This window comes from Hakea prostrata, chromosome 10 (genome assembly GCF_041222555.1).
Source record: "Hakea prostrata isolate BN-2017 chromosome 10, UWA_Hpros_2, whole genome shotgun sequence".
Classification (NCBI taxonomy): domain Eukaryota; kingdom Viridiplantae; phylum Streptophyta; class Magnoliopsida; order Proteales; family Proteaceae; genus Hakea; species Hakea prostrata.
This window is the reverse complement of record NC_142609.1, coordinates 40,283,622-40,338,584: the sequence shown is the minus strand read 5'-3', so window position 1 is coordinate 40,338,584 and position 54,963 is coordinate 40,283,622. Positions and strand designations below refer to the sequence as shown.

The window sequence follows — 54,963 nt, the reverse complement described above, 5'->3', positions numbered from 1 at the left end:
CAAAATGTTGCTTCATTGGCAATAGGCTACACTTCTTAGCGAAGAAGGTTATAGGTTTAACTCTCTTTAATGCTAGATGTAATAGTCTACTCCCCTTAATGTAAAGGGTACTAGTTCTCAAAAAGATAGATTTTTACGTGTGGGTCTCCTTAGTGGATCATAAACTATATTGGGTATTCTTAGTGCAATATATTACACGTGGGCCACCGTCAAGCGTATTCAAATTTTAAATCTAGAAGGACCAAATTACCCTTCAAGTTGTTTAATGCAATATGTTATGACTAAAATGCCCTCTAAATAATCATAATATATATTTTTTAAACTACTAGTTAGAGAATGCAAGTACAAATGCACATTGCTCTATGTGCTCTTTTGGAAAGTAGAGTTGGCTTAAAATAATGTCAATGTAAATCTTTTTCTTTACGGATAGACACACACAATAGAAGTAATGAAAATTAATATTATAATTTTCAAGGAGACTGTAAGAAATTTGTCTAACTCTACATATTCACATATAGAAAAAAGAGATTAAAAAAAAATCAACAATGCTAAATTGTTTAAATACATACATACGCACTAAGAGAGACAAACCATTGATTGAGCTCAGTGATTTTTCCGTGCATATGTCACTTTTTTCAAGAGTGCATTTACTCTTTAGTATCTCTTTGCAATGTAACACAATCCTATTATCTTTATGAAAAGCCATCACATAAAGCTAAAAACAATGAAGATTGATCGGCCAACCATAAATATAAAAGTACTTGTGTCATAAAATAGGTTTAGAAAAGAGAAAGAAAGAAATGCAAAAGATACATGCAAACTTCCTTGTAAATAAATTACGAAATAAGATCTTACTAGGAAAAAAAAATCAAACTAAGAAGAGATATGTTTTTCAAAAAATAAAACAGAAGTGGCGAGAGAATGGACGAAGGAGAATGTGAAAATAATTATTTTGAAAAAGTTAAAGGAAAATGGGTAAAAGAGAAAAGGAGAACGTGAGAAATGTATGGTAATTTGTTTTAAAAAATTTAATTTAATTTGATTTACTCATTAGATATTCAACAAAATCATCGGGGGATAAAATGTGAATAATCAACAAAATTATCTTTCTTTTTTGGGGGTGTGAAATTCAAATGCTAATTAATGTATGTCAAAGCAGTAGAGATATTATATTTCCTGATTTGATTTTATTAATTTTAATAAAAAAAATATAAAATTATCAAGAATTTAATAAAACAAAAAAGAAAATGATAAAAAGATTAATACAAAAAAATATGTCATTTGAATAAAAACAAAGATACAATAGTCAAGGAGAAGATTTGCCACAAAGGAAAAAAATTTCTATTGAAACTTGTTGAGGAATCTGCACAAACACTTAAACGGTTGTTGTAATCACAATACTTCTTCGGAGCTGAAATATATTAGAGGTACCTTCTTTAAGGTATTTTGACACCCCAAATAGTGCAATATGGGTTCTAATTGTGTCTTCACCCCCAAGATCAGTCAGCCCAAACGTTCAAGGTTGCACTCCAAAAAGTTATTTAAGGTATAATCAAGTTATGTTCACTGCTTAAAATAATAACAATAAGAGGAGAGAAAAAGAAAGAGGAGGAGGAAATTCAATGTAAAGAATGAATTCAAAAATAGATTTATATAGAGCTCTAAAGGCTGAGGGTGAAGGGTAAGGTCACATCTCTTTGTGAGAGTACCTATTCAGCTCAATTCCCTCAGGAAGGTACCTATCCAGATGACCTCCCTAAAGAAAAGTGCATCTTTAATGGCATTTCCACGTTTTCACCCAACAATGGGCTTTCCGGATTAGGGCCCATAATGAAATGGGCCTTTTGAATCAAGGCTTATGACCAATGGCTGGGTCATAATAGGGATTATGCTTGGTTCGCGTTGCACAGGGTTCGATTCTTAACCCCAAAGTAATATTACATAGGTTATTACTATATATATATAAACGAGATAATCAGCTCCTCTCAGCCTGATGTAAAACTAAAGTTTTCATTATAAAAATCATAAGATAAAAGACACAATTAAAACATATATTTATATAAAAATATAAAATAATATTAATTAAGTTTTAAACATATTTACAATATTTTCTTCCTTAATTTCATATTGCAAATTTAAAGTATACAATAATCAAGTACAATTTCATATATCTTCTACTCTCTTTTTTGGTTTAGCAGATCTTTTTTTATTTTGTCTTAAATTTTATAAATTTAAGGGAATATAAGGTATTAAGAAAGTATGATATTCTTCATAGCTCACATAAGATTTCCTTTAATTCCTATGCTTCGAAAAGTATCATGTATAAAATAATATTAATTATGTTTACGCTTCTAATAAGATTATAATATCTTTCAAAAAACACCAAACTTTACCTTATTAAGAAAGTACCATTTTTTTTTAGGTAAAAGAAAGTATCATATTTAAAAAATACCAATATTAATATTTCATACCAAAGATATAATTTAAAAATAGTGTATTTTACTAAAATACGATATACCACGATTCCTATTTCATCCGAAATTCCATTAATTTTTTTAAAAACACCTATTTCACATTTTTTTTCGCTCGTACAAGATTCTTTCTAAAAAATACCATAATTTCCCCTAATTCCCCTCTTCTTATCTTTTTCTTCTAATTTAATTTCTCCATGTACATTATTCTTTCTCAAAGATTCTAAAAGAGAAAATGAAAACAAAAATATTGAGGGAATTATAGAATTTAGGAGAAAGATTTTTTTCCTCCTTTTAAGGGTAATTAATAAATTATTATTATTAACTAAAATATAAAAAATATTCAATAAAAAATAGGTAAAGAAATATCCAACCACATTATGCTTTACCCCTTTGCAATATCAATTTTTTGGGGGAAATATTGTTGGCTATTTCGGATATGATTTCTTTTCACTACGATCCCATTAGCTATAAGGGAAGGCTTGATCTCTTGCTTTGAAGGGCAGTTTATGGAAGTTAAAGTCGAATTTAATTGTTAGGATATCATTTCCATGCTTAATGGACTCTCTGGACATATCTCACTCCATTGGTTCACGATATTATGCTCCTCGGATCTTCTTTTATTTATTGTTCATTTTCTTTTATTTCTAGAGAGAATAATAGTTTGGCTAACTCCCTAGCTAGGAGGGCATTGTCCGTGTCATGCAGGTCTGCTTCGCTCATTTCCATTCCTTGAATTTTTTATTTATTTATCTCCAAATTCACGGTTATTCACGCTTTAATGTATAGACCGTTGCCTACCCACACACACACAAACAAAGAAGAAGAAGAGCTCTCAATTAGGATATTTTCATGTAAAGCGGGCTGTTGTGGTCCACTTTTATAATATTTAATTTGAACCTTTGTCTTCACATGTATAACATGGTTTGCGTTGCTTAGTTCATTTAAGATATATACGTATACTAGTTCATTAAGATATATATATATATTTTTTTTTTAAATTTGGGTAACAGTTTACATTTTTAATGTCACAACTTGACTTATGAGTTATCACATGTTTGTAAGTTTTTGTAATTTACATTTCTGAAAATGAAAGGTTCATGCTTGGGAAAAGTTTTCCTAGAACCTTAGTTAATATAGAACCCTTGGACATTCCTGTATAAGAATGAGATTTTCAACCAATTTTTCAAATTCACTGTATAATGAGATTGTAGTATTAAATCATCTCTCTTCACCAATGGTGGAAAATGAAAACTCACTTTTTATGGTTCGTGAGAGAGATTTTGTGTAAATTGAATGTCTCACATGAAATCTATCTATATCGATAACTACTTAGAAGCTTTTGTAAGCTATACCTAGTTCATTAACTCCAGCAACCTAACTGATCAAATAAATTGTTTAGAGAAAATTGCATTGGCATCTCAAAATAAAGCCCTTAAAGCACTGACACCCTACTTTATGTTTAAAAAACATAGAGGCTCCAAAAATAGATTTTCATTGGATAAATTAGTCCAATTTATCACTAAAAATCATTAAGTCACCGTATATTATAGGGATATTAGTGGAATTGAAAGAAAATAAACAATGATTTAATGATTTTCATTGATAAATTGGACTAGTTTGTTCAATGAAAATCCAATTTTGTGGTCAATGTATTTTTTAAACATAAAGTGGAGTGTCAGTGCTTTAAAGCCTCCATTTTGAAGTGTAAGTGCAATTTGCTCAATTGTTTATAGTGTTCACTGTTTCAAAACACCAATAGGTGTGTGGTGCTTTTCAACAACCATAGTTTTGTTTTCTATCCATTTATTTATCAAACAAATATAAACTCAGCATTTTTCAAGTTTTAAAACCTTTATTGACAACTCATATGATGATTCCTCATACATTTAGAGAATTAAATAAAGACTTTGGTAGGTCAAATTTTCTTTGCCTTTGAAACTTTCTCTTTTATATGTACAATTCTTCATGGATAAGATATTAAAATATAAATGTATGACTATGCTTGTGATCATTTTTTCTCATTAATTTTTCTTTTTCTTGTTTGGCCAAGTTTTCCTTTCTTCATGGAAAATAGTATCTTTTCAAACATCATTAGTGTATCAAATAGATAAGGAGCCATAGAGAGGCATTTGGTTTTCTTACACTCAATGAGTAAAGAACATCCATACAACAAAATTTAAATGTAATGTATCAGCATAGTTATTGTTACCACAAAAATCAATACGATATTGGATTTGGTATCAATAGGTATTGATGATAGTAGATCGACTAGCCCTCATTTCTTGAAAGATGAGTTTTCTATACTTTATTATGTATTGTTTGTATCATGCAATTGATATGGTATCGACTTGGTATCAATATCAACAAGTTGCAAAATTGCTACGTATTATTTCCTACTTCAGATGATACATTATTGATACCTAAAACGACCATGCATCTAGAACTACCAAATTGCCAATCTATAGGTACTATGGGTTTTTCAAAATGAGGATTATCTACTTATAGGTGGTTTGTTCAAAAGAGTGTTGTATCTTTTCAAAGTACCGTTCCTTTTGCCATGGTAGAAAAGTTAGGGTTAACCAACGGGGGTTGGTCCAAGTGGTAAGCAGCTTGGTCCGCAAGGTTCCGGTATCGAAACCTTGTGGATGCAAAAAATCCCTGTTGAGAGGCTCACCCACCGCAGCCAGGTGTGCGACCCGGGTCAAATACCGGATTAGTCAGGGCAAAGCCTTGGAAACCGGGGTTGACAAACCCAAAAAAAAAAAGAAGAAAAGTTTGGGTTCATGCAATACGTATAAAAATGAGAGCAAATTAGATATACATGTTATCAATAATATTGAAATAAAAAGAACTGCATGTAGAAATATTTTTTTCCCATTGGTATTAGAATCCGGATCATCTCCCCGTCGAGGGAGCACTCTGTGCTCCTCCATGGCTTTATGACCACAAAAACCAGTGGGTCCCACTGTTGAAAAAGTTTTTTTTTCTTCCAAAAGTGCTTTCCATCGTGCCCAAATTTGAAATGAAGAACTGCATGTAGAAATATTTTTTTGTCGCAGATCCGGACTCTTGGTATCATAGAGGGCTATAGAGTACTAACTGGGAGTCCCACCCCCTTAAAATTTTTTGTTACTTTTCGTTTGTGGGCTTCACTTGTTTTTGTGGTTAGAAAATATTGAGAGAGCACTCCGTCAAAAAGATGATTTGGATTCCATGGACCAAGGCCTTATCACTAAGTTGATGAATAAAAAAATAAATTTTAAACTATTCTAACATGATAATATCGTGGGGAGGTCTTTTCTGCCAACAACGTGTTCAACTCTTCCTCCTCACATCATCAAAAGGTTGCTTAGTTTGCAATGGTCAACACCTCTTATTGAATTATGTCATAGGTTGGACTCTCTCTAATGGTATATGTAATAGTCTATATCCCTATTATACAATTATCAATCCACCCCTCGCCCACCCAAAAAAAAAAGAAGAAGAAGAAGAAGAAGAAGATAAACTCTTCCTCCTCACATCTTTTCTATTACCTCTTTTCTCCATCTTCTATTTCTTCGTTTGTCAAAGAGAGGGAGAGAGGAATTGAATAAGAAGAGAAGTTATAGAATAGAATAATGTGGCTTTGAGGGTTCTAGGAATCAAAAGGCAACGAAATATCAATGACCATCCTCCTCTCCATCATCAAGATCAGAAGAAAATTAGAATGGAAGAAGTTTAAAGTGTTTTTAAGAATTAAAATGAAAGAATTAAAATGAAAACGAAACTATCAGTGAATCAAGTTATCAGAAATGAACAAATAGAGGTTAAATAGGTCTCAAAATTAGGTATTTTAACTTAAATTATGATTTAAATCTTAGCCTTCTATTTAGCATAATTCACATGTTGCCTTGTGGTCCACACAGCTAACTTTTCCCTTTCACCAACTGTTTTTGTAAACAAAAGCTACTCCCAACTCTCAACTAGGATTCTTTACGGCTGCGGTTCACTTTTATGATATTTATTTAATTCGAACCTTTTTCTTTACATGTATAATGTGACTTACATTTGTGAAAATGATAGGTTCATGCTTGTGAAAAGTTTTATTAGAACCTTAGTTAATATCGAACCCTTGAAGATTCTTGTACAAGAATGTGATTTTCAACCTATTTTACAAATTCATTGTATAGTGAAATTGTAACATTAAATCTCAATTGTTTATAGTGTTCACTGTTTCAAGACACCAATAAGTGTGTGGTGCTCTTCCACAAGCATAGGTTTATTTTCTATCCATTTATTTCTCAACATATCTAAACTCAGCATTTTCCAAGTTTTAAAACATTTGTTGACAATTCAAATATCATTCCTCATACGTTTTGTGAATTAAATAAAGACTTGGTGAAAACTCCAAATTTTTTGTTTGACCAATACAATGTCAATTCCGTGTAAGTTTATAGGTCAAATTTTCCTATTTTATTTATACAATTCTTTATGAACAAAGATAAAAATATAAATATAAAAGTATGACTATGCTTGTGATTTTTTTAATTAAATTTAATTTTCTTGTTTGACTAAGTTTTCCTTTATTCATGAAAAAAAGTATCTTTTCAAACATCATACATTTATCATTCAGATAGGGGGATAGAGAGGCATTTGATTTTCTTACGCTCAATGAGTAAAACAACATCAAATTTACGTGTGCTGTACCAAAACAGTGATTTTCTTTTTCCTTTTTTTTCCCTTATTTGACTAGTTTTTCCTTTATTCATGGAAAAAAGTAACTTTTCAAACATCATACACTTATTTGATTTCATACAACAAGAATATTCATCATACGCTCAATGAGTAAAAGAATATTCATACAACAAAATTCAGGTGCATTATGTCAACTCCGTGATTTTTCCCATTTTTCTTATTTGACCTAGTTTTCCTTTTTTCATGGAAAAAGTATCTTTCCAAACATCATACAAACAGGGGGCATGGGGAGGGCATTTGATTTTCTTGCGCTCAATGAGTAAAAAGAACATTCATACAACAAAATTTAGGTGTGCTGTGTCAAAACGGTGAATTTTTTTTTGGGGGTGAAAATAACGGTTATTGTTACCACATAAATGAATATGATATTGAATTTGGTATCAACAGGTATTGATAATAATTGACTAATTTGCCCTCATTCCTTACAATGATGAGTGTTCTAGACTTTATTACGTATTGTTCGTGGAATGCAATCGATACGGTATTGACTCAGTATCAATATCAGTGAGGTGCAAAATTGGTATGTATTTCTTGATACATGTGAGACAGTATGTGAGACAATGTTGATGCCTAAAACGACCATGCTTTAACAAGCATCTAGAACTACCAAATTGTCAATGTATAGGTAGGTTGGGAAGTATTATAATGGAGGAAGAGTTGCGTAGAGCTTTTTAATTCTAATATGCTGATACCAACACCAAGGTAATGTATATTATATTGAATTCTTTGTTTTTTTTGGTGTCTTAAATATACGAGGAATATTTACATGAAAAATAAAAATATATGAGAAATAAGTAGAAATAATTTTTATATAAGAAATAATTTAAAGAGATCAGATTCTAAATTTGCATGAAGAGATCGGATTCTTTACCCTAACAGGTAGAAGTTTCTATTCTCTTTGTATTTTTCTACCAATAACATTAGAGAGTGCCCACAAAAACTCATCTTTTCTACAACAGAATTCAGGGGTGGGACTTTTCTAACGTGTGGAAGAAATATATGAAGGAAACACAAACCTCTGATTTAATGAGTATAAAATCCAAAAATTGCTTCAGTTCTGTCCCCATTTAATGTGCAGGACTGTCATGCGAAATTTCGAATCGTCGGATTCAAAATTTAGGTTGAGATTTCAATCTCGACCGTTAAATATCAATGGCCGAGATCGAAATCTCGACCAAAATTTTGATCCAGTGGTTAGGAATGTTTCGCTTGATAGTCCTGCAAGGTCCATAAAATCCCAACTCATCTAAAACACTGGAAGCCACAATGAAGAGGATTTCATTCCCAAAAAGTGATATTTGGCAAGAATAAATCCTAGTTTGCTTCTTCTTATTAAATTAGGGTTTGCAATAACCCATCACGAAATCCCATCTCTAACCAATTTACCTGAACCAACAGGACTCCTCAACCACTTACGCAACTCTCTTAATAGTAACTATTTAATACGTAACAAGGTCCGGTTGATTCCGGTTTGCCTAGAATTCTGAAATTCTTAATTAACAACGCATGAAACAACTGAACCAATTCGGTCTAACCCGGTTTGGTCTGGTATTCTTAATAAAGGAAAGACTCTGGAAAACCCGATATGCTTATGCGTTACAGCAAAGCAACGTCACCTTGCGCCTTACGATTTTGAGAACATGTTATAAAAAGCTTAGTTGCGTTTTCAGCGTAAACGATAAAGTAGGAGATTACCAAAAAAAACATAAAAAGATAAAGTAGGAGGATGGAAGTTTCGTACTTCCACCAGTTATCGGATACGCTTCTATCATAATCCTAAACAAAATAGAAAAGTTAACAAACCAGGAGAATGGAAATTCCATACCCCCACCGGTAGTAGGATATGAACGAGATTAGGTAATTTCCTCGTAGTAGGTGGCGGTGGCCTTTAACGGTTAACTACACCAGGATAAAACGTTAACCCTGGTTAAGTTAGCACGATGTTTTGTTTTATGGGGACTTTAAAAAACCGCCCTACTTGGATTCCTATAAGTAGGGCTCTCCGCTTGTCGTTGTGTCTTTTGCGGCTTTGGAATTGAAATTTGTTCCTGAGCTTTCTTGGCTTTTTTATTGTTCTCATCGCTTTCCTCTTGTTTCCGTTATATTTGGAGCTTTAGAAGATGTTATTCCGAAGCTCTTTGTATCTCATGGAAGCTCGAACGGCGTATTTTCTGGTAATTTGTTCTGCTTCTGTTTTTATTTGATGTATGGATATAGATTATCATTGTCCTTGTTCAGAATATTGATCGAATTGTAAGATATCGGAAACCCTAATTCTATCTCGAAGATGATGAATTTCGATTTTTGCTGCGTTCGTTGTTCCTTTCTCTGATCCTTGCTGATCAGCGCTTCTTTTTGCCGTGTTCTTGTGATTGTCGCGGTTTAGAATTGTGTTTCTCTGCGTTGCGGACATTTCTCGTCGTTTTAGGGTTTTGGATCTTGGTTCATTCTTGAACGAAGGCCTCGGCATTTGTGATCTTTTGATCGCATTAATCTGAGAAGATGCCGAGCGACACTTCCGATGCATCTGACAAGGATTCGGAGCCTTTTGTCGAGGTTGATCCCACTGGAAGGTATGGTCGTTACAGAGATTTGCTTGGCTGTGGATCGGTGAAGAAGGTCTACCGCGCGTTCGATCAGGAGGAAGGTATAGAGGTTGCTTGGAGTCAGGTTCGGTTGTCGAGCTTTAGCGATGATCGATCCGTGATCGATCGATTATACTCGGAGGTCCGGTTACTCCGTACTCTGAAGAACGCCAACATCATCGAGCTTTACAATGTCTGGACTGATGAGGAGAAAAGCACGTTGAATATGATCACTGAGGTCTGCACGTCTGGGAATCTGAGGGAATACCGCAAAAAGCATCGACATGTATCTATCAAGGCCTTGAAGAAGTGGTCCAGACAGATTCTGAAGGGTCTGGAGTATTTCCATAATCATGAACCGCGCATCATCCACAGAGATCTCAATTGCAGTAACGTCTTCATCAATGGAAATATCGGACAGGTGTGTTTTCTATCTTTCTACCTAAATTTTACTTTCCTCTTTCCGTTAAAGATTTTTTTATTGTCTTTTACTTTTGTATACTTTGTTTCCTTTTATCGGATCAAATTCCTTTCGATCTTTATAGCAGTCTGCATTTATTATCACCCTCGGCTTCTCGTGACGGCCAATTTATTTAGACATTAGGCTTTTGTAATTTGTACTCCACAATTCAATTCATTCATTCACATACATGTACGGAGGGCATGGGAACTTCGTGGGGTTCAAGTAAGTTCAGTTTATATAGTAGGTATCATTCGGTAGTTCTGAGCTATTATGGCAGACGAGAAAACCTTTTGCAATTCCCCAAATTCACCCTCTTAAGTTTATATAGAAGGTTTAATTAGCTGTTTTTTAGCAGCTAATCTGACAGTGTTGATTCTCTCTTCCCGACTTCTGTCCGTCATTAGAAGTGATTGTGATCCACTTTCCTGAAAATTGAACAGGTTAAAATCGGTGATCTTGGTTTGGCTGCGATACTGGAAAAGAACCGGTTGGCGCATTCGGTGCTAGGGACGCCAGAGTTCATGGCTCCAGAGCTGTACGAGGAGGAATACACGGAGATGGTGGACATATACTCGTTCGGGCTTTGCGTACTGGAGCTGGTGACGTTGGAGATACCATACAGCGAGTGCGACAGCGTGGTGAAGATATACAAGAAGGTAACGTCAGGGGTGCGGCCCCAGGCCATGGACAAAGTGAAGGATCCTAAAGTAAGGGCCTTCATAGAGAAATGCATTGCCAAGCCTAGGGCAAGACCCTCCGCGTCAGAGCTTCTTCAGGATCCTTTCTTCTACGGACTTGATGATGACGATAATTACAATAGCAATGGCACCATATGATCTCAGTGGTGATCGTCGATGACGATTCAGTTAGATTTTAATTTTTTTTCTTTTTTCTTCCCTGCAATTTGTTTTCGATACGTTACCCCCGGATTTTGAGGGTGTTTGTTTTCATTTTAGGGTTATCATCTCTTCGGTTAAGATCAACCGTAAGGTGTTTCTATGTTTTTTTAAACGGGTGATTTGATTGCAGAAGGAATTTTTTTCATGTACAGATTTCAATTTAATCAATGTAATAGATTTCGTCTGTGTGACAGCTGATAACTTCAAACCCTAATCCAAATGTGAATCCAAGCAAGGCGGCAACGGGAGATCTGGATTACGTGCTTTCCGTTTCTTGCTGTAGAAGTTTTGCCTAGATGGATTGGCCAGTTGTGTATCATCGTTGTTATTCGCTGTATTTGGCGTGGGCTTTAACTGCTTTCACGCGATGAAGGATTCAGCACCTTTGAGATCATAATCATGTTAATTTTTTTTTTCGTTTTTCCTTTTTTATGGGAGAACCAGATGGAAGAAATAGTAGTGGTGTTTAACGTCTAAATTGGTATTGAGTAACGTGTTGGTTAGGTAATTAAAAAGAAATGTTTTGTCTTGTATGAGTATCATATCGTCATACTCCAATAGGTGTCCTTCAGAAAGAAAAAAAATCTATCGATATACTTTAAAGTTTACCTACATTTGAGGCATATAAATCAATAACATCGAAGTGACAAGGTTCACAATCTTAGGCTAGTCTCTTTCACGAGGTAAGATGTAGGAGGGAGGTGATCTTATATGTCACACTCAGTGGTGGTGGATGAAAATAAGTTGTTTGGTGCTTTAGTGGAAGTTTTCGAGGATGAGAAGCATTGCCCCGGGAATTGGCATTCATTGGCTATCTTCTTGGTAATTGGATCAATCTCGATTTTCATTCATCAGTTGGCTTGAAATTAAAGGATGACTAGCTACCCATAATCAATTATCTCAATGAGGCACTATGGTAGATACCATTTGTTTTGTCTGTCAACATGAACAAGAATCTCATTGATCGTTTAGTTCAATAATTTTAAATTTTCTAGGCATCTCTTTTAAGACTCATTGCTTGCCTCCCATTTGCATGGTGGTTCCATGGTAATGCAAGTTAATAAGTTCAATTTCACCTTGGTACCATACCAATTGCGATGGACCTAAATAGTAGGGTGTTCAACTGAGTCAAGCCATGTAGATGGTCTTTTTTCACCATATTTTGTTTGATATTTGTGTCCGGTTTCATTTTGTGAATGTGGTTATCCAAAATATTGTCTAAACCACGCTTTCTTGGGTTGTCTAAGGATCACCATTACCCATTACCTATTGGCATAACTTGGACCATATTTTGTTTGATATTGTCTAAGCCACACTTTCTTGGGTTAATTGTCTAGGGATCATCATTACCTATGGCATAATTTGGAACGTCGAATCTCCTGGCAATGGCCATCACATGATTGGACTACATTCGATTGTGATAGTTCCTTGAGGGATGGATTTGGATGATATCGTGCTTCAAGGCCCAATTATCAAGTTAGGGTGTTCTTTGCAGTTGTAGGCAGCCAAATTGATGTTAAAAGGCATTTCGAAGTTGCCTATGTGGGGCAATGGAATTGCAGCCCCAATATGTTGTTATATGGTTATACTAACAACTAGCAATACATATCATTTGTGTGAAGTCTTAGAAGTTCCTTAGGAAGTGTTGGATATTGTGGAGGTCATAGCTGAATTGTTGGAAACCTTTCGAACCTATATCCTCTTTTTGTATCACTTCAGTGATTATCATGTGAAATGCAACCATTGGAGACACTATTTCCATTTGTAATTTTCCTTTTTTGGTAATGATTTCTGCCTACTTCCAAAGTGTTTGTGGATGGCTCATAGGAAATTAAAGCAACACAAACAAGAGAGTAAGGAGTTGTATCTTGTGGGACACAAATGGGACGTTTATTGTTGCAAAATGCAAAGATAGTTTTGGTTGCTTCTCCTCGGTTTTAGAGCTCAAAATTGTGAGGGATGGATTGCTTCTTGGTCAGTCATTAAGGGCTTCCAATCTCCAAGTTAATTCAGATTGCAAGGTAGCCATTCTTGCACTTCAAGGTTCGGTTCTTCTTTGCATTGGATAAGCCTTAGTTTAATTTTTGAGAATATAAGGATTTTTGGCAGACTTTAATTTTGTTCCTAAGACTTCTAACGCCATTGCAAAGTTCCTAATAAGGCAAGTTGTCTTTCTTTCCGCGGTGGATGTCCACCTCTATTTAGGTTAAGCTCGTTGTTGTTGTGCGACTCCGCTTTACGCTTATCTAATGAAATTTCTAGTCTTTGATGAAAAGAAGAAAGAAAGACACTACCCCAATTAATATAGTTTAATCCACAAAAAAAAAAAAAAAACCAATGAGTACAACATAAGGCTTGCTTGCTATACATCAAAAAAAAGAGAATGAGAGAAAAAGTTACATCTAGACTTTACCCTAATGGTTTGTTTGGGCCCACCCGTCCATATGGCTTGCTTGCTCTACATCAAAGTTAAAAGATTACCAGAAAAAGGTAAAAAGAGTTCAAAGTGAAAAAGACTCCTTGAATCCTTTTCAAATGTGAAATAAAAAACTAAATTGAATATTTTTTTTTCCGCATCTGTAGGTGGATCGGAAACTGACTTGAGTCCAAGTCCTCCACAAGGAGGAGAAGCCGAGTGGAAGAAGAGACCATGTAGGGGACTTGTTTAGTCGTGTTCAAAACAGGGGATTTGGTCAGTTCCCTTAGATCCAAGGTAAGAAAATAAACTTAATTTATTTATCTGATTCTAATCTTGTAATCTTAAAAGGCCAAGAATGGGTAATATTCTCCATTGAATTTGAGAATGACACAATCTTAAGGGGTTGTCTCACTTGGAAAAAGACTAACACCAAATAATATGAAGTCAATAGTTTGAATAAATAAAGTACCTCCTGAAGATGTATTCAAGATATGCATAAATCGACTTGGATGAAGTCTTAGACGATAGAGGCAGACAAAAAAACGAATCAAGCATGGAATTTTTTAGTATAAAAAGAAAAAGAAAAAGCCGGGCAAGGAGGGGGGGGGGGAGGAATTTTTCTGTGCCATTGCTTGAGTTGCTCACTAATATTAATGTCACCCCTTGAGTTATCTAATTATCAGATAGAATCCATATTACTAACATCTTTAGTCACAATTAGTTTTTTTTTTTTTTTTGGTTGCCAACCCCGGGTTCCAAGGCTTTGCCCGGACTAATCCGGTGTTCGACCCAGGTCGACACCTAGCTGTGGTGGGTGAGTTTCCCAGCGGAGATTTTTTGTATCCACAAGGTTTCGATACCCTTAAGCGGACCAGGCTGCTTACCACTTGGACCAATCCCCGTTGGTTAGTCACAATTAGTTTTTACTTATTAATTTCTGATATTACCCCCACATCCCAATTTTAAAAACATTATCCATGACACATATCTCCCAAGCTTTGTGAAAATTTATGATTGAGGGAAGATGTCTCAAGCACTAAGGGCAAACGAAAAAATGAGTGAAGCGTGGGTCTTCTATCCAATGTTTTTCTTGTCTTTTTGAAATATTTGAAGAACTTGTTTACATCAGCACTTGAGTATGTTTCCCTAATGGTAGAAGATGTCTTTGATACCAATGGGGGTTGGTCCAAGTGGTAAGCAACTTGGTCCGCTTAAGCAAGGTTTCGGTATCGAAACCTTGCGGATACAATAAATCCCAGCTGGGAGACTCACCCACTACAGCCAGGTGTGCGACCTGGGTCGAACACCGATTAGTCAGGGCAAAGCCTTGGAACCGGGGTTGGCAACCAAAAAAAAAAAAGAAGATGTCTTTGATATATGTTTACCCTAAAAGAGGTTTTATTAATAAATTAGATAAATCCTAAAGTGCTGAAAATTTCCCAAAAAAAACTGTGATATATACAAATTAATACCTCATAATGGAACCGATTAAATCTTCTTCCTAGTCTTTAATATTGGCAAAAGCTATCACAGATTTTTCAGTTAATTTAAATACTTTGATTGCATTCTTATCGAAATCTTGGTAAAAAAATCCTCTGTTGTGCATAGCAGTGTACATTCATGTCAAATAGCTGGCTAAGATTTAAAGATTGATTTCAAATTTGAAAAGTCTAAAACAGTTAATTTCTTTGTTTTCTCAATCAATTGTTTGACATAAGAAAATATTTTTCTAAATCTTGAGCATTTTGTCTCTTATGTGTTTTAGAAATCAAAAGAGGAAAGAAACAAAAAAACCAAAATCTTTCATAAAATTAGAAATTTAATGGAATTACCTAAGAACAATTAGAATTCATGGACAAATGAGATCACGATATTTGTCTTTGACTAAACAATCTGGTGCATTTCATTAACCTTAAGAAAATAAAATATGAAGTATATAAACAACCTAGTCAATAAAATAATTTCTTGTATGTTGAGTAAACGGCTTAATAAAAAAAAATAAAATATATTTTTTTTATAATTAGGTTATTCTTTTTTAGGTTACTTAGTAAGATGCAAAGCATGTAATTTGCTTGAAATTACATATTTTGTATTCTTTATTAAGAGAGTGCTCAAGTTCAAAAGGATATCTATACATAGAAATTGGAAACATGAACAAGTCAAGTAGGCAAGAGCATATGAACACAAGAATATAATAATTCAATAGATTTCAATTATACGTTTTTAGATTTAAATATTCATGTAGCTGTTGGCTCTATACTTCAAATTAATTAAGACTTTATTTGAAAAATAAAGATAATAATTAAGAGTCAACTGAAAAACCAAAACAAGAAAAATGTTGCGTGTCATGTTTCATAGTATATATATTGTAGTGGGTAGGTATTATTAGCATGAATTAAGTTTATACTTTGACAAACAACATGTATTTTGTTTAATTATTTAAATAGATCTACCCATAAATAGTATGAAGGTGTCACCATATATAGACATGAAATTAAAAATTTACCATTCATTGAAAACATATCTATCAAACCAAATAAGGGGAAAAAGGGAAAATGATTGTCACAGAGCTATGAACTATATGAATTTAAGCAGAGAATAAATGTAGGGTTGGAACTCTGAACTTGATTTGGTTTCATCTCCCTTCTATATATTATATATATGATTTCAAATGCCTTGTGAATATGGATGATGATAACTTCTCCTTCTTTCTTTTCTTTTCTTTTTTCTCTGTTTTTCTTTTTTTCTTTTTTCTTTTTTGATATTCAAATTATAGGTCTTAATAAGTTTCTAATAATTATTTGGAGACTATATGCAAGTGCTAAAAATATTTGAATTTTGGAATATTTGTTAAAGTCAAGTTAAATTTGGATTCGAATATGCAAAGAGTATTTTGATTTAAATCTTTTTTTTTTATCAACATCGGATTTGCTTTGTTGACATTTTAATCTTGTAGGTTGTATGTCAATTGAAAAGGTAAACAATGGTCACTTGAATACATGGAACAAACATGTATGATCTTTATATATAAATATAGTTTTGGAACCAAATTTCTCATGTATCATAAATATACTCAATACCTTTGGAATTTTTTTATTTCTAATTACACTGTAGATTAATTAAATATCTTCGAGAAAAAGATATTTTATTTCATTGAATTAAATAATTCTTTTGTTTGGCTTGTGGTCTAGAATTCGGATCCTCTATCCTTGACAATAGAGAATATTGTCATCATAGCATCCCCTTCATCACACATTTAGGAGGGAGACTCATATCTAAAAATTAATAAGGTGAATCCCCGAAGTGTATGATGATCAGGGTTAAAGTGTCTGGACATATAATCAGATAAAGAGATGGTATTCTCTTCCCCTCAGTTTTATTGGTATCATATGTATCAACACTAGGTAAAGTAGGGGCTGGATGGCAATTTAAATAGGATGAGACGAGTCCGGGTATCTCAATTCAAACGGCTGACTTGACGGCTTTATTGGTATCATATGTATCAACACTAGGTAAAGTAGGGGCTGAGAATGGACAATTTAATTAAGGTAGTGAAGAATTAAGGTTATCATTTATGTTTTATTTATATACTATAATTTAATTAAGTTAACTAAAAAAGGAGGGTTGGGGATTAAGACAAGAGTTAAGAGTTATCAATTAGACTTTTTTTTCTGAATTTGATTAAAAAGTAACGTTGATAGACTTAAAGTAGAGTTATCAATACTTTAAATTTTACATGCATCAACATTCAAACTAGATGGCATGACTTGAACTTGAAGCTAATTGAATATCTAATGTAAGGGCTTGCTTGGTTACACGAGTCTGGAGATTTCAAATATCTAGAGATTTCAAATCGATGGAGTCATAATTTATAAAATTAAGTGTTTGGTTAACCGAATATGTGGAATGAATTCTGTGGAGTCATCTGTGATTTTTGTAAATGCACAAATATTTTGCATTTTTATAATATGAATAAAATTTCTAAATTTCACCTTATACCCATAAATCTACAAATTCACGTTTTTAGTGTAAAAAGATGAATTTCTAGATTTCATGAATCTAGAGATTTTCACAACCAAACCGCTATAAATCTTGCATTTATGAATTCAAAGATTTCAAATATCTGAATTCATGTAACCAAACAATCCCTAAAGGGATACAACCTAAGTAACTAGAAAAATGTAAAATAAATATGTAACCTTCCGTAATATATCTTGGAGAAGAATGATATAGATTGCGGTAGATTTAGAGTATCATGATCTAGCTTGCAAGTTGACTGAAATTGAAGGGATATGAAGACTTTTTCCTTAATTAATTTATATATTGCTGTACCTTTGCAAGGAATATGTTGCTTAAGTTCCAAGGCTTTGAAAAAAAAGCTGTAATCCCAAAAAATTTCTGGGGTTAGAAAGGAAACTTATTAGCAGTCACTAATCTCTAAGAAATAGTTCCATTAAGTTAATGCTTCAAAGTGATTCAACCACCTGATGAGTAAGAGACAAATATCCATAGCCCACTGATCGATTAGAAGATAGAAACCATGGTTGGTTGTTTATGAATAGAAAATTATTGTCAGAAAAATGGAGATTTGCTGGGAGTAAGCGAACAGGGACTCTTCTATCTAAGAAATTCCAATTCTTCAGAAGCCGTGCCGTGCCGTCTTGGGTGTTCAAAGGCATGTGGCTCTTAGCAGACAAAGCTTAATTGCCAATTTACTTCATCTTCTTCTTACATTATAATTTTTCTACTTTTCCCTCTTTCCTTCACTTGAGAAGCTTCCCCTGCAATTCTTTTACTTGGTTAGTTTTGAGTACCCAATGATCAGTTTGATGAACTCATGGCTCAGATCATGTAGTCAATATCTTTCTTTTGAAATCTAAGAGATGGGTCCATGTTCTTCAATGGTTAATCAGCCTGTGAACTTGTTAGAGTAGATGTATGTGAACAATGCTAAAGCAGGTAACTCCGCAACCCAAGAAAAAGGAAACTTTTCCTGTTTCTACTGAACTCAAGATTTCAATGTGTCCAATGCCCAAGAACGCTTTTGAAGCCTTAAAATTTGGATTCAAGTCCCCTCGTGTGGGTTTGACTTCTTGACTAGTTGTCCAAGAGTGTATGACTTATAAATTCACCTGTTTTCTCTGCTTCATGCTTCCTTCTATTGCTGGTATTTTGAGTTCTGGGAGCTGCAGGAATACTGCTTTTGGTCAGTTTATGAGTTGGGCAGTATCAGAGTTTCCATTAAATGAATTGATTATCATCTGTGCCATTCCACCGTTTCTGATAATGGATGTTGCAAGCCCAAAAACAAATCCTCTGGTACCCAGTCCCTTCTCATCTCCAACTGTCTCTGCTTTGCTCAAGATCAAAATCATAGCATGGTGAGAATTAATACATATCTCTTACAAATCTTGATATATTTCTATTTCAGCATTTGATTGTTCATGGATTAATCTTCTTTCAGGAGCCAAGAGACTGGTTTGCCAGTGTCGGTTAGAGTTCTGGTTGAGGAAAAAGTCTTTGAACTGCACAAGGTAAGAGAACAACAAATTGCAGATCAATGTTAACTATAAGTTTTTTCCAGTTTACTTCTCATGTCCTCATTAGTTTCTGTTCTATGACAGCACCCTTTGCTTTCAAAGAGTGGATACTTCAAGAAGGCATTGAATGGAACAACGGAGCTAGAGCTACCTTGTAATTTTCCTGGAGGTTCCCAAGTGTTTGAGATGATTGCTTTGTTTAGCTATGGTTTCTCAGCACCAATTGATCCCTTCAACGTAGCAGCCCTACGATGTGCAGCAGAGTTTCTCGAAATGACAGAAGATTTTGGCTATGGCAACCTCTGTGAGCGAACAGATCTGTATCTGAACCAAGTTGCATTACAGAGCTGGGATGACACACTAATTGTCCTTCAAAAGTGTCAGACACTACAGCCATGGTCTGAAGAGCTCTTAATTGTCAGCCGTTGTCTTGAGTCCCTGGCTTTCATGGCTTGTATGGAGATTCTTGATCCAGATCGAAGACGTGAAAGGCCTGTTGTAACCTTAGATGCCTTGGCAAATCGAGCTTGGAGCTGTGAGGCTGTGAAAGAAATTGCAGGACAGGATCTTTGGATCAAAGATCTCATAGCTCTGCCATTTGAATTTTTCAGAAGGATAATTGGATCCTTAAGAAGACAGGGAATGAAGGAGAAGTATGTGAGCCCCCTAATAGCCTTCTATGCAAACAAATGGGTCCTTTCAAAGAAGACCAATCAGTTTAGGTTGAATATTGATGACAGTGATGGAGCTGCAGATTCGAACAAAAAGGTTTCTGTCATACTACAAGGTATACTTGATTTACTGCCCATGGGAGAGAAGGCCAGTAGAGTGATTCCCGTTGGGTTCTACTTTGCTTTACTCTCAAAATCTCTTCAGATCAATCCAAGAAGTGAAAGCAAGAAAGTCCTGCAAGATCAGATTGTTTCTCTATTGCAGAAGGCACAGGTGGATGACTTTTTGCTTCCAGAAAGTGGCATAGAAGCTATTTCATCCAGCATGGAATTGGTTGTGATGGAAAACATAATTTCATCCTATGCATCACTGTCATCCAACCAAGAGACAAGCATTGTTGCAGAACTCTGGGATGCTTATCTTTCTCAAATAGCTTCTGATCCAATGTTGGCGCCAAGAAGATTCATGGATCTTATTGAAATCATACCAATTTCTTACAGAGAGACCCATGATCATCTCTACAAAGCAATGAGCAACTACATATCGGTAATCCTTTACATACTCTACTTTTATCCACCTTGCTTTGATTGATATGATTTTCCTTCACATTTGAAGAATTCTTTTCTGTGATATACAGGAGCACCCACATTTATCCCAAGAAGAGAGGGCATCAGTCTGCAAATATCTGAACTGCCAGAAGTTGTCACAAGAGACTTGCATTGAAGCTGTTCAAAATGAATTTATGCCATTGCGTTTGATTGTTCAAGCACTGTTTGTTCAGCAATTGAACACACACAAGGCCTTCAAAGACTGTTCAGAGTCATTCAGGTATGTGAACTCTGGAGATCTCTCTGGAAGCCTTTCCAGCTCAATATTTCCAAACACCAATAGCAAGAACCTAAGAGAGCCGAGTCCATACAAAGAGGCAGTTGGAGAAGAATCCATTAGTAGGCCTTTGGGTTTCTTGCTACAAAAGGACGTCATCTCAAGAAAGGATTATGAGTCCACAAGCTTCAGGATTCAGAACCTTGAACAGGAACTCTTATCACTGAAAAAAAGCCTTCAGTGGCAAACAATGTCGAAGGAATTAGACGCAACCTGTGTCAAACCAGGGAGCATGAAACCATATGCTTTGCAGGGTAGAACAATGAGTAAGAAGAAGAATCCTCCTGGACAAGCAACCACTTGTATTGGTTCTGTCAGTTTTGCTTCTCATAGAAAATATGCCAATAGCTTACTTAAGGTCTTCCGGAGATTGATCCTGTTTGGCAAAGGCAAACCCAAGAGAAAGACACTCTAGCCTATGGCCCAAGTAATTGTAGCAGCAGTTATTAAATAACCAAGAAAAATAGATACAGTGGAATGGAATTATACTGAATAGAAGATATCTCAATTCTCACTTTACATAATGAATTCTGATTTGTAAAGCATAAATAACAGGTAGCACATATGTAACTTAAGGGTAAAGATTCTCTGAGACAATGTCATAGGGTATGCTATAACTTCTGTCCCTCTCATCTTGTAAGAAATGACCTTGCTTCCCTTCCATGTATCATACTGTTTTGCTGCTTCTTAGTAATACCTTACCCTATTTCCCTTGTTCAGAGAACCCTCTCTCATAACATAGTACACCAATTGTAGGAATGCATACAAGTATCCATGTATTACAATTCATGCACAAATTTATGCTGATTCACTGCAAAAGAAAGAGAGGGAGGGGTAAAGATCCTTACCAAGTTTTGAGCAGCCTACACCCACCCAGATACAAAATTGCATGAAATGATTATTCCCTTCTTTACACCCCGATCTCCCCACAGAAAAACCCCTGCACTGGCTCTCATTAGTTCATACTCATCTAGGGGCCACAGCACCGTAACAAACTGTTGCCAAAGTAAAAGAAAGCACTCTGCTCAGGCTGTAGTTTTCTACTTGTAGGTCAATTTGGCCATTTTATTTGTACAATGGGAAGGTTGTTGAATTTGCTTTGTGGTCAATCTCAGTCTCAACCCTCTTGGCTTCAGCAAATACTAAACATCTGAAACTGCATACCCAGAAGCATTCATCTCTGCTACTAGCCCACTCTGTCGCCTGCCCATCCACTCCATGGTGTTCCTGGACACGCTTAATCGTTCTCACACCATAATTCCTGTCACAGTCTGTGCTTCTTTTTGAGTCAAGCTCAGGAGGCTCCCACAAGCTGAACACTGGAAATCTGGTGTAACTCATCTCTTGTTTTAAAAGCAGGTTTCCTTTCATTACCAAGTCATACCTGAGATGCAAATTGAAGGGCTAACTTACCTGTTTGGCATTAAAATAAGACTATCCTGTCAGGAATTGAATCAAATGTCACTAGAAAGCACCAGCAATTGAAGACTGGATTTCTGGATTTTCCATGGGTTTCCATAAAATAGTCAAATTCGTAAATCCATTGCGTTAAAAGTATCAAGCAAGCAATGAAGACCTGATTTCCCATGGTTCTCCATAAAATTGTCAAATTCATAAACCCATTGAAGCACAGTTTCTTAAACCCACATCCAACATCTAGAATTTAGAGGGAATACATACTACTGGCAAAAGATAATTTCCCATCTGACGGTGATCCTTACACCAGGATCAACCAAATTAGTCACCAACCAGACTTGGGACTTGTCTGGGATCCAACTTCATGGTTCTGGGAGGAAATTGCATTCCAATCATATTTTCAGATCAGACAATCAATGTTAATGTTGACGTCAGTTTCCATATTACATTATGTTAGATGTAGAAATAAGAATGACTCGTGTGTCTCTCAAAGAGAGTACAACACATATATATATCAAGAGTATAAAGTACAATATACGATACAGTATATGTGTAGAATACACAACTAATACACGGTATAATACTAGTCTCTAACACCCTCCCGCAAAGTCAAGGGGCCAGAATGAAGCTTGATTTTGGACCTTAAAAGTTGAAAGCGAGAGGAGGAGAGTCCTTTGGTGAGAATATCCGAACGATCGGTAGAATATGCGAACCCAAGATCTCCTTGGAACCTTGTCTCTAACAAAATGAAAATCCACCTCAATATGCTTGGTGGCGTGAAACACGATTGGCGGATAGTAGGTAGCACCAATATTATCACACCATAACACGGTGGAGACTGAGATACTCAACTCGTAGTATGTGATCCAGTGAGTTCGGTAGTGCCAGCCAAGGCACGATACTCACTTTGTGCTAGATCTTGACAGTGGCCTGCTTGGCTGCAGAAACCAGGTTATTGCCAAGAAATAAGAAACCCTCCTTGAGACTTCCTATCATCGGGACTGCCCGATCGGAAAAGCTGCCAAAGAATAGACGTAGAAGGCGTATGTGGAGACCATACAAGATAGTGCCTTTGAGATATCGTAATAACCGCTTCAAGCCACCCAATGATCCTCGGTGGAGAAGCAAGAACCGACGCTTATTGACGGTGAAGGCATCTCTGGACGAGTCATAGTGACATCTAAGAGCACCAACCAAACTACGATACAAAGTTGGGTCGAAAGACATTTCCCTCCGTACTAGATAAGTGGTGAGAGGGGACAATTGGAGTAATAATAGGTTTTGCATCGGATAAACCAGCCCGTTGGAGAAGCCCACAAATGTAACGTTGCTGAGATAACAACAAACCCGTAGAAGAGGGATAAGCTCAACCCTAGAAGAATCGTGCAGACCAAGATCCTTTAGAGCAAATTCCATGCTAAGAGAGTGGATAAGGTCATCTATGGCAACGGATGGCCGAATCAAGATGTCATCAACATAAATCAGCATATAGAGAGCCCATGAGAACGATGACGTGAAATAACGAAAATCGGTCTTAGACCCCGAAACCAAGGGTTAGTAAGACAGCGAGACGCTGAAACCATGCCGGGAGCTTGCTTAAGGCCATAAAGAGACCGTTGAAGCTTACAAACATGTGTGGGAAAACGAGAATCAATATAGCCAGGAGGTTGATGCATATAAATGTCTTCAGATAAATGACCATGAAGAAAAGCATTATTGACATCAAGCTGGCGAATAGGCCAAGTGGAGGACACCGCCAAAGATAACAAAATGCGGATTGTAGTAGGTTTGACCACTGGACTAAAAGTCTCAGTATAATCCAAAAAATTCATCAAAAATCACATGTCTAGATATGATAACCCTTCCATTGACAGATTAAAGCACTTGTAACCATGATGATGAGGTCGAACCAACAAAAATATAAGCTCGAGATCTCGTAAGCCATCTTATGAGCATTATAAGGTCGAAGAAATGGGTAACAACAGCACCCAAAAACCTTCAAAAATGTATAGTCTGGCCAACGCCCAAAAAGCTTATGATAGGGTGAATCAAACTGTATAGCTGAAGAGGGAAGTCTGTTCATAATGTAGACAGCAGCATAAAAGGCTTCACACCAAAAAGAAAACGGAAGACCGGACTCAAGAAGAAGAGAAAGTCCAATTTCTACAATTTGCCTATGTCGCCGTTCAACCACTCCATTTTGCTCGGAGGTATGCGGGCAAGAAAGTCTATGAGATATCCCACAAGATGTCAAAAGTTTGGAGAAACTCCGAAATTCACCACCCCAATTAGATTGAAAACATTTGATGGTAGAATTAAATTGATTCTCCACAAGGTTTTTAAAACCTGAAAAACCTTGATAGCATCCGATTTATGTGCTAAAGTATATAACCATGTGTATCTGGAGAAAGCATCAACAAAAGAGATGTAGTAACGATGACCTTCCTTAGAGACCGCATCGGACGGACCCCACAAATCAGAATATATAAGCTGGAGAGGAGCAGTTGCGGTAGAAATGCGGGATACAAATGGCAATTTATGAGACTTGGCAAGTTGACATGCAGAACAAACACCAACAAATTTAGAGCTACCACAAGGTAAATGAAACCGAGAAACCACTCTAGAAACCACAAGGGGTGCAGCATGGCCAAGTCTAAGATGCCAAACATTAGAAGACTGTCTAACAAGATAAAGCGATACTGGAGGAGACGAACACCCCACGAAATCAAGCCGATACACACCGCCTTCAAGAGGGCCTTGGAGAAGAATACGGCCCGAGCACGATCCTTTATATAGAAGCAATCGAGTAGAATTCAAAACAAACATTGTTATCATCACAAAATTTGCTTACGGACATCAAATTAGAAGATGCAGTTGGCACATGTAAGACATCGGGCATGTTGAAGACCGAATGATTAACGGAAAAATCGAACGACCTATATGTTGAATTTTCAAACTCGAACCATCCCCTATCATCACCGAATCTGCTCGGAATACTCAACGGGGGTAGTTATGTGTCGCGATTAGGGGTGAGATGATGAGACGCTCCATGTCGGAAGCCATTGAACACTCGAGAGGTAGCGGTGGCAATATGAGCCCGAGGAGAGTCATTAGGCCGAGACCGGTGATAGCAGAATCGAGGAACATGGCCATAGCGATCACAAATATTACAAGAAGAGTGCGCCCCCTCTCGCGAACTCGACCATTAAACCGACCACCAAAGCCCCGACCACGAGCGGTGTAGGACCTGTTTGAGAAATTCCGTCTAAAATTCCTCGGGTAGCGGAGAGGCGGACCGCTGATGCTCGGAATTAACGAGAGGTGTGAGCCAAATTAGCAGATGGTTTGGTAATATCTTGAAAAGTCGTGTAGATCTTATTTCTTCACAAAGAAGAAGACCCGAAGATCACAAACTTGATAGGAGTCTCACGTGTAGTAACAGTCACAAAGCTTGAAACTCGGGTCCAAGCCCTCCCAAAATGAAAAGAACAAGTTCGGTGGTCCGAAACAGGTTGAGAGGCAAGAGCCAAAGAATCTGTAAGTTGTTTGACCCGTAGAAGATAAGCTGAAATTGAGTCGAGCCTTTTCGCAGCCGTGAAGCTGCATCCCGAGTTGCATAATACGAGCTTGAGAAGAGGATGCATAAGTCGGCGAGAGAAGACCAAACACCATGAGAAGTAGAGATATTAACAACCCGGGAGTGTCAGACTCGTTAAAGAAGCCAAGATCCAAGATAACAACATTTGATCATGCTTATGCCAAGTAAAATAGGTAGGATTAGGGGTTGGTGGTGTAGTCTCGGCAAGAAAAGGGGAGGGGCAGGATTGGTGCCATCAACATAACCCATCAAACCCGTAGTGCGAAGAACGGAATGAATTGCGATCTCCAAACCAAGTAATTGGTGGAATTCAATTTAATAGGGAGATAGTGATGAGCATGAGACATCGAAAAAGAAGAGGTGCATCGACAATGAAGGATCAACAGATTTGGAGGAAGAAGAAGCCATCTCGAGCCATTAGATGAAAATCAATCAAGAAAGAACCACTTGTAGAATGGGAAAAATAAGAAGCTGCAGATCAAGAACCGATTGCAAAAATTTAACCAAATGAATGATCAAAGAAACACAACAATTCGGAGATGCAAGAACAGATCTGAAAACCTCAGTTCAAAAAAACAGAGTTGAAATTCAGCAGATCTGAAAAACAACAGAAGAGTTGAAAAACCAAACAAAGGAGAAACGCAGAAAGATCAGAAAAACACAGCTCCAAAAACAGATTAAAAAAAAAAAATTGCAGCAGATCTGAAAAACAGCAGACGATCTGCAACTTCAAAAACGCAGAAAGAAAGAGCAGATCAAAAAACAGAAGAAGAAGCTCTTCAAAACCAGAAACGCAGAAAATAAAAATCAGCAAGAGATTTTCCAGATCTTCTTCACAAGCAGAATCAGCACAGATCAGAATCAGCACAGACTAAGAACACAAAAAGCCTGAGCAGAATCTCCACAAACAAAGAACTCGAACATCTGAGAAGAATCGTTGGAGAAAAAGATATCAAGAACCACCAGAGAGATCTAGAATCCAAGATCGTAACACTCGCTCTGAGATACCATGTTAGATGTAGAAATAAGAATGACTCGTGTGTCTCTCAAAGAGAGTACAACACATATATATATCAAGAGTATAAAGTACAATATACGATACAGTATATGTGTAGAATACACAACTAATACACAGTATAATACTAGTCTCTAACACATTAACATTGTAAAATATTAAATAGTGATGCCTTTCACTCCTGCTTTCCTGCTCGAAAGATTAAGGAGGGACAATCAAAATCACTACAGTTTGACCAATGGACAGCCTAAAATACACACTTTCACCCAAGCAAGCGGGGTAAGATTCGAAGATACAACATAGACTGGTGAGGGGCCAAATATAACAAAACCTAAGGCAATAAATTACACTAGAAAATAGAAACACCACATCAAATTGGTACAGGAGATTCCTCAAGGTATGAATCACATTGAATCTCTTGAGATTCCAGAACAATTCTGGCAGCTTCAATAACAACTTGTGCATTGACATAGTGTTGCCGGCAAACTGGCATGTAAACATCAGCCCCACCAATCAGTTCTGTCTGTGTGTCCTTTGTTTTCCTCAAGGTGAAGAATGCACGCTTACCACATAGCTGGCATCGAGCAGTCAACTTGGTTACAGAATCAGCTAGTGGTATAATGTCAAGCACTGGACCAAATCTCTTTCTGCCAACAAATTGCCCATGAACTCAGGTTAGCAAGAACTTCAGTGATACCAAATTAATGAATGGCAAGAAAACCACTGGCACTAACAACCAAGTATATAGCTACAGCTGTACTCTAACAAGGACATATGTATAGAATTATAGATGGACTAAGATCAGTGAGTACCTCAGGTAGTCTCCATCAAGGCCTGCAACAATTACAGTCTTCCCATCTTGATCAGCTGCCTTACAGCAGAAATCATACAGATCTCCGAAAAACTGAGCTTCATCAATCCCTATCACATCTAGCTGCCATGATGAGCCACAGGCTTACAATGCGGACTAAAAAGATCACTACAAGCAGCAATCACAACTACCTAATAGAAATTACCATTCAGTCAGATGTGTGAAACCTCCTAGCCTTTTCAATAGGTAAACGAAGATTGAGGAGAGAGATTCTAAAAGTAGTTTTTATAAGCAATCTAGCTCAATCATAAATAAGGAAGGTAAATAGAGGATGATGTTTCACAAACAAATAAAACACAATGAAAGACGTGGATAGAAGCATCCAATGTACCATACTGCTAAATGCATAGTCAGGAATGTTAGGCAGTTAAGAAGAGCCATAGTTGGATGCCTCAGTAGGAGGGAATGATTTGATTCAGATAGAAGGAACTAAAAGAGCCAGGGGTAGGATCAAAATGACCTTACGAAAAGTGGTAAGGAAAGATATACATAGCTTAAGCCTCATAAGTTTCCCCAACCCCGACCCCCAATCCTTCAAAAAAGGCTTAAATCTTTTATCAAGTATGGCTCTAGATAGAGATGATTGGAGCGCAAGGATCAATATAGCTGACCCCATTTAAGCCATGGGCGAAGCTACCCTGGGGCCAAGGGGACCCATGCCCCCCTCCCCCCATTTTTCCCTCTTGATCCTCTTTGTTTTCCCTCTTGGCCATCTTTGTTTTTGTTTTTGGTCACCTGGCTTCTTTCCATATGTGAAATATGGAAAAAAAATTTAAGGGTAAAGACAACGGGTACCCGAGGGCCCTGGCCTGATCTAAACGCCACACAATTCTGCAATTCTGCCCTTTCCAAAATTTATCCTCGGACAAGTTGTTTGTGGAATCCTAAGTTCTTAGAAGTGGCACGAAGACCATGAAAAGAAAGTATTCAACAAGACAAACAAAAGGGCAAGTAAATCTAAACAGCATTCAAATGGTTCAGCTTCTAAACATTGAAATACCTTGTTATAAGCATCGACTCCAATCCTTTTCCTGAAAGATGATAATTCAGACAGAGCCGAACAAGGAAATCTAGCTCCATCATGAGTTACAGTATATTCTAATCCATATCTTGTATCCTTGTTCGATTTTATTATTGCAACACTTCTGTGAAAAAAATAGCATAAAATCAGGATGATGGCCTTCAACCAAAAGACCAACTGTGTCTCTCTAAACTTAGAAGAAAGAAAAAAAAAAAGGAATATCAATCTCAAACCCCTCAGGCGGATAGGAAGAAAAAATCGAACCTGCCATTATTACTTTCAGTCTGGATACGGTGAAGGAGAGCAGTAGTTTTACCAGCAAACATTGGACCAACAATAACATGTATCTCGCCATAAGAAAGCCGAGGCTCCTCAATTCGCGAACTTGGGCATTCTACGGAGGTTGGAATCGACGAATTGAAAGAAGAGAAGGGTTTCAGGTTCGAAAAGGTAGGGTTTTGAACAGATGAGGACCTGGCAGAGAGGGTTTTAAGCATCTGAACAAAGAGTGACGATAGGGTCGTTTTAGTGTTGTGACAAGGGATCGTTGAAAGAGTTGGAGCAAGAAAGAAGAGAGATTTCATCCTGAAAATATAAATAGCAGTAAATGAAAATGGTTTCTCTGGTTCTTGCCTTTCTTGAATTAGGTCAAATTTCTCATCATTGCTGTAGGGATTGGAGCTGGAAGAGAGACAGAGTCAGGGTTTATCAAGGTTTTACCATTTTGCAGAGATGAGTGGGAGACAACAAGAAACTGGCGCGCAGTTGTAGTTGTGCAAAAAATCTTTATCTGGCTGTGTAAGATCTGCACCAGCGCAAAGACTCAGATTGTTTAATGACAATATTACCCTCGAACGTTGGATTTTTTTAATATGGTGGACAGGTGGAGAAAGCACCATTAATAAATGGGCCTTTTGTATTACTATTAGTCCAATACGAAAGCCCAACTCAACAGATTTTGAAATGGGTCCACATATAAGGACAAAAGAAAATTTATTTTCTTTTATTTATATTAAAAAAATTAGGCCCGAAAGTATTTTGGTCCATTACACACCAAAGTGGGAGTCCCGGGTGTAAATGGGTCGGGTTCGGATCGGAGAATGGTAATATGATATTTGTATCTTGTTATATTCAAACACATTCAAATAATATTCTATCGGTTTTCATACGGACTTAGTCGGGTTAAATAGTACTCCGATGGTTTCATTTTTTTATACATATTCTCTAAACGAATATGCAAACAGATTGAATAAAAGTAGATTTTGGATCGTTCATTTACATCCACAGGAAACAACAACAATGAAGTGGGAGATGCGAAAAGGAGTGGGAAATTAAGAATCCTAATGAGATCAACTACATAGACATTGACGAATGTGATGCTAGATTTTACCCTAGACCACTGAACCGGAATAAATTGTTCGGCTTGGTGCATTTCGTCTTGACCTAGTTCAGGGAACTTGGAAGAAACTAGTTGGCGTGCGCTTTCTGGGAAGTGACTCCTCCTTGAGGCCACCCTCATGATGCTGTCACGTGGAAATGATGACATGACGGTATGGATATTCAATGGATATTGTTAGAAATGTTACTTCCCGACGAAAGTAGCGAGAAGATGGAAGACAGTCTGTGTCTGGCTATAAATACATCAGAGCATTAAATTCAGCATTTTATGCTCTACTCATATACCTTAAGTACTTAACACTCATTATAGGGATACTAATTCATCCTAATCCTCTAGGGGACTGCTTCCTTGTGATCTGTCTAGAGTTTAAGAGGGGACACATCAAATCAAGGGAACATGTAAGTCCAAATGATTGACAAGATCTAAGGGAAGGTGTCATAATGCATGTAAGCCATTTATCTCACATAGGCATATCCAATGATCAAGGTTAGTCTTCTCAAGAGGGAGAACATGAAATTTGCCTATAAGGGCAAAAAATCAAGAGAGATGAAAGTAAGCCAAGATTATAGTCCAATGGAAGGATAGTGCATTGGTTGAGAACTCACCTCTCAGTGGAGAGATTGTGGGTTCAATCCTTACCGACGGCATATGTAATTATCCCAACCCCAATTTCCCTATATATAAAAAGCATATTTGTTACAAAAAAAAAAAAAAAAAAAAAACTCTCCTGCAACTACCCAAGAAATCTAGAATCCTTTGGGCATTAACTCCTCACAAAGAGGAATTGTGTTGGCCTCCTGTCTATAGAAACGGCCCACTCTCACAATTCTTATTGTTTGCAGATAGCTGGTTCGTTGCTGACTCGAGTTATCTTCGAACTAACTCAGGAGAAGCCAGATTCAAGAGCAACAGGGATGCAATTCTTCACTCCATCTATCCTATTTGAATTACATTGCACATGAAACTCAACGTAGAGATTAATAGATTTAAGCACTTAACCAAAAGGGAGAGTGATTTCATTATCAAACTTGATTCCCTCTTGCTTTTTCATAATCTAGTGACTAAAGTCGCACTTTAGTGCTTTAATCTTGTTCCTATTGCTAATTATCACCTTTAGATCCCATTATATTTTCTTAATCCAACTCTAGTTCTATTTTTTTCTTTTTGGTCGTCCACGTCCCATGCATGTTAGGTTCCATCCAGGTAAATCCATGGAGCCACTCATTATAATCCCAAGCCAAACTTGCTAAAACTAAACAAATAAAAAGTGAATAATTGCACTCATTTGGCATAATTTCTCTTTATGTTTATGACTTATGAATAATCAGTTGTGTTAATAGGTTATAGGAGTGATAATTAATAATAACCATTGGGTTACCACTAGATATAATATATTGTATAATATGAAATAGCTTTGGTATATTTAAGTGAATAATATATTATGTATCATGTTTGACTTAAGTTGATTTTGATTTGTCATGTAATTAGATAGGTTATGGTTCGCTTTTATTAGTTTCAAATGGTTTTGATATCTCTCCAAAATGTTATTAAAATGAAGATGCGAACAAAGTGGTCATCGGAGTGAAACAAAATCAATGTCTAGTACTAACTTTTGATGGTTTTACCATTTTACCTTTACTTAGTAGTAATTCTGAACATGTTCATTAATGATATCCACAAACAAGAATTAACAAATCATGATAATAAATCATAAATGACTTAGATAAAAAATTTATGTTTAAATTGATTTATTTTTATTAAAAACAAGGATCATAATTTTAACTGAAAAAAACAAGAGATTATAAATCATACCAAATTCACCTATCTATATTTAACCAGTGATGTTTGAAGTAACGACTTTGAATCCTTTTATGATTAATAACACCATTATCGCAGCCTTCTCCCATGTATTTTAAATTTATTTTACATTTTTGGATGATATAATTAGAAAATTTATCATTTAAGAATGAAAAATCTATCCAACCACACTATAAATAGATTTCCACTACTTGATGTTTATTATGGTGAAACTTGTTGACAAACCATCAACAAAATGGAAAATCTATGTAGACATCCTATATTGAAGTGGAAAAGATGTGAAACCACTTATACAAGTTTGTTTATAAATCAACATGTTCAGATTAAAATGGATCAAAAACTTATTATTGAGGACTTGGTCAAAGCAAGTGTAGAAGGCAATAATGATTGATAGGACACCAGTTTATCTACAAAGATCTACCAAAAATTATTAGCAAAAGCCATTTGAGAATGGAGTTTACTCAAAAGAAAAAAAGAAAGAAAAAGTTACTTGAGAAATGGATTCCCTATTTATAGAACTAATGGTTTCATGGAAAAATTGATAATCTTGTATCATGGAATTCTAGTCAATTTCTCACAAAAGAAAGAAGAAAAATGCTTGATTGCTGTTTCCATTTCGAAACACACAGCTATGAAATGATCACTCTACTTCGAATGGAGATTTCATCTTGACTAATTTTAATATTAATCGAGTATTGATCAAGATTCTTTGAAACCTACTACAAATAGAAATAACAATTTTTGACGAAAATATAAATTTGGGAAATGAGATGTTAGATAAAGTAAAAAATAAATATCAAAATTTGGAAGGAATAAGGTTGTTGTATAGTCTGATTCACGGGTGGTTATTGGTGTTATTTTGGGTATCTTCCGTACTTTACGGAAGATCCGTAGCTTGCTGGGATTAGGGAGACTAATCGTTGGGCGGATAATTTGACTAAGTTGCCAACTATGACTTTTGAGGTCTTACTTGATCTTCAGGCTTTGTCGGACCAACTTACAAATCTCATTCAAGAGGAGCGGTATGGTTGTCGGTCTTTCAAAATGTAACCTTGTAATATTTTTTGTATTCTATCAATATAAGTCTCTATTTTTTCCCCAAAAAAAAACCATAATTTGGGATTATGTTGCATTTGTTTTTATGCAATTAGTTTCAAAACTTTTCAAAAACAAAATGGCTTCGATCAATTTCGAGGGGTAGATGAATTGGTAAAAGACCAACACCTCCAAGTAAAAAGTTAGAGTTCGAAGTGCAAATCCTCGCCTTATATTATTATGTAATATCTCCATCCTCAATATACAAATCACGGGAAAAGAAAACACTGTGACCATGAAATTCACATAAATTGATACATTGGCTTCTATAGATTCTTATGAATAAGGTCTTTCTTTCTTCCAAGTAAACCAAAAAGAAAGAAAAGTTCTACAAACTTGCTTATGTTATTCAAACTTTGAATAGTTTTCTTACTTATTTATGTTAAAATTGGACCACTGCAATAAATGTGAGATCATCTTTCACATAGACTAATCCACATATTGACATGTAGTAGATAGACTTAGTGTTACACTTCATCAAATATATGAATAGTGAATACTAGAACAACTCAAAAAAACAAAAATCCCCAAAAGAAAAGCTTATAAGGTAAGAAAAATAAAAAATATATTACTAATTAGGTAAGAAATTGTAAGAAAAAAATGTATTTCGTCATCATTATTATTATTATTATTATTATTATTATTCGGTACAAAGACGGGGCTAAACAACCCAAATGAACAAACAGAAAACTTAACTTAAACAAGACTCTCTATCCACCATGAGAATTCCTTCTAACCTAGCTGGAGGATCTGAGAAGAAAGCCCATGGGTCCAAGGGACAAAGTTGTACCCTAGACATCCAATCAGCGGCTTTGTTTGCTTCTCTACCAAGATGTACAAACCTCACCATTTCATTAACGCATGAAAGGGTTTTTATTTCCTCAATGAGACGAACAATACTCCCTTGTGCATGCCTACAAGGGTCGAGGAGAGCAACAGCTTCCTTAGAATCAGATTCGACTTGAATTTGACAAAACCCCAAACTCCAAGCCAACCTAAGGCTTTCGAAGAAAGCAAGAAAACTGAAGTGACGAACACAATTGCAAAAAAAAAAAAAAAAAAACACTTGTCTAATAAAGAAAATATATCATCAACTACTACTGAAGAAGCCAATCTAAACTAAAGTTAGAATAAAAAAAAGCATTAAACAAACAATCCGAGAAAACTGAGATAAAATCAATCTCTAAAGCCTCAACCATCAAGAAAGCATCACGAATAGCTTCAGCCTCCACTATTGTTGTTGAACTTAGCCCAACCAGCTATGCATTGCCTAGGAATGAAAGTCCCTTCTTGAGTGGTGAATAGGATTCCCCTACCACTAAGACAAGACGCTTTCCATACTCCATTTGTATACACGCTCATCGAAAAAGCTTGGATCCTACGTAGGATCATGAAGCAGAAATTTCGACCGTAGGATCCAAGTTCGACGGTCGAGATCTAAATTTTGACAGAAATTCCGATCCCACCTCCCAAAGTGAATGGCTTGATGGTCCTGCGCATTTATTGCGCAGGACCCAAGCAAGGTCCCACGCTCATGGCTGTGAATGAAATAGTTGCGGGAGTCCTAAAGTGTGGTCTGATCTTTGAGTAGGATCTAGTAATAAAGCACCTTCCATTGGGTAGTAATAACTTTGGTTCATCAAAATGTGGTTAGTTTCAGTTTTCATTTTAACAAAATGGAGATTTTTTTTCTTCTTCTTTTCTATATTCAGTCTCTATTTATTTCTATTTCCTTCTCAAAAGTTTTATTTATGATTTCTTCAAAAAAGTGAACTAACACAGAGTTGTTCTAGCAGATAAGACTCACGTTTCTTAATGAAAAGGTTGTGGGTTCGACCCTCGTCGAGGTGTCTCCCTTGACGATGTAGTCGATGTGCACGCAAACTGGCACAGTTGAACTTCATCTTCCGAAAAAAAAATATTACTGCCGGCAAGTATTTGTGTTGGTTACTTGGTTGGTAAGGGAGAAAAAGGGGTTGTAAATTTAACATTTATTAGAAATTGGTATTAGAAAACAATAAAGATAAAATGGCAGAAATTCTGTAAAAATATTTGTAGAGATGAAGTACATTAAAGAGACAGAAAAGTCAACTTTTTTATTTTATTTTTTATTTTTATAATTTATTTACTTTAAAGGGTTAGGTATATTTTGATGAATAAATCAAGATCCAACCACTTGAGTGTTTTTTTTTCTTTTCTTCTGGTAAGAGATCTAACCACTTGTTAAGATTATAATTTTGCTAACCTCTCTTATTTCTTTTATTATTGAATGAAAGACCAATTGATTGACTCTTTAAACTATGTAAAATAAAAAAAATAATTTATTAACCTCATTTAGCTCCTTAATCATCTGTGAATGTTTACTAACTCATTTTAGGGTTTATAAAACCTTGGTGCTTTAGCACAAATTTAAAATACCCTCCTAGTACTTTTTATGTTCAATATTTCTTTAGTAAACTATAAGTGGTTTCATGAAGAAAAAAAAATCCAAATAAAAATAAGCATTAATTTTAAAATATCCTCAACTCTTTTGTGTTGAAATTTATTTATATTTTTAATCTTAAAAGAAATGATTTTGTAGACACATATTGAAGATGAATTAAAATTAAATAATTTAAAAAATAAAAGGACAACAAGGTCATTTCTTGTGAGAAAGACAGAGAAAGCAGCATACCTTCCCTTGGCTACTTTGATTCTCCACTCAATAGAAATTTAAAAAAAATAATATATAAAATAAAGGTGAATAAGATGCTTATCTATTCATCAAAGGAAAAAAGAATGGTAAATAAAAATTAAAAAAAATAAAGTTTTATATGAAATAAATCTCCTTTAGAAAAAAAAGTTCATCTTGGTTTTGTTTTGTTTATTTATTTATTTATTATTTTTTAAAGTTTTTGTTGTAGAAGAAGTTCATCCAGTTATGACGTTTGAATCATGCGATGATATTGTCTTTGTTTTAATTTTATCGGATGTCTCCACAAATACTGTAATGATGTTGTGTGTATATATATATATATATTTAATTTTAAAATTGATTGTTTTAATTAACTCGGTGGGAACTATTACATAAATCACAGGGACAATTAAATCATGACCTCTTCACTAAGAGGTGGCGGTCACTACTGACTAAGCAATCCTTCGATGATAGTAATGATATTGTCTATTTTACATAGAAATTATCCAAGTGAATACTAACCATTTGATTTCATTATCAAGTTTGATATATATGTTTTATCTTCTAAATATCAAGTAACAATTTATTGCTACATCAACACCATAGTAATTTTTGGTGGGTTAGTAGAGCGGTTAAAAGCCCAATTTCTCATGGGGAGGTCTTGGGTTCGCACCCATTCGGCACATTTCATTTCCAGTACTAAAAAAAAAAAAGCACCAGTACCAAAAAAAAAAAAAAAACACCACAGTAATTTTTTTTGGCTTCTCTAAGATCTCAGTGACTCCTTTTCTCCAATTAGATTCTATGAGATGAAATTGATCAATCTACCTGTTAATGACTAAAATGGTCATTCTATATCCCCGGTCTGAACCGGCGGTTGCACGATCCGACCAGGTTCGCAAACTAACAGGGTCCGACCAGGAGGTTCATGGTAGGACCGACCACACTAATAAATCCATCCGAATAGCAATATGAGATGGCCTCATGAAGGTAGACTCCTACCACCCAACAACTGGAGAAGAGAGTTAGTTAGGTAAAAGGACTCTTCTAAAGAGTTACTCTCCTACAATAACTCAAAGCAGGGTTATTCCGAATATAACTCTATCACCATACACTATATAAAGACCTCTGGTAAACACTAGAGGGCAGGTAATCATACTTCTTGTGATCAATTACTTGAATTCTCTATTGAGTAGTTGAGATCATATTATTGGTACTGACTTGTTCGTCGGAGACGTACCTCGACCCTCCAAGGTCGAGCTCGTATCTTGCAGGTTCTTGACAGGGAAGGACGAGCGAGATCCGTATCAACACTACCCTTACCTACAGATAAATAATTCTCATAATATGTCCAAATCAAATATCCACAAAGTGTTGATCTGCCATCACATGCATTCTTTGAATATATTTTGGATTTTTGGCTTCTAATCCACTTATTTCTTCAGGGCCTGTCACTTATTGGGCACCATTTATAGCAGAGAGAACACAACTTGGACTTTCCAATTTTGTGAAAAATCTCATATGAAGCCAACAATCATAAGTTTTGAATGTCTATAGCTTGAAGATGATTTTTCCTTTAAAGAAAAAGTTGGCTAGGACTGTTGGTTGGTTGAACCATCAAACAATTAAACCTGGATTTTGGTTTCTAATGACCAAAGTTTCTTGTTGTAATATTTTTTTTAGTAAAAAGCTCATTGCATCAAATAATGTCACATTTTAATGGAGAAAGCTTTCTTACTCATTCGAGACATTATGTTCTTATCCTTCATCGTATGAAATCAAAAATAGATTCATGGGTGATTTTAATTTATGGAAATGGATCTCTAACGAAGTACCTAGGCTACATTAGCTTGTTCTCTCTCACACATAGCCTCGTTGCCCTCCTATGCAAGAAACCAATTAATGGCTCTTCAATTCATTATGTCCTACCCTTAAATTGTCTATTTAGAAAATTATCTCTTGTATATTCACAAGCGATTACTTCTTGGTAGTATAGCCTTATCATCAGGAGATGTCTACTTCAAGTTTTCGTACAAGAATCATTCTCGTATAGGCTTGACTTGCATGGATGGAACCTGGGTGTCTAACCAATCTAAGTTGGGCACTATTTGTGTAGCTTGCTTTTTTTTCTTCATGAAACATCTGTATATCTTAAGAGATATGAGAATGGTTCTTGTACAAAGTCCCAAGTTACATTCCACACTTTTGGCATCATAGAATTAAAAAAAAAAAAAAAATTAATTATTAAGAAATTTAATGATAATTTTACATGCTCTTACATCCAAATGGCATTTTTCTCCCTTTTTACATCTGCCGGTCTTTTTTTATTATTTTGAGCATATTATAACAAAAAAAAAAGGTTTACATGAGAATAAAGCGCTTGACTTATAGTTACCACGAAAATAGTCTTGGTGAGTAAGGAACCAAAGCCATCAACTCCATTGCAATTATATGGATGAACAATATCCAAGTCAATTGATAATGCGAGCATGAAACCACCATTTCTCCATTAAGAAAGTCAAAACAAAAACTTTCTTAAGTAGATATCAAATATTGTCTGATAATGGTGAGTGTCATGAGGGTGTTGTGTAGAGAAAATTAGAAAATTTTAAGTGATTTTTAATCTTATTTGTTTGGCTTGGAAATTCATCCATTATTGTCTCAAAATCAATCCAATTTAAGATAACCCTGAAAGGGGGTCCAAATGAATTGGACCAATCCAATTCAACCGGTCAGTTCCTCAAACCAATAAAAAGTAAGATCAAATCTCATTGTAACCCTAAAAGAAACCCATCCAACCAAACCAAAATCAGATCAAACCCAATTATTGGACTTCTCAAGGTGCTGTTTGTCTGGAGTCAAAAGACCCAGCATTGAGAAGATCTCCTCCATTGGATTCGAATAAAGAAGTTTATCAGTTACTGTTAATGGATAAATCTACAAATTATGGGTTACAGACTAGAATCTTAATGCAGTATTTCTTTTTTTTTTTTTTTTTGGGTAAGCTTAATGCAGTATTTCAGAGGAAAAGAAAACAAAAGACCGAAATATATGTAAGAAGATGAACATGGTGACCAATCTTTTCTGCGAGACATCCACTTCGATTTTTGGACAAATTTAAGAAAAGGAAATATTAAAAATAATTAAAAAGATTTTTATTTTTTGAAAAAAGAAAAAAAAAAACATCATCATCCACATCCACCTCCTAATTTCTTACACCAGAGAAGGATTAGCGACCTCTGTCTATTTATATACTTTCTACCTTCTCAGAGATTCGAAACCCATCTCTGTACATCTTAACCTTTTCTCTTGTATAAAAATTTCAATTTTTTAATTGAATCAATCGAATTGGAAGAACAAAGTAAGAGAAAAAAGGGGGCCTTTTTGAGGAGGATGAACACGCCCTCTGTTCTTCTTATGCCTCCTCTCAGATCTTAGATTGCCAGGATTTCCCATCTGGGTTCTTTCAATCGGTGAGTTATTTTTTGTTTTTAGCTTGTTTGTTTCGGTTGGGTTTTGTTCTGCATCTCGATCTATGACGAATGGATCTTTTTGGATTCAGCTCTTAATTTTCATTCGGTGGTTTTATTTTTATATTTTTCGTTTTCAGGAATCCTGGTTTGCGGGTTTATTGTTCCATGAAGGTCCCGATGTTCCTGGATTGAATTTGAGGATACCCATTTCACGTCTGATATATTGTCTAATCGTGTTCTGGGTCATTTCTCGGATAAGGTATGCGTCTTCTACCTTCATTGGATCTTTCTATCTACATTTCAATTCAGTGGCTTATATATTTTTGGTTTATTATTAATTGTATTCCTTGTTTCATTCTTTATTTTTATGTTGAATTATATGCTGTGAATTGGATCTGATGGATGGGTTTTCGTTTTTATGTTAATTGGGTTTGTGAATATGGAAAGAAACTAGAATTTGCTTCAACTTTCTCTAATTTTTGGTGGGGGCATAGAGGACTTGGACACCTTTGTATTTCGATTTGTAAATTTAAGAATTTTATATTTGGTGTTGCAGAAAATGGAATCGGATCTTGGGAAACTCTTCATCGGCGGAATTTCTTGGGACACGAATGAAGATCGTCTCAAGGAATATTTCAAAGCTTATGGGGAAGTGGTGGAGGCAGTCATTATGAAGGATCGGACCACAGGTCGAGCTCGTGGATTTGGTTTTGTCGTTTTTGCAGACCCTGCTGTTGCAGAGAGAGTTGTAATGGAGAAACACACGATAGATGGTAGAACAGTAAGTTACTTGATCCTGCAGCAATTTTCAATCAACATATGATCATGAGAAAGATAAAAAGTACAAATTGAAACTTGTGTTGATATTCAATACAGTCATCTTACCTATCCATACCACCTTGATGAGTTCCAAAAAGTTACTCTCTTTTCCAGCATTATGAGTCAAATTTCTTATTGTAGAATTTGTAGTTTCTGAACCTGATTCAGATTTAACAAATTTGGGATTGAGGCAAAAGCACTCTCTCCTTCCACACGCACACCCCCCCCCCCTCTTTTTTGGGGCTACATGCATCTTGCTGCAACTGTATATGCTCTCCTCAATCAAAAGGAGTTGGTGAAGATTTATTTTTTTCAACTAGTAATTTACAGAGTGTATTCACTGGTTCTGAACTCTCAGGTTGAGGCAAAGAAGGCTGTACCTAGGGATGATCAACACATTCTGAATAGAAACAACAGTAGCGTTCATGGATCGCCGGGTCCTACCCGCACTAAAAAGATATTTGTAGGAGGTTTAGCGTCCACGGTTACGGAGAGTGACTTTAAGAAGTACTTTGATCAGTTTGGGACAATTACGGATGTGGTAGTGATGTATGACCACAACACCCAAAGGCCAAGGGGCTTTGGATTCATCACATATGATTCAGAGGAAGCTGTGGATAAGGTGTTGACGAATGTTTTTCATGAACTGAATGGCAAGATGGTTGAAGTCAAGAGGGCTGTTCCCAAAGAGTTGTCCCCTGGGCCTAGTCGCAGTCCACTCAGTAGTTTTAACTATGGATTGAGTAGGATGAATAGCTTCCTTACTGGATATGCTCAGGGGTATAACCCAAGCTCAGTTGGTGGCTATGGAGTTAGGATGGATAGTAGATTTGGTCCAGTTGCTGGCAACAGGAGTGGCTTTCCATCATTCGGTAATCCTGGTTATGGAATGGGTTTGAATTTTGAACCAGGTATAACCCCCGGCTATGGGGGCGGCACAAACTTCAGTGCTAGTCTTGGCTATGGACGGGGATTGAATCCATATTACTCTGGGAATTCAAACAGATTTGCCAGTCCTATTGGATATAATGGGGGCAATGCAGGAAGTGGTTCTATTATAAGCTCAGCAAGTAGAAATGTTTGGGGTAACGGAGGACTTAATTTTGCCACAAACTCTGCAAGTTCTAACTCTTACATGGGTGGTTCTGGAAGTGGTAGCATTGGAGGAGATTCGTTTGGCAATAGTGGAGCAAACTGGGGCTCATCTCCTTCTATTTTGGCTCAAGGTGGAGGGATTGGCTCTGGCTATTCTAGTGGGAATCTTGGTTATGGAAGTGGAGATAGCAGTTTTGGTTTGGGTGGGGGAGGATATGGTAGAAACAGTGGAGCTAGTGTGCCCCCAATATCATCATATGCTGCATCAAATGGTGGTTATGATAGGCCATTTGGTGACTTTTATAGTGGTGGTTCAGCATATGGAGACTCCACTTGGCGATCTGCCTCTTCAGAGCTAGATGGGTCTGGTTCATTTGGTTATGGGCTTGGCAATACAACATCAGATGCTTCTGCTAAAAATTCTGCGGGCTATGTTGGTAGTTACAATGTTACCAATAGACAATCAAATAGAGGTAAAAAATCGTCTTCTTTGTCTTTGTTGTCATCTTGTTTTACTTCCGATGAGCTGCTCTTGCAAACTATCTTTGTTTTAGCACCTTATCAAAATTTAGCAACTTATGTTAACTCTATATAGTTCCATACATAATGAACTGTAGGATTCTAGGTTCTTGCATGACATGTGATACATGAAGTTCCACAAATCATATGTATTTCGTGTGACACAATTCTATGATCTAGCCATTTCAAAGCGCAAGGACAAATCCATTTATTTATTTTTTAATCTAGTTCATGACCAAAACAGGGGTGATATAGGTTCTTTTTCATTTTTGGTAAACCAGGGGTGATATAGTTTACACTCTGAATTTGAAACAGAACTAAATGGCTGATCTATTCAATGTACCTTCTTCAGCCCAATTTTTGTTTTCTCAACTCAACAAGGATTTCTTCAAAACCAAATTGGGATGCCGGGCCCTTCAACTCTATTTGACAACATCATTGTCAACCTAATAGGCTATATTATATGGTTTGAATACTGGAGTTTTCTAGGGACATGAAAAATCCTAAAAGCCTTAGAACTAACTCTATACATTTTGTGCACACTTTTTACAATCAGGGCCTCAAAGCCCATACATAGTGATGTCTACTCTTGTTTGTTGTTTGTTATGGTAATGCTTTGTCAATAATAAATTGACATAAAGTGCTTTTATTCACTCCGGAAAAAAAATGAACTTTTTTTTCAGTCATGAATACTTCAGAATAGTTACGTAGGTGCTTTTGGCATCAATAATGAGCTCAGTTTATTTTGGATTAAATAGATGTATAAAATGGGATCCAGTTGGTTGGATCATGTAATCTTCTAGATTGGCTGCTTATTTGTGGTGTGACATCCTGTACTAAAAGATATTTTTCTGTCTGAACTCATCCATGTATCTGTTTGATAAGAGTTCTTTAGTGCGGATCTGGATCTTGTTTTAGTGCTTTCCATCTTAATATTGTTTGAAGATTTTTCTCATGGTGATCTGATCTTTTGGTGAGGGTCATCTTATTTATTTGTGGTTTAAAGATTGTTTCCACTGAAACAAATGTTTCTTCCGTGGGTGTGAGGTTAACTTGTCATGAACTGGTGGTATTGTGCCATCAGTTCAATGATAGGTCACTGATCAGCAAATAGGATTGGAACAAAGAGTTCCAGTGGGGGCACTGTATTTGGAGTGGGGATCTTCGTGTACACATGTGAAAGGTTCTTTTGCACATCGATGATGATCTGTTCGTCTGGTGTTCAAAGCTGGTTCATAACTTGAATTTTAATTTATGGCAATCTTGACTCATGGTACTGACATGGTCTTGATCCATTGCTTGCTTCAGGGATTGCTACCTAGGAGTATTATCATTTGGATGTCAGAAACTTATTTTAGGTGAAAGGAAATTCAGTGAACCAGGTGAATGACTGTGTTTTTCGTACATCTCCAGCATTAATACATTTCAGTAAGAAGGAAATTGATTATCTAGATCTAACTGGATTGCTCTTTTGAAGAAGTTGAATTCAGAAATGAAGCTGTTACAAGGGATTTTGTGTAAGGTTTGAGTAATTTGAGTTTTTAATTTAGGTTTTCCTTATTGGGGTTTGATTGAGATGTAAAATCAGTTGCGGGATGTATTCAGAAAGTGGTTCCAAATTACTGTATCGTGCATCTCTGATGACACAGCGATACATATACGATAGACTATTTTTTCTTTAATTTTTTTTTCCTGCTGTAATGTCTCTGGCAAAGTTGTTTTTTTGTCAGGTATGCTTCCTTTCTTTTCATTTATTTTCCTTTTCTGGGTTTTTTTTTCTCAGATTGTACCAGAGGATCTGGTTTGTTACTAGTGTGAAACTTTTGAGGGATTCCCATATGGGACCCCAGTAATAAGTCACCAAATATTCTGATTCAATTTCTATGGAAAAATCTTCTCTCATTTTGGCAAAACACTACTCTTGTCTATGAGATTGATATTGACTGCCACTTTACCAACTGTTCACTATCCTTTGCTGTGAGGTTCAGAGACATGAATACTGTGTTTGGCTTCTGGAGATAGAACTCAGAGATAGGTTTAGGGTCCCCCCCCCCCCCCCCCCACACACACAACACACCCCAAAAAAAGAACAAACACACACAAAAAAGAAGAAGCTGTTTTCACCTCTTTTGGTTTGGTTTACCACTGTGTCCTTGATCAACCAAGTCATCCTAGTAAATATGATAACTAGAGAGGGCCATCTTCTGCAGCCTGTTGATAGAAATGAAATATTTAAGACATGGAGGGTCGAGCACCCTCTCAATGTAACCTGGAAATGAGGCTCTAATCCGATTCAGAGCCATTTCCTCTTGCTCTGTTTTTCTAATGTAAAAAGAAGGAAAATGGATTCTTTTCCATGAAACAGAATTTTGCACTGCATGCTATAATGTACATTATAAAAGGAAGTCATTGAAAATATTAGCACCATTTTACTTGGATCAAAATTTTCATTTAAAATATGATTTTCACACGAATGGGCATATGATTTTGTCACATGTCTTTGCTGTATAATAGAATGTAGGATCCAGTCAAGATCTTCTATAGTAATTGGATTGTTTAAACGATTCAATCATGCTTTCTTTAATGAGACAAGTCGCTGGGAATGTTTTCAAAGGTGAATTTGACAAGTGGGCACTGAACCCTTTACCTTACCCTTCACACCCACCTCGAATAAAAAGTTTAATCTGCCCCTCCCTCTTATAAGGCATGGAATTATACATGAACAGAGTATCAGAATGATACTGATATAGTTTTTTTGGATCATTTTGCCCACCCCTGTTCAGACACCATCGATGTGGTATTGGTCAGGTCAATACTTGATATGGCATGGACAATGCAACCAATCTGAGCCCAATAGCTAAACCATTCAATAGGGCACAAGGTGAAGACAGGAAAAATTGAGCCCGTGAGCTCTGCACTTAAAATGGAAGAGGAACTACCAACTACCCTAACAGTTCTGTTCAACTTCCATGACTGAAGTGGTTTTGGATCTGGGTTTCATCCCAAGTTGCTTGTTCTAGTAGTAACTGGTAGGAAAAAAAAACAGAGTATAGGTTGGTGGTGGCCTGGTGGGTCTTCTTTGGTTTGACTTCCACATCAGTTTTTAACTTGTGAGAGCTTAAAGAGCAATGGTGTCACATCTGATCGTGACGTTACTCAACAACACTTTCAAATGCCTACTTGTGATAGCGGAAGCTTTTGAACATCGGACTACCCAACCATGGTCTGAGTATTCTTAAGTCTTAACCCAACTCCGGAATTGGTGAAAATTCTTGTCTGCCTTTTGACTTGTGGGGCAACCCCTGTTTTCATCAGGACATGAGATTAAACAATTGTCTGGTCGTGTAGTGCCTACGCCATCCCGCGCTTCCCACGCATAATACGACACGTGAATGCATAAAAAGGGGAAGAGACAAGATTTAGCATCGAGGACAGTGGAATAAGAATTAGAGGTGTAAATGGATAACCGAAATCCGCTGAATTTGCATCGTATCTATATCTGAATCCATTCGATTATTAATAGGATGTGGATATGGTATTATCCTTTTCTTACCGATTTTTGTCTATCCGATTAAGTAACTTATTTATTTCTTATTTTTATAAATTTTTACGTGAGATATGTGATTTTTTTTAAAGATTTTCTACTAAGATAACTACCAAAGTTGTTAAATTCTTAAATTTCAAACTAGTCTTACAAATAAAATGGTAAATATGTCAACAAGTAATAAAAAACTTGTATTCAATTTATATTCATGTCAATTTAGAAGAATCTAATTAAGAAAATAATTATCTAATTATCATCCTAATCCAACTGAATCTGTCTGAAAATCGATAAGATATAATCCCAATCCGTCCAAATATAATAGGATCTGAATATGGTATTACCACTATCCAATCGGAATTCAATCCATTTACACCCCTAAGTGGATTAATGGTAAACTATGCACTTTACTACGAATTTATCAAATACCCTAAAAGCTAATTATTGATAATGATCTTTCTATCCATTATCTTTATTGCTAAAAGTTTTCTCAAATTAGAGGGCCAAGTGTTGGTATTTTGCACATACACCCTAGGGTATAGGATAGTGCTCCCCTCAAACCCCATATTTAGGATCGAATCGGTCTCTAGTCTACCTTATAAGCAATGCTCAGAAATGGGCCCCATTCCTATTGTATGGTGAAAGGCTACAGTGAGAGCAGAATCCGAACCCAACTTAACCTACTTCAGGTCTACTAGGAGAACTACTTACAAGCCTAGGAGGTCTGCTTGTGGTGTTAATGGGAAAATGGTTCAGGCCTACTAGTACAAATTTGGTCATGTGGGCCATAAATTTAGGCCCATGGGCAGCCCAAATCAAGTTTTGCAAAAGCAAAAGGACATGCAAGGGGACCGTGAAGCAAGAAAATACAATATATCTGGGTTTCAGTATTTTTTTAGATCCATAATGTACACCAAAGAAAGCCTTTTTCTCTGTTAATCCAATTGTGATAATCGATTGCCTCCCTTTAAACTGTGGTCTCTTTGTCTCTCACAGTTGTTTACCTTTAGTCTTCATTGGATTCCCTAATCCTTTGCCAATGAGAAAACACAGAAAGGAGAGGAAGGAATTTCTTCCTTACAGGCTTACAACCCAAAAAGTTCAGAAAAGTAGAACCTCTCTGTCTCTCTGTCCAGCTTTTAGACTTTTATGCAATGAAGGAATCCAAGTGCCCAACAGCTATATGAGAAAATTACTACAAAGAATTGCTGGTAGATGTAAGATGTCCAAGTGTTCTTTGTCATCTTTAAAACAGAGAATCCTTAGGGATAACTTGTAAGTCTGGAAACTAAAGATTCCATTTAAAATTAGTGGGAACTCGATATATATTTCTGCTACCTTCACAGATTCTTGCCCTCCTCATCTGTTAAGAGAACACCTAGAGTTTAATGGCGTCAAACCAAAACCTCAGAGATCTTCAATGGAGTCTTCAAACAATCAAGTCAGAAAGCAAAAACCTGCACAGCATTTCCTTCTATCTTTCCCAACCCGTTTCAAACTGTTACCAGGAAACAGAGAATTCCATGAACATAAACATCTCAAGAGACAAAGACAGCCTCTCATTCTTCTCACAGCTTCTGATAGTCGTAGGGGAAACAAAGACTACCCAAGCATCTCTCCGAAATTTGGAATTTCAGGGAGTTGAATGGGAGCTAAATCAACTTCAATGTCTCCATGCTTTGCTTCAGAAGAGCTTGAACATCAAGCAGATGGTGTTCAGAAGGAACAGATTCAGTAGGGATGGTCTAATGGAACTAGCTGAAATCCTGAAGGGGAATAGAGGAATCAAAGAAGTCATCTTGTCTGAGTCAGCTATTGGATCCACTGGGGCAGGGTTCCTTGCTTCTGCTTTAAAGATGAACGAGACCTTGGAAGAATTGCAGATATGGGAAGACTCAATTGGGTCAAAAGGGGCTGAAGAATTCTCGAAAATGATCGAAGTGAATTCCTCCCTGAAGCTCTTGATAATCCTTGATTCAAGCTTTATCACAGCAGCCCCTTTGATCTCTGCTGTATTAGCAAGAAACAGAGAAATGGAAGTTCATGTCTGGAGTGGAGAAAGTGGAGAAAAAACCACCAAGGTTGTAGAATTTGTACCTGAGAACAGTGCACTTCGCATTTACAGGCTTGACTCATCAGGCTCTTGTAGGATTGCTTGTGCTCTAGGGTGGAACACAACAGTCAGGTCCCTGGACATGACTGGAATTCGGTTGAAATCAAGGTGGGCTAAGGAGTTCCGATGGGTTCTAGAACAGAACCGAAGTCTGAAAGAGGTGAACTTATCAAACACCTGCCTTAAGGACAAGGGAGTTGTCTATGTTGCAGCAGGGCTTTTCAAGAACCAGTGCTTGGAAAGCCTATACCTCGATGGTAATTGGTTTGGTGGAGTAGGAGTTGAATATTTGCTTTGCCCATTGAGTAGGTTCTCAGCTGTACAATACCAAGCAAACACAACACTCACGTCATTAAGTTTCGGAGGAGGGAGAACCAGGATTGGAAGAGATGGGCTCTCTGCAATCTTGCAAATGCTCACAACCAACCAAAGTTTGGTTCGTTTGGGAATTAATAATGATGAAAGCTTCACACCGGAAGATATCATCAGAATCTTTAAAAGCTTGGAGACGAATGCTACTCTGAGATTCTTGTCATTCCAGGGCTGCAAAGGGGTTCGAGGGGAGTTGGTTTTACAGACAATAATGGAGATATTACAAGTAAATCCTTGGATTGAAGATATCGATCTCAACAGGACACCTCTGCAAAATTCTGGTAAAGCTGACATTATATATCAGAAACTAGGCCAGAACGCGAACTTGGAACAAGATACTGATTTACTCAAGGATATGCAATTGATGGCACCTAAGAGTTGCAGAGTGTTCTTCTGTGGGCAAGAATTTGCAGGTAAGCTCTCAATAGTAAACTTGAACTTTGCCTAGTTATAATTAGTTACCAAATTTAGTGATACGTGTAGTTGGTTATGAACGGTTTGTTGAAAACTTCATCTCTCCCATGATTTTGGAAGTTCAATAGGAAAAACACAGATTCATTTAAAGTCTAAATTGCAGGGAAGACTACTCTTTGCAACTCCGTAGCACAAAACTTCACTTCTTCAAAGCTTCCTTACTTGGATCAGGTTAGAACACTGGTGAATCCAGTTGAACAAGCTGTTGTGAAAACAGGTGGAATCAAAATTAAGACTTTCAAAGATGAGGATATCAAGATCTCAGTATGGAATCTTGCGGGTCAGCATGAGTACTATGCCCTCCATGATCTCATGTTCCCCGGGCATGGAAGTGCTTCATTCTTTCTGATCATATCCAGTTTGTTTAAGAAACCGAACAACAGAGAACCTAAGAACCCTGGAGAGATAGAAGAAGACCTCTTGTATTGGCTCAGGTTCATAGTCTCAAACTCGAGAAAAGCCGGGCCACAGTCTATACTACCAAACGTGACAGTAGTTCTCACTCACTTCGACAAAATCATGCAACCTTCAGAAAATTTACAGGTTACCGTACGCTCAATTCAGAGACTAAGAGACAGGTTCCAAGGTTTTGTTGAGTTCTATCCAACCGTATTTACAGTTGATGGAAGATCTACTGGTTCAGTGAGTAAACTTGCTCATCATGTTCGAAAGACGAGCAAGACCATACTCCAAAGAGTTCCTCAGGTTTATGAGCTCTGCAATGATCTAATACAAATTCTCTCAGATTGGAGGTCAGAGAATTTCAACAGGCCAGCACTGAAGTGGAAGGAATTTTGTGACCTGTGTCAGGTTAAGGTTTCAGCATTGAGAATCCGATCAAGGCGCGATAGTGTAGAGAAGGTGGAAACGAGGAGGCGGGCAGTAGCAAAATGTCTTCATCATATTGGTGAAGTGATCCTCTTTGAAGATCTAGGGTATTTAATCCTAGATTATGAGTGGTTCTGTGGGGAGGTTATTGGCCAACTGATCAAATTAGATGTAAGAAGGCAAGGTACAACTGAGAATAATGGGTTCGTAAGCAGAAGAGAACTGGAGAAGATTCTTAAAGCTAGTTTACAGAGTCACATCCCAGGAATGGGCTCAAAGGTTTTTGAGAATTTGGAGGCCAGTGATCTTGTCAAAATGATGCAGAAACTGGAATTATGTTATGAACAAGACCCTGGGGACCCGAACTCTCTACTTCTGATTCCTTCTATTCTTGAAGAGGGTAGGGGAAGAACACAACGATGGCAGATAAGCACACCTAACTGCACTTATGTGGGGAGGCACCTTGAGTGTGTTGATTCAAGCCACATGTTTCTCACACCAGGCTTCTTTCCTCGTTTGCAGGTAAATAGCCTCCATTGCATTTTGATTTTTTTCTTTTCTCATATCTTGATTCTATACTCCAATTGTGTTCAGTGAATTCAACCACCACAAGTATTTTATTTCAAAATTAGGAAACCATGCTAAGTTGATCAGGTCAATGGATTTAGTTCAGGTGATCAGTGATGGAATTAGTTGCCGCAGACACCCGAGGCCTTATCATCACTGACTCACTCATTCCAGATCAAAAAAATTCTCATTTTTAGTAGTGAAAAAGAACCACATCCAGATCAGATCGCATCCACATGGACTTTTTCATTTCAAAGATTAAGTCATCAGTCACGTATTCAACCTCTAAGAACATTGCATCCACATGACTCTTTTTCGTTTCAGTGGAGGAAGTCATCAGTCAGATATTCAACCTCTAAGAACTTTTAATACAATCTTGAAATAGCAATAAAGAATAGGAGAGATCTTTGAAAATTGAGTCAATAATCCAACTGTTCTCAAAAGGGCCTATTCATGGTGTTGAAATATCATAATGTGACAAAAGATAAATTTCAATTGAAAATTTCTTGAGCCACAAAAGAACAAATTGGTAGGTTGCTTGTTTTATGGGATTAAGGGTTTCTGTCTTCTCTTTGTCACTTTGTGACTACCTTTCGGCATTTTTTAAAGATATATTACATTCCAAGTTGCTTGGCTTCAAGCTTCAAAGTAGGTGCAGTTTTTCACCAAGACTTCAAATGAAAGGCTAATTTATATTACCCAGGAACCGTTTCTTTGAAGGAATCTAGTGCCTGTAATAATTCTAAAATAGAAACTGTACACCCCGATCTCATTCACTTGCCAGATATACTAACTCTTTTCTTCTCCCCCAAACCTCATCTGCTTTGTGAAGGTGCATCTCCATAACAAGATTGTTGGATCAATGAATCAGCATGGAGCAACTTACAGTCTGGAGAAGTACCTCATTTCAATAACCATAAATGGCATTTATGTTAGAGTGGAACTTGGAGGACAGATGGGATACTTCATTGATGTCCTTGCATGCTCCACAAAGAATCCTACAGAAACTCTAAAACTATTTAGGGAGCTCATAATCCCAACAATCCAGAGTCTCTGCCATGGAGTGACCTTGACTGAGAATATTCTCCGGCCAGAATGTGTGAAACATTTGACACCTCCCAGATACAGGAAAACACAGTTCGTGCCTCTCCAACAGCTAAAACATGCACTGCTCTCAGTTCCTGCAGAAAGCATGTATGATTATCAGCATACATGGAGTTCAGTATCAGATGGAGGAAAACCCATTTTAGGAGCTGGGTTTGCCTATGCCAGGGATCTCCTATCGGACGATGAATTCCGAGAAGTACTGCACCGGCGATATAATGACCTCTACCATCTTGCTATGGAACTGGCAGTCACACCAGAAAATGATCCAGACCCTAATTCAGCAGCAGGTAATGAACCAGATGGCACAGTGGAACCAACATTGGCTGGAATTGCCAAGGGTGTTGAGGCAGTGCTTCAGAGGCTGAAGATAATTGAACAGGAAATCAGAGACGTAAAACAGGAGATACAAGGGCTGCGATATTATGAGCACAGATTATTGATTGAGCTTCATCGCAAAGTGAATTACCTTGTGAATTACAATGTTCAATTAGAAGAAAGAAAATTGCCACACATGTTTTACTTTGTAAAAGCAGATAACTACTCCAGAAGACTAGTTACCAGCATATTTTCTGGCATGTCTGCACTGCGTCTTCAAATGTTATGTGAATACAGAGGAGAAATGCATGTCGTCGAAGATCAGATGGGCTGTGATCTGCTGCAAGTTGATAACAGTGCTGTAAAGTGCTTGGTTCCATATATGAAGAAATTCATGACACTGTTAACCTTTGCTCTGAAGATAGGAGCTCATTTAGCAGCAGGGATGGGAGAGTTGATACCCGACTTGAGCAGGGAAGTAGCTCATCTTGTGGACTCTTCACTTCACTATGGGGCACCTGGGGCGGGGGCAGCCGGGGCAATGGCAGCTGGAGCAATGGGGGCTGCAGCTATTGGACGAATGCAGAGTGGAAGAAGACAAAGAGGTGGAGAAAACTCTAGGGACTTCCAACAAAATTTAAAAATGGCTCAGCAATGGCTTGTGGATTTCCTGAAGGATCAAGGATGCATAACAGGAAGACAAATTGCTGAGAAGTTTGGACTCTGGAGAGTGAGATACATAGACGATGGGCAGATTGCATGGATTTGCAGGAGACATTTGCAAATAAGAGCACATGAAGTAACTGAAGTGCCTATCTGAAAGAGAGGGAAGGGCAAGGCAACAAGTCCGTTAAAAGAACCTCAGTTCTGCCTCCTCATCTCTCAGGCTTTATTTAGATACGTATTTCAATAATCAGAATTCCAAGTCTGTTAGCCAAATGAGAGAAAGATCTAAAGGGAGTAGGATTAACTTGCATCCACTTTGTTGTATCCTCAGCTTTAAATATGTAAGATAAAGAGTAAAGCTCATTATCTCTTTATGCTTTGCAAATCCAAGTCTGATTTCTCTCTTGCATTTTCCATGTCATAGCTTATACCCTAAAAACATTCTTGATCCATGCTATAGAATTTTGACAAGCATAACTTGGGTTAAACGTTTCTGGATTGGAAAAGAAAACAATTCAGATATGCAAAAGTAACCAAATCACTAGAAAAAGGCAGGAAAGATGATGATAAGACTAATGAAATACATAGGAACTGCATAAGAACAATGTAACACCACATACAAAGTGTTCTTTCCCAGTCATCTCTGAAGTATTCCAGCACACAAAAGTAAAGTTCCACTACAAACTGAAGTACAAAGCTTGCTTACTAGCTACTACTATTAGTGTTTGCTTCTAAAATCTAAGTCACCTGTGTGCCCATCAAACTGACCCAAGAGAGAGTTCAGAAGAAAGCCCTACTCCCATAGAACACTTTGGAGCCAGTGCCCTTCGATGTTGGTGATTTCAGATCAGAGTTGGACTTGGGAGTTGCAGTTCCCAATTTGGTAGTATCGTTGTCAATGTCCAGTGGGAGTTTCATCTTTGCCAAAGACTCTGTAAATTGCTGCATGCTTTTCATGTACATGTCCACAATATCCTGCTGCACCACCGTTGGCTGTTCAATGTTTACACTGACCAGGGGTTTTGAAGCTTTCTTGCTTGGCACTCCATTAGAGGTCTCACTATCAGCCTCTCCAACATCGGTTCCTTTCTCTTTTGAAGGAGATTGGTGTCCTTCATCTGCAGATTTACCAGTCCCTGGAGTATCAGGAACTGATTCGAAACTTTTAGGAATTGAAGCAGAGGGAGATCCATTAGTTGAAACGCTACTCGGTGGAGTATCACTCTTTTGAACTTCAAGGGAATCCAGGCTACCCGTTGAGAAGCTTTCCACAACATGAGCACCATCATCAATGTTGGAAGTAAGGTGGTTGTCAGTCTCTGAAGTGGCCAAACTCTCAGAGCTCTGGGAATCGAGGGGGCTACATGGGATTCCATAATACTCAGAAACCATCCTCTGGTTTTCATTGACGATCTTAGGATCTGGGAACTCGATCTTATCGAATTCAGTGGTGATTGAATCTACTATTTCGGAATCTGGCACAGTAGCAGCTTTAGAATTAGCAGAGGCCACTGGAGAAGGGATCGCCATGACATCTGGTGATGCTCCACTGTAGGAAATCGCCAGTTCGACAAACCCAGCTGGAGAATGGAAGAGATCAGTGGAAGACAGAATGAACTCTTGTGCCAGCTTCCCATTACCCACAAGAACATCAGACAGAGGCACCAATGCGAAACCCAGCAACTGATCTCCAAGATAGTTCTTAACCCTGCTTAGCATCCAGACCTCACATTTCAGAGATGACTCTAAAGTTCGAACTTTAAGCTGTAGAGTATCATTGAAGACTGGGTTCTTTCCTCCACCGTTTATGATCTTGGTAGAAACAGTAGTTTCAGGGTCACTCGTCAGACAAAGCTTGGCATAGACATCTTGCTTGTGGTATATGCAGATGTTCTGGATATCCCTGGCTTGATGTACATAAACTTCAAGAACACCGATGAAGCCTTCTGAATCTGCTACTATGCCTCCCTTTTCATGGACTCCATTCCCACCTGATAAGTTGCCGGAATTCTGAAGGGTAAGTCCTCGCATCTGGTTAAAGGGCTCTCCAACGACAGCAGAGTTGTCGAAAAGAGACACGAACGACTGTGAGGATGCCATGGTCACTAACCAAACCCTAAATTACAAATTCCAAAATCCAACACTTGAACAGCAGAAACCTAGACTAGAATCAAAGATTCTACTCAAGACTCCCAAGTAATTGGTGAAAACCAACACTGAAGACCTTTAGCTACGAAAGAAACAGAGTACAAGTTCTGAAGAAGAAGAAGCCAAGAACTCTCAACAATAATAAGAGTTTGAAGGGTTTTCAACTTTCAAAGTGAATTGGTTCAGAACCCAGATCCCGAGCTTAAAAGTAAATCAAAACCCCTATCACAGTAGTAGCAGACACGAACAGAATCCGATAAAGACTACAATATTTCTGTTGATTGAAACTTTAGCAGAATCCAAGGGAGTGAAATAGGGGAAAGAGGAAAGACAACACACAGTAACCTAGATAGTACTAGAAGCAATAATCGATAAAGTTAAATGTTAAACCATTCGAAATCTACAGATTTTAAAGTAGAAAGCAGAAGAGGGTGGTAAAAGGAAAAAAGAAGAAACTGGGAAGAAAGAAAAGTTCAATTTCGAGAAGGTGAGAAAGATTGTTTCTTTTCCACTTTGCACCCAAAGTCAAACCGATTTCAGAAGAATTCGTGAGGATTTGGATATGGGTTCCTATCCAGAAAAATATGTCTCTGATTAGTTCGTCAATCGAGGCGTCTTTGAAGCAGCAGTGGATGTGAATCTGAAAGAAGCTAACTCTATGCTCTTCTAACTGAACCTGCAAATTAGAATTAAAACAAAAGTAAATAAAACACAAAACTATAAAAATGAAACTTGAAGAGGATATTTTTTTGTAATCCCAAGAAGGTCTGGAACCTTAAATCTTTGTCTTTACTCTCTGCTCACATTTATAAATGGAAAGGAATGGAATGGAATGGAAGGCCACTATAGCTTCATTTTTTTACTATTCTTATGTTCATTGGAAAAGGCATCCACCTTTACTAATCCCTCAGCTACACTTCCCACATGAAAATATCCCACGGGTACAATGTATGATATATTTTTTCATTTCATTCAAACGAAAAAATGTAAATGTAAAAGCTACCATAAGGTTGTAGTCAAAAGTGTGCGAAAACTAGTGCGAATAAACTTTAATTCAAAAAAAGAAAAAAATTTTATTAAAAGTTAAGTCTTGATGAGTTATTTATAGAAATGCAAACCAATAGAATTCAGTTCAGATACATACACTACTATCCAATAATTATCCGATCAGATCAATTATCTAATTAATGATCAGATCAATTCCCATACTTCAGTGAGTGTCAAAATATCACTTAATGAGTTACCATTTAAATTTATATATACTACATTTTAAGGGTCTGTTTGGTTACATGAGTCTGACGATTTCAAGTATCTATAAATTTTAAATTTATAGATTTTAAATTTATGG

At 36.8% G+C, this 54,963-nt stretch overlaps 6 protein-coding genes across 6 annotated transcripts; 4 read left to right on the top strand and 2 right to left on the bottom strand.

The window, feature by feature from the left end:
* The first annotated feature begins 9,241 nt into the window (after nucleotides 1–9,241).
* On the top strand, nucleotides 9,242–11,641 carry LOC149002936 (Protein kinase superfamily protein). The gene is made up of 3 exons (XM_089137942.1): nucleotides 9,242–9,382; nucleotides 9,595–10,214; nucleotides 10,697–11,641. The coding sequence occupies exons 2-3, from the start codon at nucleotides 9,711–9,713 to the stop codon at nucleotides 11,090–11,092; spliced, it is 900 nt and encodes a 299-aa protein (XP_088994068.1). The 5' UTR covers nucleotides 9,242–9,382; nucleotides 9,595–9,710; the 3' UTR covers nucleotides 11,093–11,641.
* A 7,016-nt stretch (nucleotides 11,642–18,657) lies between these two features.
* Nucleotides 18,658–21,637, top strand: LOC149002935 (Phototropic-responsive NPH3 family protein). The gene is made up of 4 exons (XM_089137941.1): nucleotides 18,658–18,955; nucleotides 19,039–19,108; nucleotides 19,199–20,332; nucleotides 20,424–21,637. Exons 1-4 carry the CDS (start codon nucleotides 18,690–18,692, stop codon nucleotides 21,084–21,086), a joined length of 2,133 nt encoding a protein of 710 aa, XP_088994067.1. The 5' UTR covers nucleotides 18,658–18,689; the 3' UTR covers nucleotides 21,087–21,637.
* Nucleotides 21,638–26,845: 5,208 nt separating this feature from the next.
* On the bottom strand, nucleotides 26,846–29,337 carry LOC149002934 (thymidine kinase a-like). Its single transcript, XM_089137291.1, has 4 exons — nucleotides 28,857–29,337; nucleotides 28,572–28,716; nucleotides 27,513–27,634; nucleotides 26,846–27,347 (listed from the first exon to the last, which is right to left on the bottom strand). The coding sequence occupies exons 1-4, from the start codon at nucleotides 29,174–29,176 to the stop codon at nucleotides 27,071–27,073; spliced, it is 864 nt and encodes a 287-aa protein (XP_088993417.1). The 5' UTR covers nucleotides 29,177–29,337; the 3' UTR covers nucleotides 26,846–27,070.
* Nucleotides 29,338–38,819: 9,482 nt separating this feature from the next.
* Nucleotides 38,820–43,376, top strand: LOC149002933 (heterogeneous nuclear ribonucleoprotein 1-like). Its single transcript, XM_089138011.1, has 5 exons — nucleotides 38,820–39,051; nucleotides 39,189–39,310; nucleotides 39,608–39,832; nucleotides 40,229–41,438; nucleotides 42,793–43,376. The coding sequence occupies exons 3-5, from the start codon at nucleotides 39,611–39,613 to the stop codon at nucleotides 42,804–42,806; spliced, it is 1,446 nt and encodes a 481-aa protein (XP_088994137.1). The 5' UTR covers nucleotides 38,820–39,051; nucleotides 39,189–39,310; nucleotides 39,608–39,610; the 3' UTR covers nucleotides 42,807–43,376.
* Nucleotides 43,377–46,009: 2,633 nt separating this feature from the next.
* On the top strand, nucleotides 46,010–51,850 carry LOC149002932 (tornado 1). The gene is made up of 3 exons (XM_089136973.1): nucleotides 46,010–47,923; nucleotides 48,088–49,334; nucleotides 50,212–51,850. The coding sequence occupies exons 1-3, from the start codon at nucleotides 46,414–46,416 to the stop codon at nucleotides 51,619–51,621; spliced, it is 4,167 nt and encodes a 1,388-aa protein (XP_088993099.1). The 5' UTR covers nucleotides 46,010–46,413; the 3' UTR covers nucleotides 51,622–51,850.
* A 145-nt stretch (nucleotides 51,851–51,995) lies between these two features.
* On the bottom strand, nucleotides 51,996–54,429 carry LOC149002931 (Calcium-dependent lipid-binding (CaLB domain) family protein). Its single transcript, XM_089136974.1, has one exon. It carries the CDS (start codon nucleotides 53,565–53,567, stop codon nucleotides 52,248–52,250), a length of 1,320 nt encoding a protein of 439 aa, XP_088993100.1. The 5' UTR covers nucleotides 53,568–54,429; the 3' UTR covers nucleotides 51,996–52,247.
* Nucleotides 54,430–54,963: the final 534 nt, after the last annotated feature.

Coding starts and splice junctions, on each gene's coding strand:
- LOC149002936 (XM_089137942.1), top strand. CDS start 9,711: ATGCCGAGCGACACTTCCGATGCATCTGACAAGGATTCGGAGCCTTTT. Junction 10,215..10,696: donor TCAATGGAAATATCGGACAG/GTGTGTTTTCTA, acceptor AAAATTGAACAG/GTTAAAATCGGTGATCTTGG.
- LOC149002935 (XM_089137941.1), top strand. CDS start 18,690: ATGACTTATAAATTCACCTGTTTTCTCTGCTTCATGCTTCCTTCTATT. Junction 19,109..19,198: donor AAGTCTTTGAACTGCACAAG/GTAAGAGAACAA, acceptor GTTCTATGACAG/CACCCTTTGCTTTCAAAGAG. Junction 20,333..20,423: donor CAATGAGCAACTACATATCG/GTAATCCTTTAC, acceptor TGTGATATACAG/GAGCACCCACATTTATCCCA.
- LOC149002934 (XM_089137291.1), bottom strand. CDS start 29,176: ATGAAATCTCTCTTCTTTCTTGCTCCAACTCTTTCAACGATCCCTTGT. Junction 28,717..28,856: donor ACTGAAAGTAATAATGGCAG/GTTCGATTTTTT, acceptor TTTTTTTCACAG/AAGTGTTGCAATAATAAAAT. Junction 27,348..27,512: donor CTTGATGGAGACTACCTGAG/GTACTCACTGAT, acceptor ATTTGTTGGCAG/AAAGAGATTTGGTCCAGTGC.
- LOC149002933 (XM_089138011.1), top strand. CDS start 39,611: ATGGAATCGGATCTTGGGAAACTCTTCATCGGCGGAATTTCTTGGGAC. Junction 39,833..40,228: donor ACACGATAGATGGTAGAACA/GTAAGTTACTTG, acceptor CTGAACTCTCAG/GTTGAGGCAAAGAAGGCTGT.
- LOC149002932 (XM_089136973.1), top strand. CDS start 46,414: ATGGCGTCAAACCAAAACCTCAGAGATCTTCAATGGAGTCTTCAAACA. Junction 47,924..48,087: donor CTGTGGGCAAGAATTTGCAG/GTAAGCTCTCAA, acceptor TCTAAATTGCAG/GGAAGACTACTCTTTGCAAC. Junction 49,335..50,211: donor GCTTCTTTCCTCGTTTGCAG/GTAAATAGCCTC, acceptor TGCTTTGTGAAG/GTGCATCTCCATAACAAGAT.
- LOC149002931 (XM_089136974.1), bottom strand. CDS start 53,567: ATGGCATCCTCACAGTCGTTCGTGTCTCTTTTCGACAACTCTGCTGTC.